The 72,089-nt window shown below is 36.2% G+C and overlaps 1 protein-coding gene across 1 annotated transcript; it reads right to left on the reverse strand.

The window, feature by feature from the left end:
- Positions 1-21,285: 21,285 nt before the first annotated feature.
- On the reverse strand, positions 21,286-23,040 carry LOC131038166 (uncharacterized). Its single transcript, XM_059214209.1, has 4 exons — positions 22,555-23,040; positions 22,182-22,233; positions 21,966-22,084; positions 21,286-21,746 (listed from the first exon to the last, which is right to left on the reverse strand). The coding sequence occupies exons 1-4, from the start codon at positions 22,646-22,648 to the stop codon at positions 21,523-21,525; spliced, it is 489 nt and encodes a 162-aa protein (XP_059070192.1). The 5' UTR covers positions 22,649-23,040; the 3' UTR covers positions 21,286-21,522.
- Between the last annotated feature and the right edge of the window lie 49,049 nt (positions 23,041-72,089).

The following is a 72,089-nucleotide window of genomic DNA, read 5'->3' on the forward strand; positions in this document are numbered from 1 at the left end:
TGTCATAATAGGTCCTATTATGTCATAATAGGTCCTATTATGACATAATACGACCTATTATGTCATAATAGGTCCTATTATGTCATAATAGGTCCTATTATGACATAATACGACCTATTATGTCATAATAGGTCCTATTATGTCATAAGACCCCTTAAGAGGACCTATTAAGACATTGTACCTCTTACTAGGACCTATTATGACATAAGACCCCTTAGTAGGACCTATTATGACATATGTAGACAAAGATAAGTTGGTTGGGAGAGAGAGATGGTACATTAAGAGAGAGGTAGAGATGCATATATAGAGAAATATAGTTAGGTAGGGGGTAAGGGGAGGTGTATAGAGAGAGCGGAGATAAAGAGTAAAGAGTTAAGGATGTGAGAGAGAGGTAGAGACAAGTTTTAGATTTTGGGAGAGAGGGGACAAAGTGAGATAGAAAGGAAAAAAAAGACAGAGAAATGTGATTTATATATAAATTTTATATTTCATGTATATATAGCTTGTATTTTTTATAAATTGAAAAAAAAAAGAAAAAAGGAAACAGGATCTCGTTTTCTCGTTTTAGAATGGGATCCCATTTTGTTTTTGAAACGAGATCTCATTTCTTAGATCTAGGCTCGGGATCCCAAACCTAAATGGGATCCTGTTTCAAATTTTGGCTCGGGATCCCATTTCGTTTCTCATGCGCTCTGTGAGATTTTGCCATTTTTTTCTAAGTGTAAAACTTCCACACTAAGTGTACAAAATTTTGTGCACTTACTCGAGGAAACTTAAAACACTTATGAATGGTAGAGGGGATAGCTTTCATCGAAGAGAGTCAAGGATGTCCCAACTTCACACAAAATTGGTTGGAGGTAGGGATAATAGTGAATGTAACATCTAAGAAATTAGTACTGACCTTAATTGGAAGAGTGATACAGTCTATAGTAGGACAAGTGAAACCATTATGCACCTTAATCATAACATAGAAATTTTTATATGTTTCTTGATGAAATTGTTGTGTAAAGAGATATCATTTAGTAATAACATTCACCATACATACTATATGAATGAGTAGTCCTTGTGAGAGCTTTCCTTTAATTTTCACATTAATGTATAATGGTCCATTGGGTGCATCAGTAATCTCCCTTTAATCAAAGATGATGTGAGGTTTAGGTTTAGGTTTGGATTGTTTAATAAGGATTGTAGCATTGCTTGATTATATGCCTATATCATTAAGAGTAAGTTTAAGTCACTTAGACTCAACAACATTAGTAGAATGATAAGGAGAAGGATTAGTAAAGATTTGCAAATTTTGATAAGGAGTTTCTACTAATTTGTTTCCTTTATCTTTCATACATTTCATAGATATAGTATTGGAATTAATAAGGTCTCAGATCTTATGCCTCAATTTATTAAAATTTTCATTATCATGTCCATCTTGACGATGTTACTGGCAAAAGGCTTTATGTTTGAAAAAGAAGTTAGTAAAGGCTTAGAGGTATCTATAGGTTTGATGGGAGGAATTTGCATAATAATCCCACCTCAAAATATTGATGATGATGAAATTGTACCTTTAAATGAATATCTTAGTGGATCTATTCAAGATAAATATTGTGCTAAAGTTTTGCGTATAAGTGGAAAAATTGGAACATGAACTTATTTTTTATTTGATGTGCTTCCTTTTTTTATTTACATTGATGATGATATTCATGCTAACCATTCCATAAGAAAATATGTATATGAATTTAAGGAATACACACTTCATAATAAAAATAATGTTGAATACATATATGTAGAAGTTTACTTGCACCCTAGTAATTTTCCATCTTTTATGGGCGTGTTGATTTTAATAGTAATGAGTTGGTCCTCTAATAAAAAAATGTCTTATTTAAGTTCTCTTAATATTTAAGATTTATACCCAAATAAATTTATAGAACATAGATTGGAGTAGTTACCTTTTTTTGATAAAGATTGTACTGATGACACATTTCAAATTTTATTAGGATACTAAGTTGCTAAAATTGTGTTCTCTCAATGAGTCAAGAGGGTATATATATATTTCTACATGGAATAGGGGAAGGTTAGATCATAGATAAATTTGTTACTAATAAATTTGATATGGAAGGTTTTCGTAAAGATCTCAAAATAGGGATAATATTTGAAGGGTGATGCCTTTCTTATGAAGCGTCTCAAGTTGATTTATTTGATAATTTTGTTAATTTTAGTTTTGGTAAAGTTTGTAACCCAAACTTAGTGAAATATATTGGCATATTAGATTATGATTGTAATGACATGAACAATATACAAAACCTAAATCAATTTGAAGACTAAACCAACATAATGTATTTTAGAATCTGGAGGCTACAAAGAATGGGTCAGGACTGGAGGAAGGACAAAAAGATTCAAAAGTTGAGGTGAGAAGTAAGTTTGATGGGACAAAGGGGGTTCATGTGGATCCTGATGGAATTTGAAGTTCTGGTGTTTCCCGTCAGGGGGAAGTGAATAATCCAGCTAAGGTTCTAAGGGGCCCATGTGTGTGTGATGAGTTAGGTGGTTTTGAAAATGGTAAGCCTAGTTTCGAGGCTGGACCTGGGTTGAACCATAAACCGTAGGCTTCTCTTTTTGGTGTAAAGCCCACAGGAAAATAGTCTCTTACTCTAGTTCACAATATTTCAGATCCTAAATCTAGTAAGTTTCATAGGGGGTTCACTCACTAGACAATACCATATCATGTGTATTTATATTCGGGGGTTAAATATCTGAAAAAATAAGCTCAATATATAGCCTATTTGGTGAAAATAGGGGGCTTTTTAATTTGGGCTATGAAAAAGTGCAATATATGGTGAAAATAGGGGGGATTTTAATTCGACCTATACATTGGAAGGCGGTAACAAAAAAGGAGTTTAGGGCAATATTTAAAAAAATATGGTGATTCTTTTGTATGCCATGAACACACATGATATAACCCAGGTTTTCTAAGTGAAGACCCCATGGTAAGTTTGCCATCTCAGTTCCAAATTCAGTGATCGATCATAATATTTATTTGATGTGTTCCTCTTTGGTTAACAATTTTATGGGACCTAGACCCAACATTGAGAATGTTAGAGCCTCTGTTAGAAGAAAATGGCTTCTCAAAGGTCAAGTGGAGATGTCTAATTTACCCAAAGGATTTTTTTCCTTTAGGTTCTCCCGTGAGGAGGATTTGCTAGCCATTTTATGTGGGGGATCATGGGTTATTGGCAAAGCCTCCTTGACTTTAAAGAAATGGTCTTCAAAGTTGGATCTCTTAGACTCTGCATTTGAAGTTGTACCAGTGTGGGTATGCCTACCTGGTTTACCAATGAAGTACTGGAATGAGGATGCCTTTAGGGGTATTGCTGGATCCTTTTCAGAGCTCTTGTCCATTGATCCTATGACTTATGTGAGTAAAAGGATAGTTTATGCCAAAATTTGTGTTGGAATCCTTCAATCTAAGGACTTACCTACTTTCATTGATATTGTAGAAAAGCTTGGTACGTGGGAGCAAATAGTTGAGTTTGAGACTTTACCTTTTGCTTGTTTCCATTATAAAAAATATAGCCATTGGAATAAATAATGTCTTTTCAAAATCCAACACAAAGTTGAGAGGAATGGTGAAGGTAATAAGAAAGTATGGAAAGATAAACCTAAGGAGGTGGAGATGATATCCAAGTTGTCTGGCTCAACATCAAGGAGTATATATAATGATATTACTGTTGTGGGAGAAATTCCTCTATCCTCTAATGGGGGAGATAATATTGGGGAGAATATCTCTTATGTTTGTAAAGAGGGGGACTAGGCTCCATGGGGCAGACTACAGATGCTTTTCCTCTCCCTAAGGGGAAATTGAATGGGAACTTTGTACTGGGGGAAAATAGAGGATAAATTCCCATCCTAAGGATGGCAAAAGTGAGGATGCTGAGAATGGTTCATATGTAGGGGAAAAAGAGGGTTTTATGAATTCCACGGATTTAGTAGGTCCAGTTGATTCTGTATCATTCTTCTTAGGTGGTGATGTCTACTTTTGGTGACCAAAGGATGAACATAATGAATGTTGAATCAACAATTTTAGTAGATTGTAATGAGCAATCCCCAATGCAAATAGAGAGAATGAGTTCATCTAAGAAAATGAGAACCGGAAGGTTGAAGGATCTTGACAAAGAGAATAGATGCTAGGAAGAGTCAGAGGCGGAAGATGATTCACCATTTAACTAGGTGGAAAGGAAAAGGGGAAACAAAAAGGCATAGACTGTTGGAGTCTCCACTAGAAATAGATCAAGGGCGGACTGTGGGAATACAAAAATCTCTGGGTGCAAATCTTCAAAATGGTACAAGGAGATAGATAGTCTTTAGAGTATAGATAACGGGATTCAAAGAACTATCCCTAAGATTTTATTAAGTAACACCCCTCTTAAAAAATGAAGATTATTTCTTAGAATATAAGGGGGCTAAATATCTTGCATAAGCAACATATTTTGTCTAGTTTTATAAGGGATCATAGGCATGATATTATGGTTATTTAGGAAACTAAGATGCAGAGGGATCAAGTTTTAAAAATAAAATTCTTTAAGAATTGTGGAATTCATTATAACAATTCAGATGGAGCCTTGGGGGTTTGCACTATTTTTTGGAATGAAAAATTTGTCTTTGGTATTAGCATATGGGAAGATGCCAATCACATTGCCATAATATTTAAACATATTAGCGATGGATTTAATTGGATCCTGTCCAATATCTATGTGCCCAATAATAAAAGTGGGCCAGGAGGAAATTTTGGATGAATCTTGCTAAATTTAGGTTTCAGATTCAGGATGATAATTGGATCATTATAGGGGATTTTAATACTCCTCTTCAAGATATGGAGAAATTTGGCGGTTCTCAGATTCAAGCTGATAGAAAGCAAGATATTTTGGACTTTATAAATAATCAATGTCTCCATGATCTAGATATAAGAGGGGCCTCTTTCACCTAGACTAATAGACATGTGGGTAATAACCTTATTCAGGTGATACTTGATTGAGCCCTTATTTCCAATGGATGGGTTTTTCTCTATCTTTGTTCCTTGAATGCTCTATCAAGAGTTGGATTTGATCATTACCCTCTTTTCTTTCAAGTGGAGCCTATTTTAGATAAGAAAAATCCTCCTTTTTGTTTTAAAACAATGTAGACCCATCATCCACATATTTTTGCCAAAATTTTGGAATGGTGGAGCATTAAAGTTAATGGCACAACCATGTTCTGCCTAGCTAAAAAACTTTGAATGGTAAAAACTAATATCAAAAAATGGAACAAAGAAATTTTTGGTAATATTTTTCTATTCAAGGCGAATATTCAATTAGAATTGAAGGACATCCTTGAGATGAAATCCAAAGGGAAGGATATGTTGGGGATTACTTGGCCAAGGAAAATGAGATTCTTACTCAATACCATGATATTATATCCAAGGAAGAGGATTTATGGAAACAAAGATCTAGATCTATATGGTTGGCCTCTGGGGATAAAAATACTTATTTCTTCCATATGTCAACTCTCAAGCACAGGGTTGCTAACCGCATGTCACATATTCGGTGAAATGGCATAGGTTTTGAAAAGGAAGAGGAAATCTAGGAGGAAGCTATTCCTTTTTTCTCTAATATTTTATCACTAGAAGGTTCCTTCAATGAAGACAAGCAGAAGGAATTTTTTGAGGGTATCCCAATATTGACAGATGAAGAATAAAACATATGTCTTGTAGTTGTCCCATCCCTTTAAGAAATCAAAAAGGTTGAATTCTCACTTGAAGGAAATAAAGCTCCGGGACCTTATGGTTTTCCGATGTTTTTCTTTCAAACATTTTGGGAAATTGTGGCATAGGATGTGGGTAATGTGGTTAAGGAATGTTTTGTCTCTAGAAGGATTCTTAAGGAGATAAATTCAACCTTCATTATGTTGATTTCTAAATTCCTAGGAGCAGATTCTTTTGAGGTTTTCCACCCTATAAGCTCATGCAACTCTATTTACAAAATTTTCTTGAAGGTGTTAACTATTGGATTGCTTAATTTGCTTCCTCATTTAATTGGTCACCAACAAAATGGTTTTGTTCTAGGACGTTAAATTTTGGATTCCATCATAATTGTTCATGAGAATATTCATTCTCTTGAGAGCTCCAACCATCAAGGATTCATGCTTAAACTTGATCTATCCAAAGCCTATGATCAGGTGGATTGGAACTTTTTTTATTAAGGTCCTGGTTGCTTTTGGTTTCAACAAAAAATTCTTGATTTGGTTTGGCAACTCATTTCAACTTCTAGATCGATTGTGATTATTAATGGTTCCCCCTCAAATTTTTTTGAGGTTTTGAGAGGCCTTCGTCAATAAGATATCTCATCTCCTATCCTTTTCACCCTTTTGGCAGAAACCTCTGGGAGATACATGCTTAAAATGATTCATTCTAGAGGGGTGAAAGGTATAATACCTTCTTCTAATGTGCTTATTTGTTCTCATTAGCAATTTGTGGATGCTATTATTGTTATAGGGGATGGTTCATTTGGGGAAGCTCATTCTCTAAAATGAATATTGGTGGACTATGTAAATGCTTCTGGCCAATTTATAAAATATATTTTTTTCTATTAATAATAGTTCACAAATACATCATAACCTTTTCAGATTTCAACCATCAAAATCAATCAAAAATTATGATCTTAACGAACTATATCAATAGTATAAACAAAGTCTAAAGAGCTTAATCACATGTACAAAACATATACTGTCATCAAACTAGTACATATATATAAAATATAACATCGTTTTTCAGTCCAAGGATCCCACAATGTTATTACTTGTTTTTGCCTGATTTGTTTCATAAGTACCCAATGGAGGATCAATTTTGGGTGTAGCAACATGGTTCCATCTTGGTGCATCTGGTTGTTTAGGCTCTTTGTTATTTTCCTCAATCTTTTACTTAGTGATCTGGTTCTGCCCAATGTGTAAAATATTCTAAAAGTTCACTATACTTTATTAATACCCCCGAGTCAAGGAAAAATAAGATTTCTAATATCTTGGGGTGTTCCATTGCTAATTTACCTATTGTTTACTTGGGACTGCCACTTTGCTCCAAAGTGCTTGATTTCTTTTGGATGTCTTTGATTGATAATTTTCATAAAAAATGGCTGGATGGAAGGGGGCTCTTTTGAGCCATGCTGGCAAAATTCATTTTTTAAAGGAAACTCTCCAAAATCTTCCAGTTTATGCTCTAAAGTTGTTCAAAATTTTGGCTAAATTTGCTAATGCTATTAAAAGAATCTAGAAGAATTTTCTCTAGTCTGGAGTGGAAGAAAAAAAGAGACTACCTCTTGTCGCTTTAGAATCTATTTGCAAACCCAAACAATGGGGTGGTCTTGGTTTGAGGAATATTATGGATTTCAATAACACCCTCCTTGCTAAATATATTTGGAGAATCATTAAATCGAAAGGTGAATGCAATTCCATTTGGAAAAGAAAGTATCTCCATCATATTGATTCAATATAAGGATTACTTGAATCTCATGAGATTCCTTCAGGATCCACTCTATGGAATTTTTCTATCTGAGCTAAGAACATTGTTGGCTCTAGAGTTGGCTAGAAATTGAGATTTGGAAGAGGAATAAAATTTTGGGAGGATAGCTAGATTGGCCACGAAGCACTCTACAATCATTCAACATTCAATAGGTACACGGTGGCTTGCGAATCTATATTTGGAATTTGGGTTGCTAACTACTTTGATGAAGATAAATGGGTTAGCCTATTAGAAATTAGCTCTGAGCTGCAGCCTCTTCAAATTTCTTTAAATTTGTATCTACCAAACTTGTACGAGGAGGATCATCTGGAATGGAGATATTCTTCTTCGAGGGAAGTTTTGGTTTCTTCATCTTTGGCTCTCTAGTTTGAGGCTCTTCCCCTCCTCCCCCTTGGGTTGGTGTATGGTATAAGTATCTCATCCCGAAGATCAATATCCTTTTCTAGATCATGCTTCAGATTAAAATTTTGACCATTGACAATCTATACAAGAGGGGTTTCTACTTAGCTAATAGATGTTTACTGTGCATGATGAAGGTTGAGTCTAATTCCCATTTGTTTCTACACCATTCTTATGTTTACGAGGTTTGAGGATCCTTACTTTAGACTTGGAATTTGATGTGGGCCACTACCTCATCTTTAGTGGTTCTTCTTGCTCAATGAAGAGCTCCGACTTCTAATCAAGCTTTGCAGTTTCTATGGTCTCTGACCTTTCCCCATTTGGTATAGGGTTAATGGAAATAACGTAACAACAAAGTCTTTAGGAATACTGCATCTCCTCCAGAATTTGTTTTTAACAAAATCCGTAGGGATACTATAGAAAATTATCATTACGCCAGAACCAATTATAAAGACAAGAATAATTTTGGTGTCTCCTTGTTAGAAATTAGGATCTTAGGATACTAATCATTATAAAAAAGATCATAAAGTAAATGAAATTAGAAACATACATACATCAATATACACATTACACAAGATATACATGGGGAAAACCCTTCTGGGTAAAAAAATCCATAAAGCATTATTTAATTAAAACACTTACAAATATAGTCTATCATAAAATAGGCATGAGCTTGGGGATACTCCTCCAATACTTCCACATGGTCAATAATACTTCTTGTGCATAGTGATGCAACTCACTACAAATATCCAAACTCACACAACTCTGAAATGAGAGAGAACCTCCTTAAATATAGGAGGAAGGGTGACTTCACTAGTCACATCTTTTCGATGACCCCCATTCATAAATAATCAATAATCTAATATTTATTAAATTATAATTATTTCAAATGGGATATGATTATAAATATTATATATAAATGTTATTAGGATGTGACCCCTAATAACATTATGTTCTAACACTCTTATGATTCTTGGGTTGCCTCTATATGGAAAATTAATGTGGATATGTTTGATGATCTCAGACCAACTAAATCTCCTAGGGATAATGTTCATTAGATCCTTCCTTTGGCTGCGTGGGTGAAATTTAATTTTGATGGGGCGGCTAAAAGAATTCTAGGATCGGTTGGGTGTGGGGGAGTGATTAGAGATGAAAATGGAAGGTTTATTTCAACAATGGCACTCCCCTTGGGATGTTAGACAAACTACATTGCTAAAGTTGCTGCGGCCTACCATGGACTGAAGTTGGCTAAGAGCATCAATACCAATTTAGTTTGGCTTGAAGGTGATTCGAGTAATATAATTTAATGCTTAAAAGGCCAACAAAAAGCATCATTGACTATTAAAATTTGGATTGAGAAATCTATGAAAATAATAAGATCATTTCAAAAAGTTAAAATTTCCAATGCTTACCATGAAGCGAATGGACTTGCTGATCATTTTGCCAACATGGGTGTTAGGAACAATGATGAGAAGGTTTGGAGCCTTGGTGATCTCTTTTCGGCTGATGTCAAGGCCTTGTTGTCACACATGACTTGTTCCAAGCTAGACAAGCCAACCCTTTTTAATGATTGATGATGTCATTTTTGATATGATGGTTTAGGCCATTATTAAATAGAGTGTTGATTTATTGCTTTCTTGTAGAGCCTCACATGCTTTCTGGGTGGTTTTTAGTTTCCTCTAGGGTTTTTTTATCTTTGAATATTTCCATGATAGCTACAACCATGGGAGGCGAGAGGGGAAGGGTTGAACCCTTGAACTGTGAAGAGGTCAAAAAGAACAAAACCATATGGTGAATTCTGGAACATAGAGGCCTTACCCCTTTCATTGAGAGGGTACATGATGCTAGTATTACTAAAAAAAATTGCTAAGGGTATGAAGGATGAGAATATTTAAATGGGTGGTAGGAACATAGATATTGATGAAAAATTGATTGTAGAGGTCACCGATTTGTCCATGGATAGAGAAAAGTTTTATAGAGATAGGAAAATGTCGGATGCAACGGTGAATTTTTTTCCCAAAGATGATAAAGAAAGGAAGAGATTGGAAAAAGTGGACAAGAGTAGCTATGATATAGATAAAATTAAAACTATTTGGTGTGTATTTTTTTTGTTCTTATGAAGTATATAACCCTAGATGGAAGATATACTAGGGCTTTTAGGCATCATTTCATATTTTTGAATCACTATAGGCATAAGGTGCAAATATCCTTTCCTTTCTTTTTTTTTGCCTCTAATCAAAGATCATAGGAAGAACAAGAAACACCCTTTCCTTCATGGTAGCCTGTTGTTTTTGATTCATGAGCATATCAAAACTCTCTCCTCTCCATCTACTAGAGTTCCCGACTCTTCATATAAGATTGAGGATGAAGAGTCAATTAGCCTCTCTTCTGATGAGGATGAGTGGAACACTAAGATGGAGGATAGTGACTCTGAGTCAAAAACCATCCTGAAGCAAGGCCAAAGGGCTAAGAGGAGTAGAGCGTCCCCAGTTTCCATATCCAATTCTAAGTCTCTGCATTCCCATAACACTATTATGGATAAGTCGGAGCCTTCCTTAAACATGAATGATATATTCCCCTTGCCTAATGATCTCAATGTTAACTCCCCTTATCTAAGCATGGATAGAGAAAGCCCTGATGATGTCTTGGTCATTTCCTGTGATTATGTTGTGGATAATTTCAAAATGTTTAAGTGGGTCTTCCATGAAGTTAAGCAAATTAATGTAAAACTTCGAGCTATGACTAGTAAATAGGATAACCAAGGTGCATAAAAGTGGGGTGTTGAGAAGAGAAAATCAATTGTTGAATCTATGTAGAAGATGGTGAGCATAGTGAATGACCTTAAGAAAGATTGTGACAACATAATTTCAAATTTGGAAGAGACATTAAAGAAAGAATATGATGGTAGATTGAAACAAGTGGAAAGAATGTTCCAGAATGTTAATGATAACCTCATCTCCTTGGTAAGTTACACTCATAGGGTATAAGAATGGATCTGTGTCACACTTTGGGCCAACTAAGGGTAGTCCAGTCGGACTCAGTCCGATCAAACTACCCCTGGGCCATGTGGCACCGAAATGGCACTTGGAGTTCGGTCAGACTCCCTTAGTTCAAATGATTTCATTCAAAAGAAATTCAAATCTGTTTTTATAGTTTGAAATAAGGGTAGTCCGACCGGATTAGCCTATGTGTCATGTGATGTGGCACAAAAAAGGTGAAAAACTTTGTATTTGTGAAACTTTTCAATTTTTGCTCAATTTTTCTTCAAGCAAAATATTTTTTTACAAAATTAAAAAAATACCCTCTTGTAGTGCTCGAAGTCACAAATCTAGACATATAATGTTTTTAGTATTTTCATTAATTTTAATATTTTTTGTTAATTAAACATTGTGAGTAGTTTTTTAAAGTAAAAAAAGAGGCTGATTAGAAATTAAAAATATTAAATGATATGAAAAAATTAAAAAAAATATTTTTCACTAGATGAGAGAATCTTCTTGAAAATGGATTTTTTATTTTTGGTTAATAATAAATTTAGTAGTCAAAAGGTGGCACCAAATGAAAACTGTCAAATTTAGCTATGTTGGACTTCAAAATATTATAACGAGAAAAATCTACATCAAAATTAATTTTTCTTTTTATATTGCATATATATGTTCTCTATTTTGAAAAAAAAAGAAAAAAAAAAGAGTCCATTTTCATTTTTTTTGGTGATGTCAACTAGAACCCCTAATTTTACAACATTTTTTCAGCAATGCAAAATCTATCTTTGAATTTATAAAAAATATATCAATTTTTTTCCTAAATTATTTAAAAATAACAGACATAAATTTCATTCATATTTCTACATTTGATCAATTTACATCATTTCAAAATTCAATTTAGGAATCTCACTTTTATGCAGTCGAAGTTAAACAATTTTAGTTGTGTTGGTCGGTTCCTTTATAAAAGTGTGACACAACATTGTGCTTTTACCCTACAAAGTTGTGAAGAATTTAGCTAAAAGCATACACATAATGGTTGGTAAACTAGAAAATCTCCATCAGGAAGGGACTATACTTGATGTGGAATCCATAGAGAAGAAATATGATGATACTTCCGGGCCCTCCAAGAGGACTAGAGCCAATCAGAAGATTAAATCTCATAATCAAGAAATAAAGGAATTCAAAAAGATAGCCCTCAACATGACACAACTAGAAGCTAAGGCCGTAGAGGACTTTAAAAACTTTAACTAGGTTTTCCTTTTTGCTATCGTCTTTGAGGTTTTTGGTTTCTTGCTAGTCTTTTGCTATTTTTTGGCTACTTTTTAAAATAGTTATATCTTTAAGTAGCGTATTGTAATAGATCTTTGTTAAAGGGTTTCAGGTCCCTTAAAAAACTATTTGTTCCTTAATTAAAAACATGGATCATGTTTCTATTTATTATATGGTTTGATTATGCTGATGATTACAATGGTAGGTTTAATTTAATCCAGGCTCCTCAAGTAATATTAGTTGTACTATCATTCATGCACATGAGAGATGAACTATGTTGTAACTCACTAATAAGTACAACATTAGTTTTAGGGTGCTCATCCGCTTCATTAAACTAATCTTTGATAGAGTAAATTTGATTGTAGTAGTTTATCAATTCTTTTGTATCATGGATATTGTTTATAGGATCTAACCTAAAGAGTTTTTCATAATTTTACTTGTATCTTTACAATGTCAAACATATTTTTCCCCCATGCCTATTGGATATTAATTTTTATTATCTTGTACATATTCCCTCTTGTGTTATCCTTGTACTTTAATCTTTTGTACACATGTTTTAACTTTTCCTTTTGGTTCACCTCCATTCTCTTCCCCTTTTTGTATTATGATATGCATAATAGAGTTCTAAATTCTTCCAGTACCTACTAGGAAAATTCATCGCTAGTTGAAACCTATATTATCAATCATTACTATTTACCTTGAAGTTTCACATCTTCTTTTTTATAGTTGATGTTTTATTAGTACCCTCTTTTTATTTTCACATCTTCAACCTTTAGTAACATCCTTTGTAGCATGTAATTCATCTACCAATAGAATGTTTCTATAATTTTTTATAATTTTGAAGTTTGAAGATGGCTAATTTTTCTTTTTGGGCCTCTTGTTTTTTATTAAGAATAAAACAGGCTTTGAGGGGACCCAAAACTGCATACAATAGGTTTTGTAGGGACTCAAAACCCTCATATTTTACCTGGATCTAGAACCCACAACACTATGCTGCCAAAGGATATAAATAAGGAAAATCAACAGCCCAAACAGAGCTAACCAGACTAACGCCAGCCAAACAACAACACAGCCATAAACAGACAGTGCCAGTCGAACAATCAAAAGATAGTCATTACAAATCAGGTTGGTAGCACCATAAAAATACGGTTTTAAACTATAGCACATAAAAGCAAGGGACAAGGGTTTAACATGCACCCTCAGCCAGTCAACATGGAAGATTCCAGCTCCCTTAAACTATGAAAAAATCACCAAGCAACTAAATGCTGGCCCAAACCTTAACCAAAAACAACCACAGTCTATACTAGACACTTGAAAACTGTCAGCATCTAGCTAGACAAGATTATAGAAGATAAACATTAAGAAATGAATAGAAACATGGGGGTTTTGAAATACTCCCCTAACCTTTGATTTGGGTTTTGAAGTGGCTCCCAAGACCACCAGGATGAAGCCAACAACCTCAAAGCATCTGATAATCGAACCTCTAACAACAAAGCACCTTTCCACTTCAATAGGATAGGGACCCACCTCAAGAGGGGTTGAAGAGATGGAAACCATTAGCCGAGAGGCCAAAGCTTCATACCACGAACCAAAGTCCACCAACCAAGATATGGGACACTAGCGCTTTGCTAGACAACTAGGTTTTAAGAAGGCTCCTAGAACCATATGTGAAGGAAGAGGCCTGAACTAATCCAACTCCAAGAAGATAAGCTTGACCAAAATCTCCACCTCTATAGGAGAATAGGGACAAGCCCAACAGCAAGAAGAAAGAAACAATCAACCATCTGGCCTAAAAAAATAGGGCATCCACAGCCCCCAACAGGACAACCAAGGCCCCTAGAAGGTTCCATCCTTTAGCAGTCAGCCCACCACTCTTCCCCTTAGTAGAAGAATGAACCACCTCTATAGGATAGGCTGAATAGAATAGAAAGATGAAAACCCCCCAAAAAGGGCACCCCTGCAACAACAACACCCCCACCAAGAGTTGATGATAACCATACAAAACCCAAGAACCCAGGGAGAAGACAATAGACAACTGCTCCACCCAGATCCCAAACTCCCCCCTACACCCACACGAGAGGACCACAACAAATAAGGCTTGGAAGAAACCAAATCATCTCACAACCCCCACATCACCACCATGGTGCTCACTTGAGGTACCAAAGAAAGGCAGGCCCCAAAATAGGAGTGTAAACCCCCAAAGAGCCAAATCCTAGGAGCAACAGTAGACATCGAAGCCCATACACCCACCTCAACTCCTCCCACACTAGAAAAGACACCAACTCCAACCAAGAAGAAGTGACAACACACCGATGAGTAGGATGAAGTAAGGCACCAAAAACAAAGAGAATCAAAGGTCTGCAAACAAAGGACCCCTCTGCAGAGGATCCTCTTGCCAAAGACTAGTGACAGATAGCAACCAGGATGAAGCAAAGCCCAACTCTCACACCTATTGCTCAAAGGAAGAAACCCAAATCTTGTGATACCCATAAAAATGACCTCCAAAGAACTTGCAACTTCTCCAATGGACCAGTCTCCACCTTTGCAACCACTCCCACATCCTCTTTTACAACCACCCAACAAATGGCAAGAAGCGTAGGAGGGGCCCAAACAAAAATGAGGCCCGATCATACCATCATCATCACCATTTTCCGTGTTTTCAGTAGCTTCATTAGAAACCCTAGTTCCACCCCTACATCCACTCTCACTCCCACTCACCATCTTGAGGATTCCCTTGATATAATGTTTCAACTTGATGGTTGTAATAATTCACATGATGCCTCTTGTTTCTTTTGTTGTGAGTGTTTTAATATATTTTGGGAGGTTAATTTTCTTAAGGGAATGCTGATTGAAAACCATTAAATTTTATTCTAAATCAGTTATTGGCACATTTCTGAATCATTGTCATACCAAAACAATTTTCATGACATGTCTAATATGACAATAACATTATTCCATCACATGTAGTGAACCCATTCATTCTCTAGGACTCACATACAACAAGTATTAAAATTTAATGATATAAGCATTGGCATATTGCATCCTTGCATATCACAAAGATAGTGTCAAAGGTTTTATGATATATGATGAACCATTTGCGTGAGTAGAAATAAATATGGAAATTATAATTGTGTCATGATGGAGCACCATCAAAGTCATCTAATATCATGCCAATCCCACAAATAAAACATTAGAAATGATTTATAGTATACATTAGAGGAAATTATTGCACCAAAACCAAAATATCAAGGTGAACCTTATACTTTCAAAATAGTTTTCTTCTTGCATGTAATCACAAGCTTGTATTTGATGAAGGATATTTTCTCATGCAATCATAATTGTAGAATATTGTACTTCAAATGACAATAAATCCTCATCCTTAAGGATGTATTCAAAACAAAATCAAATTTTTATGTCTTATATTTTTGTAAAGTTTCAAACTCTACATGCATGATTTACATGTAGTGTAAAGTTCTTACATGCACTTATTCTTACTAATGTGTCTCTTATTAACATTTCCACCTCTAGTGTAGATGCACAAGCTTGACCTACAATTCTACCACAAGATTCTACCATTTAATAAATAGACTTCAACTACTCCTCTATATAGCTTGAAACTCCATTAATGACCTAAATTCAATGCGATGAAGTTGTATGAAAACCTAAATTCTACCATAATTTTATTAAAAATTTGGGAAGAATGGATCCAAATACATAGCCATGTGAAGATGATGAAAAAAAATTGACAATTTGATTCCCTATATAAGACTACAAATAAGTACATGGCTACTTCTTGGAGTGTAAGAAGAGTATTTTGGCTACACTATATTGTCCATCTACAATTGAAGGAAGTTATTCATGCAGATTATTATGCTAGTACATCAAATGGTTTGACTTAAAAACCACAGTGACCTCATCTAACAAATAAAATGCTATGTAATGAAATGCTATAAATAAAATCAATACTTTTAGGATTGGCTTGTGAGACAATTTTATTTCCATGTTGCACGAGCATACTCTACGAGACCAAACAATGTATACATAGAATTATAAAAGATTGATATTGCTCATATCCAAGTTGTAAAAGGGTGTATTTGGACAAGGAAGGATGTATAATCATGTCATTATGGTAAGTTGTTGTATTTTAGGTTCAAACCTAATAGCCAATTTTGTTTTGCCACATTTTATAGCATGATATAATGACAAGTCAATTAATGTGATAGTGTTAAAACACATTACAAACAATTTTATAATGGTTTGTAGGATATTGTTGATTTCAAATAGATTATTAAGTATGTATGGTATATAGTATTCCCTATTTTTATAACTTATTGTAGTTCTATACAACTACCTTTTTTTATTGCATATTTTAACTTTGCTTTTTATTACAGTAAAAGCAGGTTTTGAAGGGGCCCCAAAGCCCTTTACATAAGATCCTTAAGAAAAAAGAGCATTAAGAAACAAGAAGGGATAAACAGCTAAAAAACCAGCATAGATACTAGCAAAAAACAACAAAAAAGCCCCACAGAACCAACAATGACTAGCCAAAACAGATAAAACATAGAAAAGGAACTACTTAATGTTTTTCAGGGCATTAGCCAAATTTCCGCTAATCCCATTCAATTCTTTAATATTATCCCTAAGTTTAGGGATTTCCTTAAAAGAGGCCACAACAACTTTCTTCATGCTCACCCTTGTTCTCTTTGCCACTCCACCAGGAGCACTTTCCGCAGTCCCAGTCTCGATGGCATCTTCATCAATATCAAGGTCCACGATGGGTTTGGGAGTGCTAGAGCTTTCAAGGACCTTAGAGATTTCCTCTAGGTTCTTAGTAACAGCTGTTAAGATATCCAAAATCATAACCAACAGGTTTTTCATAACAATTTTTCCTTCCTCCAGATTTTCAATCCAAGCTTCCATCTTCTTAGCTTTTTCCTCCATGCCTTGCTTCCATTGCTTCTGGTCCCTTTCATCTTTCTTCCTTTTCTCTTCCAGTTGCTTCCCATTTTTTTCTATATTCTTAATAACTTCATAAGTCCACCTGTCAAAACCCAATCTAGCCTCAGATAGGTTTTTGAGATTATCCAGAAATAACCCTTCTCCAACATACTCCTTATCCTTGCTCGGATTCTTCTTGTCCATTTCTTGCTCAAATTTCTTATTCTTCTCCTTCTCAATATCCATATCTTTTTCCTCATTAATCTTATCATCCTTCTCCTCTATTGGCTGGCTATTGCCATTGCCTAAACTAACATTGTGGGTAGGACTATCTTAGTCATACACATCCTTAGCTTCTCCTTCCTCTTCCCTCACATCCTCTTCTTTCCAAAATTCCTCCCCTCTAGACTCATCCGTTTCCATTTCACTACCATCTTTTTTGGTATCCTCTGAATCATTCTTGTCCTCTTGAATTTTCATCCTAGTAGCACTTTTGCTCTTTTTGCTCTGAGTCGACTCTTCCTTGCTGGGCCCGCCTTCCTCCACCTTTCTCTTACCTTTCCCTGGAGACGCAGACAATCTCTTATTTTCTTGGATAGCGAGGATTTTATAGTGCTCATAGATGAGAAAAATGAGGCCACAATGAAGCACCAGAGTCGAAGGATTCTTGTTGTGCTTGTTAAGAGACCTTGACAGAGACCTGAAGAGGTAGGAGGGCAGTGAAATCCTTTTCTCATGCCTAAAATGATTTAACAACACAAAATGGTATGTGTGGGCCCTAGTGAAATGACCCTCCACTGTAATGTATTCCATGATAGCATTCAACACATAGCTCCAAATTTTCTTAATGTTGGAAGCATCATAATATCCCCCCATAGCTTTACCAATTTTTGCCCTCTCCTTCTCTTTGCGTGGAAAAAGCTTAACCGCATTCTTATAAAATTTCAAATTTCTAAAAAAATTAAGACCTGAGTGGGCATACCTGTTACTGTCGCTATGAGGTCTGCATCCAACTTAAACCTCACACCATGAATTTTGAATGACCCGTTAATCCAGTTTTCAGTGATTTTGGTGACTGCAAGATTAACCCTACCTTTATCATAATCGACCATCTTCTCCATAAAATTCATCATGAACCCTTTTTCAAGCTTAGTCCATACCTTTGGCATTTCCTTCCATCTAGAGATGTTATCTGGTTCCTCTCTCCTTAGATCCCCTCCCATTTTCAAGTTCAAAAAACCAACTCTGTTCTTTTGCAATTTCGGAGCTTCCTTCCAGTTGCCTCTCGAAAATTTGAAAATGTTAACCCACAAAATGTGCGGAGGATTAATATCTTTGATTAGGATTCTGCCACTTTGCCAAGTAATCATAACCTTTCTATAAATGTGTAGATTACTCATTACAACTTTCATAATTGATTGTGCGATCCATCTTTCCCCATGAATCTGTCCTTTCTTAGTAAGTTTGGCATCAATTAATTTGATTTAGGTTTCATGTATCAACCGAGACAGTACTTAAGTCATACTTATAGAGAGTTAAGCATAGAGGAGTCATACTCATCTTTGTGCCATTTACTATTTTAATAAACATCATAGCAAGCTCGCGTCATATGAATCTCTAGAAGGTTATATTGATGAAATGAAAGATGAATATCTATAAGAAAAAATAAAGGGATTCATCTTATGAAATATAATTAGTTTATACCATTGGGTGCATATGTACTCATGTTTGTAAATGTTAAATTAATGAGGTCTAGTAGGCTTATCCCAATTTGCCATTAGAACATGATAGTCATAACATAACTATTATCCTAGGTTACATTTTTATTTTTTATGTTCATAAGTTCAAATGGATGATACTCCTAGTTTTTACAAAATCCAAAGAAGAAAATGATTTGCCTCAATACCTATCTATTGACCAAAGACTATCCTCTTTCTTATTGATTTGTCCTTCATGCTTGAGATATCCCCTTATCTCAATTCAAATAAAGAAGCTAAAGGATAGGACATATATAGTTTTGAGAGTCAACACATGACATAATACTCCTTTTGCCACTCTAAAATTTCTCCATTGACATAATTAAATAAAATGCCATATTTTGAATAAAATCTTAATTAATTAATATTTTTGGTTTCTCGCATGATTAGTAAACATTAATTTAAGCAAACATTACGGTTATAACTGTCTATTGTATAAAATCTATACAGTTATATCTAAGGCCCAAACGCTCAAACACAGGCCCACAATTAGTCAATTTGAGGACCCTATACTGACATTTTCTTAGACAAAAGAACGCACACTAGCCGAGCAGTATAAAAACATTTAAGTAAATGGAGGTTGAATCCAAAAATTACAAATATAACAAGTGCTTTTGCAGGAATGGGAGATTTGTTCTATGTTTAAAGCATAGTGAATGAAATTGATTTGTCAGAGTCAGATTTGTTCTATGTTTAAAGCATAGTGAATGAAATTGATTTGTCAGAGTCAGATTTGTTCTATGTTTAAAGCATAGTGAATGAAATTGATTTGTCAGAGTCAGAATCTGAAAAAGAAATTTTGAAAAATTAACAAATCAAATTATATGCAAACAGGAAATGCAAGATAGAGGCTAAGAAGCAGGCCTGTACCTCTTAGCAGTACTCAAAATCTAACAAATATCTTAGCAGCCCTCAAAATCTAACAAATATCAATGATAGTTATAGAGTATGCATCCTACCCTGAATTGAGACAAGAAAATTTGTATTAGGAAAAGATTAAAGCATATTCCTTTCTCCACATCATTAAATAATCAAAAGTTGAGCAGTTCTGAATTAATAGTAGTGTCACTGCTCTTACCTCTGATCACATCGCATTCCCCAGGTGTTTTTATCAAAATCACCTGCCAAAAAGTAGAGAAAATACATGATTTAGCAAAAACCCAAAACTGAGAGTTCTACAGCATTGCAGGAAAGAGAAACAGATGACCTTTAGGTGAGCTGGTAAAACCAAATCATCTAATTACAAATAATGAGGAAAGGAAAGGTCTAGCTAGTTTTTCAGGAAAAGCTATCAAACATCCAAAACAATCAATGCAATTACCAAGACAATTAAATAGTGTATACCTTGCCTCTATACCAGTAAACACAAAATTAAATAGTGTATACCTTGCCTCTATACCAGTAAACACAAAATTAAATAGTGCATACCTTGCCTCTTTATCAATAAACACAAAGTTTCTTGTCATAACCATAGTCATGCAGATATTTCCACAGATCCAAGGAAGCATCTTCCTTGAGAATCAAATTACAGACTGATTTGTCAAGTACTTGTGCATTGTTTGTGTAAGTACCAGTGAGAGCTAAATTAAAATTTTAAAATTAAGGAAGAGAATATATTTCCTGTCAAAAACCAAAATAACCGCTTTGAATCTGCGGTTTCTTGATAGTAACAATAAATAAATTGTCTTAAGTGATAGCCTCACTCAAACTGTTTTCTCACAGAATAATATTACATTGAATATCTGTGACTACATGGCGAAGGGCATATATGTGTCTGTGTTGCTGTTATTGGTCATGACATCTTCTGCTTTTGCTTCTGGTAATATCCGTTATTCTTCTCTTTAATCAAATTTCCAAGATTTATTTGGTCATACGAGTAAAATTAAATTCTGAAATACTTGCGAGTTTGGAATTTGTTCGGTATTAGAAGTACACTTTGTTTGAAGACTAGTTATGTGGCTTGTTCAAATTCTTGATGTTAAGCTTCTGAAGAAGGGCCTAAAGCCATGTGTCTGTAATGGGGAACATCTTGCGGAAGACACTTGTACCTGCATCCTGGTACTGAGGATGCAAAATGTGAAAGCAAAGCCAAGTCACGTGGACTGTAGAATAAATGCTGTCTTTGTTTATTTTTCCAGAATATTTTTTCCCCCAACTGTTGAATGAAAAACAATAAAACCACCAGGGCCAATCAAAAAAGGTGGAAATGCGGATATAAACCAATTTAATGAAAACATCAACCCAGACCATGGGTTCAAAACATTGGCGCAGTTTCCCAAACACCAATTAATTGGAAAATAGCTACGTGAAAACATTAGTCTCCGCCAAAGGCACGGACTAATAAAGAAATAAACACGGTACTAAATGCATGTTCAAAGTCCAATCGATCAGAATTGTGAAACAGTTAAAGCAAAGATTTTTTACAGTATAAATTCGGTACGATGTGAAATAGTAAATCTAAACAACTGTAAATTGGCCTGATGCAATATTTGATTGCAGCCAAACTAAGTACAGAAATAAAATATAAAAAAAATGTTGATTCTTCAGCTTGTTTAGAGTACAGAATTGAAACACAATTTCAGAAAAAGAAATGTTTCATGGAATGATATCAACGGAACGAAGCTGAAATGCCTGGTCATCTTTAAAACCTCTGGCTTTCGAATCTCATGTATTTATTTGACAGCTGAATCACATCATCTCGCCAGTCATCGGTATCAGGTAAATTGAGGTCGGGTATTTGCTGTGCATGATCTATAACAGGCAAATTGAGATCTGGTACTTGCTGACGGCCTTTTGGACGAAGATCTTTATCAGGAATGAGTAGTTGTTCTCGACGCTGAGGGTGAGATTGAGGCCTATACTCCCCTTTAAATATAGAAATCTTGATTAATTGAATTAAATATTCCAAAAAAAAAATTTCTGGAAAAATGAACTTTTATTTTTCAAAGATTCCTCAAATCCAAGTAACTGTTTGTACTCTATATTATAGAAGAGGGAGTTTTTTAAGAGAAACAGATGAAAGCGTATGTGTTTCAGAAATAATATTCGGAGAAAAATAAGAAAAGTGGCTAAATTTAAGCGTACCTGTGAAATGATGCGAACGTTCTTTTGTAGTTGAGGGGATTTGAATATTTTGGCCTAGCTGAGATCGCAGGTTCGAAATCGAGGAAGGTACATGGCCTACCTTGTTGCGCTCTATGATTCTTTTGAATTTCAAAACAAAATAAGAAGAAAAAGAAAATAAGGTTTCATTTGTGAAGTAAATTAGATTATTAATCACGCAGCTCATGTATTACTCACTGGTTTCTTGAATTCTCGGTCTGTGCCTTCTGGTTCCTCTCCGCAGCTCTTTCTGTTTAAGCCACATGCAGATTCATAATTATTTACTGTGAACCTTACAAACAGGTCTAATTCTCAAATTTTATCTTAAATAATTGAACATGAATCCGAATCCATCAAATCTTCGACCAAATACAAAAGCATCTTACTTTATTGAAAAACTTCTTACGCCAAAAAAATGAGTTTTTCAATCAATCAGACTGGCTTGAGTCTTCCAAATATAAAATCAGTCCTCCTCAAATTAAAATTTCGTCATTTATTTTCACGGCTACAAAAAATCACTGAACTCAAATTTTATTTCAGAAAACAGAAGAATAATTTGGCATGTACTTGCCTGACTGGTGACCTTTCATATGACCTCCAAGAGCTTGAAGCTTTGTGAAACTTCCGCCACAAAATCTGCAAACATAATCACTTCCTCCTTCCATTCTCTGCAAAGTTTAGTCCGATGGAATCAAGAAAAACTTTCAACAGTATTATAAGCGCGCGTGACATGAGCTAGGGTTTGAACACCTGTCAGGTTTGAATATGAGGAAATTAAATTAAAGTTATGTTATTTGACGTGAAAATAGTGTTCTGTGACTGTCGCCTCTGACAGGTACCGCAAGCTCTGAGAATGTTTTGAGGCAGGTGAACAACAGATTTTTTTTGTTCGTATTCAATAATTTGGGTGGGTAATAGTCGGTCTGCGAATTCCAAGTGTCTCACAAAGTAGACATTAAAATCTGTTAAGTGTGACGTGGTTCATTGCTAAGTAGCTGAACTGAAACCCTTTTTTCTCTTTGGACTTCTCGCTTTGCAAGTAAAAAGGAATTTTTTATAAGAGAGGTGTAAGAAGACAAGTAAGGTGGGACAAGTGGACTATTTATGAAATGCACATACACAAATGTTTTAGCTGATAAGTAGGAGATTGTTTTAGCTGTCAAAATTGTTTTAAAATATATAATTCTTTTAATTGTATTTTATTTGAAAGGAATGGTATCTTTTAAGGTTTATAGAAAAATATTGTTTTTAATTTGTTGATCATAAAAATATTTATTTGTCTAGCAACCTCATGTTTTTAGATAGTAATTAAATCAAGCAAAAGTAAAAGTATGTAGAAGGTCTATAATAAAAAAATGGTTGGTTATAATTTACAAAGTAATTTTTTGAGAGCATATTGAAGGTTTACAATAAAAAATTATTTGGTTCCAACTTTCAAGATATATTGATTTCGAAATATAAACAAAATCAATCATAGGCTAAAGTACAAGTAGGTGGCAAAGGAGGACCATTACATGGAGATACTACACATTGAGAGTTTTCCTTAGGCATATCTAAAGCCTCCAACCTGATATTATAACTAGAGGATCTGGTATAGCCAAAGGAAACATAATCATATCACTTGACAAAAAATACTTTAATAGTCCATAATTAAACATATTATCCCTTAAATTATATTAAATAGAGTTCTCAAATACTTTAAAATAGTTTAACAACCCCTATGAAGATCAACTAATCAAATACAATGATAGCCTAGCAAATGTTACCTTAAAGACACATAGATATCCCTTGATTTGCATAAAAAAACTAAGGAAACACCTAGGTTAAGGAGAGGTATTTACGTGAAAGTAGTTTCTTTAAATTTATAATACATGAGAAACAAAAGGAAAAAATGAATGACACCTAGAGTAAACTATACCAAACGACATTAAATTAATGTAGTATATACAAATCCAACAAGACCTAACTTAATTAAAGGAACACACGCACATGCACACGCGCGCACGCATGCACACACGCACACACACACACACATTATACCTTAAGATCTTACGGTTTGATGAAAGCTATAGAAATATTCTATGCCTATAGCCATATTTCAAATGCTCTTCATATCCAACAAGTTCACTACAACAACCATACTCTTCAATTGTTGAATTTGTGGAAAGAAAAAAGAACCACAATCAAATATTATAGAAGAATTATTATTCTTATAGAGGATGATTTTCATGAAACCCATGAATACCATAAATACATGACACATTCCAACACCAATTCATCTCCCTGATTTCTATAGAGTTCACCTTCAAAAATTGTAGGTTGTAATACCTATACCAAATTAGATCCCCATTGGCTTATGCAAATACTTGAAGATTTAAGAAGCTTATACCCTAGTGATTTGGATCATTTTTATAGCTTTATATTCTAAAATGAGCTTTGATTTATCGAGTTCAACATTTTAGCTCCCTTTTCTAATTAGGAACACAATGTTGAAGATTATATTTTCCCTATTTGAATTAAAACATGTCATCCTCATAATGCTAGGATAACTTTGCCACCACTCCAATGAATTCTACCACCCACCCAAATTCATCCTTAAATATAAAATCCTCTTCGAAAACCCATTTATTACTACTTTTCTTATTAAAAACCCAATGGGTAACCCTACCTTGTTAAATGAATTATAAATTTGTTGAAGGTCATGATCTCTCAATGAATTTGTATAATTTTGTTAGCACATATTTAATGCAACTTATGTTTTTTATGTTGCATATTAGGTCATTCCATAATTTTTAATAGGGAAAAATAACATATCTATTAACTTATCTAGCTTAAGAAAATATTAATATCCAACAAGTAGTAAATAATAGAACCACTAGATATTTTGGCTAGAACTACATTACACATCCATATTTTAAACTACATATCTAGAGACCCATGGAAATTATGAAATTAATCATCTATTCCATGGATGATTACTAGCCCCATAATCATCTAAATGTATTTTATAACATTAAATTGACAACATGTAAACTAGAGAAAGAAAAAATAATTTTTTTTCGTTTAATCTATTTTAGTTATAAATAATAATAATAAAATGTAGTCCTTCATAACATTTTGTGAAGAAAAGAAAAATCATGGTCCTAAACTAAGTGGATTAAACAAGATTACCACTAGTGATATGTTGTCATGTAGCATTTAGTTTTTACTAGTCACCTAAAACCATCTTTTTCATATAGATTAAATATAGTTGTTTTCCTTTCAACACATTAAAAAGTACATATTAGAAGGCCTCAAATGGTGTAATGTTCCCTTTTAAATAAGTTCATGTTGTGTACTAGCAATTATTTCTCTTTTCTTCTTGTTAAGCCAAGCTTGATCATTGGTCTCAATTTCTCTAAGTGTAGATGGTTTTTCATCCAAAAACCTATCTATGAGCATTTTGTCAAGTGTAGAATTTTAAATTGTAACCTTGTAGAATTCAAACCTCATATTTGTGCTCCTATTTTAGTGATTCCTAACTTATCCCCCCTAGGTCTGTTTTGGCTCCTTTTTACTCCAAATCTTATGTCACCTAATTACACAATTGAGTGGACCCCATCCTAGGGCTATGCCTCTTTATTCGTTTCTCTATTTATCCTATTTTGGAGGACAAGGGCATTGTGGTGCCCTTGTTTGGACCAGGGCACCCCCACCACCCTAGTTGTTCTTAAACAAGACCCATTCCAAATATGGGCAGGCATTTCCTCTCCTTGATGGGTCCCTGTGGTTCCATTTGACCATTGGAGGTCAACCTAAATAGTAATTTACCTAGGGAACCCTATACACTATCAATTAATTTTTGGATCCACACTCTATTCACAATATACCATAGCATTCATGCATTCGACATCAAGCATTCTCAAGACAACATTTCATCCCACCATATCCTTCAAGCATCATGACATAAAGTCAAATATATATTCATGTGTTCATGTGTGTTTGATTAGGTCATTCATGTTCATGTGTTTGTTATGTTATAATATTTGTGATCACATCTAAAGAGCATTGCATCATCAATCTTCTATCACTCATTGCAGATCCGAGGTATATCTTCCAACATCTATTTTAGTATTTACTTTTCCTAGTTCAATTCAACTTAATGTTAATTCCTAAACCAGGGTTTGAAACAACGACCCTTTTCTCTTTTTCTGTGTCCAGTAAATTGATTCAGGTGTTGTGATTGAAGATTTCGATAGAATAGACGATGACAAAAAGGTTTATCTTTTACAAGAGTGTAAATTGAAGGACCAGGTATCTCCCACTACCCTGGTCCCAAGATTTCAACCCGATCTTTTGATAGTGAGTCCTGTGTGTCTTCCTGATCAAGAAAACATTTCACTTTTCTTCTCAGAAGTTGTAGGACCAGGTTGCCCTACCCTCTTGGTCTTGACAACTCGGCCCAAATTTTTAGCTAAAGGTTCTATCCACTTTCTCCTCTCAGATCCTTGTTCATGGTTCTGTGTGAAGTCTAGAACATTCTACTATCATTTTTTTTTGCTTCAATTCTTTATTATTTCTCCTAGATCCAATTTTACAATTGAAATCCAATTTCAACTTTCTAAAAGGGGGAAACAACAAATAAGAAAGTACAATTAGCATTTAAGCCCTCTTCTCTAATTTAATTATGGATAGATCTATTGAGTTTACCCCCTTTTAAATGGAAGGTTGATCTTGTGAAATTCTAATATGCAAAACCATAATTTCACAACCTCTACATTTTGGCGAACTCAACACTTCTTACATCGCATTAATTTTGATTTTCCTTTTCAGATCTGATTTAGATGTCTTGTATTGTTCATAATATAATTCACTAAATTTAATTGGTTTTCTATTTCCCATGTGATTAAATTTCTTCATAATTACATTCATCAAAATCATGTGCTACATAATGGTTTCTTTCACTTCACATTACTTCTTTTCATTCATAGTACTCTTTCATATGACATGATTAGAATTTCAAAAATATTTCCTTCTCACAAATAATTTCTCAAAGCTTTTATCCATGTGGCATGTTGTTTTATGATGATATTTTTAAGAAAATGCATGGTATATGTAGATCACATAAAATATTTCTTAGACAATGATAATCCTAGAGATAACATTGAAAAGGCTAACACTTGTACTTCTCCTAGGGTATCCTATGAGAATGAAGAAAGAATCAATACTCCTATCAATGATCTCTCCTATGGAGAGAAAGCATTGAATAGACACATGACACTATCTTATTCTCATATACATACTCTACTGCAAGGGGAGAAGATTAAAATATTGGTATATCAATCCCTCTAGATCCTCCTTATTCTTGAAGAGCTTGTCTTGTTCATCAATATATTTGTAGGTAAGATGATGTAATGAATTTTATTCATGATTTATCTCCTCACATAAAATTAATCAAATATGAAGCCTTAGATAATAAGGATCCTTCTTCCCAACCAACCAAAGAGGACATGAATAATGAGGATAGAAAGGAGAGTATCCTTACAAAGGACTTTCCTTATTCATCTAATTATCCCTTTGACCCTTCTATGTGTCCTTACAATATAAATTTTTAATAAATTCATAATTAAATTCCTGTTCCTTCACAACCGAGAAAATCCCATAAAGTTAGGTATGATATGATTTCAAAACAAGGCTATAGAGTACAAGGACTTAGAGAATATGATTATCAGTATTGGAAGCCGACATCTCTTGGATCTGACATCGGCAATTTTTTTTTTAATATTTATGCATTCATGTTATCTACCCGAAATGTACTTTGATATTGTAATTATCTTTGTAAGCCAACATAAGGCATGATAAGTTGTATAGGGTATATAGGTCACTTAGATTAAATCATTTTTGCAAGATAATAGACATGGTAATAGATATGATGATGGATATGTGAATTTGATTTAATGTGAAATATATCAGAGAGATTATGTATGTGAGAATATTTATGTAAGGGTTATTCTGGCAAAGGGTTTAGGGTTTCAGACTGGAATAGACAGAGCTTAAACCAAAATTGTATTCTGGCATAGAAGATGCTATCTTAGCAGTTCAACACTTCTCTGGATTGTAGTATGGATTTATATGTAGTCAGTGAGACTCCATTTGTGTTTGAGTAGTGTGCTCTAGGCTGTAAGCCTTCCTACAAGTGCAGGCCCCTTATATTTTGTAATATCTCTTCATATGGCTAGTGGATTGATATTGTGGGTCACAAATCCAACCGTGGTCTTTCTTCTTTGAGGTTTTCCACATATAATTCTATGTGTTATGATTCTCATTTATGTGATTAGCTTGTTGGTTTCTTTACTTCTTTCAATTTTGTATGTACCGGTATACTGGTTGGTGTATGCATGTTTTAATAAGGATAAAATTAATCATTCTGGTATAACATTGATTCACGCCCCCTCTCAGTGTTATTGGATTCCAACATTGACAATGAAGAAAAATTAGCTATAAGAATATTTTGGAGATTAAAGTATGATAAGGATGTTATGTTTCCTTCATAAAATATAATAATAAGAACAAAGAAAGTGACAAGTATTGTCTTTTTCATAGTTTTTATTCTCATTCTCTTGGAAATCATATAGATTCTAGAGAATTTATTCAAGACCAATATGATCAAGATCCCATAGCTCTTAGAACTAATCTTGCAATTTTTATTTGTTGAAGAGGTAGTGCCTTAGCACTCCATTCACCTTATTATGTTTCTCCTTATCAAATGACATACATAGTTTAAGTTTATTTTGGACTCTTTGTCTTGTGTGGTGATGCATCTTCAATTCCAATCATACATTGACAACAACATGATTCTTCCTTGTCTACTTGCTTGGGGAGAAAGGATAATATATTAAATTCTCTTTCTCTTTTTTGAATATTTCTTCTTCTTTTGAGTTGTATCTTTATAGGGTATGTGCAGGATCATGGTGTGCCAAAACAGGCCCTTAAGTGGCAATGAAATTTCAGAAAATTAGAGTTATGCGACTTGACATGAAAATTTAAATAAGTTATAATCATTATTTTTAAAATATGTAAGAAGAGAATCTATAGAAAATTGAATGTAGTTTCTAAGATACTAGTTGTTTTTTGGAAAAAAAAATCCTATTTGATGAGAATTTCAAATTTCAATGCAGTGGTACTAAAATTTCAGGAAAAAGAGAAGAAGTAGGCATATGTCTGACCACCCTAATCACAATCAAATCATATTATTTTTTTAGAAGATTTATAATTGTAGACACCTAAAATTGTTATGTCTAATTAAATAAATATTTTATTTATTCAATTATTTGAGCCTAGTTCTTCTATTAATTAAATGAATATTTATTTATTTAATTAATTCATTTATCCTCTTCTAGCCTTATTTCTCATTTAAATAAATACATTTATTTATTTAAATTACCTTCTCTTACATTAAATAAATACTTTTATTTATTTAATTGTTCCCACTTCTTCTATTAATTAAATAAATCTTTATTTATTTAATTAATTAATTAACCTTTTCTACCCATGACACATATAATTCATCTCTTAATTCCTACACTACCTACCATCTCATTATTTTCTTATTTCCTCTACCTACCCTTTAATCATAGCTGACCATTTATCTTTTACACCTCTCAATCTTATCCCTCGATTTCTTATAGTGTCTTCTATATAAGGAGATGCTTCCTTCATTATCAACACTGATCAGTTGACTACTCGACTACATTACACTTTCGAACTTGCATATGTGATCAAACCTACTTGAAACCGCATTTTTGTTCTTTGTTGAGCTCTTGTGCACACACAAAATCTGAGAGCAAATATATCAAGAAAGATCAATGGAGATAGGAAGAATGGAGATCCAAACCCTATTGGACATGTTGATGGTATAATCTTTGTGATTTCATTTGATTTGCATTGTCTTAGGTAATCTTCATATGTTATGGTGGATCTTTCTTGTTGTTAGGCTAGGGTTTTGTGGTTGAATTCATTTGGCCTTTCAATATTGTTTTATCCATTTTCACCATAAACATTTTGGCACACCCGGTGGGACTCTTGTCCCTTTTGCATTTAACATCTTTTGTTGTAGATTTTTTGTTTTTTTTAATTTGCAGATCTGACTTTTGTTTTTTTGAATTTGCAGATCTGACATTTCCGACAACAATTCGACAATTTCCGCATTTGCGCATTTTGAGATCGCATTTTTTATTTTCTACCGCATCTGTGAACCTCTGAATCACGTCTGTGTTTCTGATAGTATTTTCATTTTCCAGATTATAGCTTTTCATTATAGGCGCGTTTGTGGGTGATTTAATCGTATTTGCGAGATTTAGCCTTGTTTGTGATCATTTTAATCATGTTTGTGTTTCGCAGATTTTACTATTTTGCATTTTTGCAAAAACGCATCTATGAGGTATTGAAACGTGTCCGTGTAGGGTAAAATCGCGTCTGTGTTTCAGCTTTTGCATTTCGGTCTTTTATCTAGTTTTAGGGTTTTATTTTGTTATTCAGACTTCGGATCTAGTTTATTTTGAGCTAACATCTTCTGATCTAGCTAACGAAATTGGTGCAGCTTGTCTTGAAAGAAAAATCATTTTGTTGAAGGCCCCTATTTCACAAAGTCTTTTGGATCTAAAATTTACCTAACTTGTGTGCTTGCGGGAAGGGGTGATCATTTGAAACAATCCAAACTACTAACAAATCTTTGTTGCAGGACCTTGGCAAGGGTTTTTGATCTTCATTGTATGCCTTGTTTTCATAGACTAGCAAACACTTCAATTGGTACACTAAAATTGAACTAGTGTCTTTTGTGTCTGGAGCAATAGGCTCTTTTTGTTTGATCTTTAGAGGGCCTGTCTCCCCGTGTGGTCATTAGGACTACTAGTCAGGAGAGAACGACCCAAGTGGTAGCGAGGAAAACCCACCTCTTCCAAACCACTATAAACAATTGTATTCATGGTGAAAACTATGGATAATGTGTGCTGATTAGTTCATACCGACACTATGTCTCTCCATAAACCCATTTGATCAAATTTATTTGATTAGTTGTAGGGCGTAACCCCTACCGGCTGGGAGCCTTCTATATTTACAGAGCTGAAAGTGCCGCATGTATGTCCACATGAGCAGATGCCCTTACTAGCACCTTTTTGTTTTAGAAGCCAAAATCATTCTAGTTGTTGGGGCAGGAGATCTGACCTCTGGAGCAGCCCATACACATACGGTTCTTAGTAGAGATACAAAGTTCGCCATGGGGAGTTTTTGTGGGGACTGATGCTTGGCTTCCCCGAGAAGTGAGTGCTGAGGGTGGAGCCAGTGGGGTCAAGCATCTAAGTATCCACTTTGAATAGCGTAGCCTCATGTGGGATCAACAACTATTGTCCTGGCCAGCCATAAGAATTGTGCTTGTCTTCTTTTGAACAATCAAACATTCAAGATCAAACATCAAAGCATTGTGTCTTTTGTGTCTTCAAGTGTATGCAAAACATTTTTTACATCAAACAACACACTTTTCTTTGAGTCATTTTGAGTCTAAACACTTACAAACATTGAGTCCTCTTGTCACGAAAAATAGTAAAAATTCAAATTGGGTCACAACAAAACAACTTCAAAAATTGGAAAAATTGCACTCAGTTTTTAGAAACGCATCTGTGTCTAACAGAACCGTGTTTGTGTCATCTAACCGCATCTATGAAGGGCAGAAATGCGTCTATGTTCTCTTGAGCAACATTGCATTTATAAAATCTTAGAAACGCGTCTATGTCTGACAAAACCACGTTTGTGTCATTAAATTGTGTCTGTGAAGTATACAGGCATGTTTGTGTTCAGAATTGAAAAACTTTTACAGTCCAACAAACAAGAGCTATCAGTTTTAGAAATCTTGAGCTTTCTAAGCTATCTCTTTAGGTTTTCATCTAGAATTCAACCTGTCTTTGGGTCTCACAAAGTCCATCATTGCTTTACACCTTACATTACAATCACATTTGTCTAAAATTGAGTCAAAAGGTCACTTGCTTGTCCTCATCATACTTTGTCAACACACTACATACAACAACATTTTGCTAAGTGGTCCCTCATCAAGGTCTATCACCTTTGGGTCTCATTTGGTCTTACTTAGAGTCAAGGTCAACTTACCTCATCAAGAGAAACTATCATCTCTTTGGAAGTCACACCTACTCTACTACATACATACTTGGTCTTACACTTTGGACATTACAAGTACACCTCAGATTCATTTACATTCCATCCAACTCTTGGTCTTCCATACTCTTTCCATTTTCATCTAGTCTCTCACATCTTGGTCAATACCTAGTTCATGGTTGAAACCCATTCCCAAAAATCTAGGAGAGAAACTAAAGAGGCCCAAGAGACCGCAAACATGAGTGCCTATGAGTATGACAATGATATCTTTTTCAATTCTGATCATACCACATTACCTGACATGGATGCCTATAGAAACATTCCAAATGTTGAGCACATGGACACCACAAACAATAATGATACACACAATGACAATATGGACAACATTTCAGTACATTCAGCAAAAGTGGAAGACTCCATTATGGATCCTCGTTTCAATCGATTGGTTGAGGAAATAATGAGGAGAGATAGACAATACTTCTTACAAGTGATGGCACAAAGTGGAGCCAAGATACCTCATGATTTTGACATGTCTCAAATAATGGAAAATCGACCTTTGCAACAACCTCACCTCAACATGGATCAAAGGAGGCCTAATAGTGGAGGCAATAGAGGACCACATTTTGCACCTGAATCACCATCATCTTTGTTTCAAAAACTTGAGGTCCCATACACACATGGTCAAGCATATGATACTCACCTTCGTAGACCATTGTGGAAGTCTTATGCAGAAAAATATACTCAATCACATTCTACTGCTAAGGACAGACCACCAAAGCAATTGGATATCCAAAGGCATGTTCAAAATTTGGGGGCAACACAATAGAACAAACTCATGACATTCCAGTAGAGTATGGTATACATGGATAGAATAGATATTATATTCCTTACCATGACTCTATACCAAGTGGTCCATATACGCAACATCACTATAGACCTCCTCCATATGAACATGTGTATGATCAATATCATCCATATATGCAACATGCTCCTCCTCCACCTTGTGGTTCAGGCATGGGGTATGGTCCAAGAGGTCAATCTCCACCTAAGAATAACTTGGAATAGCAAATCAAGGACTTACCAGAGAAAATGGAGGACATAAATACATCGAAGCCAACTTACACAATGAGAGACATATGTCCCTATCCATTTGACAAAAGCATTCCAATGCCTCTTTTTCGTACATTTCGTGACACCTAAGTTTGATAGGTACAGAGGCAAGGAGATCCTAAGGCACATATAAGATAGTTTTTACAACTTGCATTGAGGTAGCAGCAAAAGAGACATATTTGATGAGATTATTCCCACAAAGCTTAAGTGATCAAGCTATGGAATGGTTCTCCCAACTTCCACCTGAAATTAAGTCATGGGGTGACTTAGTAGAGGCATTTATCAAAAATTTCTCATACAACATAGAGACAGACATATCAGTCACTACCTTGTGCAATACCAAGCAAAAGGATGGAGAATCTTTTTCATCATTTTTACAAAGATGGAGAAATCTAGCCAGCAGATGCTCTTGTGAAATTCCACAGAAACAAATGGTAGAGATGTTCACCCAGAATGTCAACAAAGACATTGGTTATGATCTAAGAAAAGCTTGTTTGTCCACCTTCAAGGATGTCATTGAAAAAGGCTTAGCAACAGAGAAGGTCCTAATTGAACAAGGAGTCATTAAGATATTCAAAGAAAACAAAGAGGACTTTAAAGGAAAAGACAAGCCAAGATTTTGGGATAAAAACAAGAACACAGTCAATGATGGTGTTGTGGATGCCAATACAGTATGACCTAAAATCATTTTTTCGGGATCAAGCTCTACAAACAATCAAGTGAATACTCAAACAACTTCCAAGTCATGAAGGAAGTACACCCCATTGGAAGAACCACTAGAATCAGTTTTTAAAAAGCTAGTGGCAAACAAAATAAAAACAATTCCAGATTTGCCTCCATATGAGCCAAAGGTCAAACCAAATTGGTGGAATGATGATGAGTATTGTGAATTTCATAAGAGCAAGGGCCATAAAATAGGAAATTGCCATCAGCTGAAGAACATCATACAAGATCTCATTGATAGAGGTGACATTGAGATTGAAGGACACTCATCCAATCAAGAACATGAAATGTTTAAAGAACCATTCCCAAAACATGACAAGGGAAAAGCTAAAGCCACATATGACCAAACCAACTATACCAGAGCATCTTATAACTATGATTCAACTATCAATCACATTTCGATGGACAATTATGTCTCTACCATTATCATCAAGGATAAATTGCCTGAGAATTCTACCCAAAGACCCAAGATTGTCCTAAAAGGCATCAGATCTTCTTCTGAACATACCTCTGAATGTAATGTTACAACTCGTTGAGGTAAATTCACTTTCCAAGGTTCTCCAGCTAAAAACACTTCTTCCTCATCAACCAAACCTGAGTATGACCTTGTAGAACAGTTAGGGAAGACACCTGTGCTCATCTCCATCCTTGAGATCTTACGCATATCCCTCGCACATAAAGCTATTCTTGACAAAATCTTGAGTGACACTTCTATTCCTACTAATCTGAACGTGGACCAGTTTCAAGCCATGGTGGGATACCTTTCTGTTCCACACTCCCTGAAATTCACAGAAGTTGACAATGCCTTCGTGACCCAACCACATAGTGCACATTTACACATTAAATCCTTCCTACACAAACATCGAATAAAATGAGTCCTGATAGATGGAGGAGCAGGTCTAAACATTTGTACATTGAGCACTATTAAACAATTAGGATATTTAGATAAAGCTATGAATTCTACAAATAAAATTACCATCAAGAAATATGATGATGAAGAGCATTCATCTAAAGGCACAGTCACCTTGCCCCTTAGAGTTGGACCAATTACAAAGGATGTGGTTTGTCAAGTCCTAGACCTGGATCTCACATACAATATATTACTAGGACGTCCTTGGATTCATGAGATGAGGGAAGTCCCATCTACATACCACCAATGCATTAAGTTTCCTCACAATGGAGTTGAAATAATAGTTAATGGTGATCCTAATCTATTCATATACTGCAATAACTTGAGACCAAAAACTAAGATGATCATTCCAAGTAATAGGGACGCTGTCCCTTCTTCTGCATACATTGATCCTGAATCATTAAAACTTTTGACATCAAAACAAGGTGAGCTTATAGGGAAATATCAGGACAAGGGCATGGGTGAATACACTTTGAATCAAACCATGTTCTTACAAAAAGTTATGAGTTCACCAAAAGAATATGGATGACCACATCCTACTAAGTGGGTATCTATCATTACACTCAAATGGGATCCTACAATCTTCCAAAAGTGGGGCGAATTGGAAGAAGAAGACTTATACAAAATGCTTTACAAAGACCCTAAAAATGGTACACAAGATCACATCAACATACCATGTGAAAAATATGGCAAAGGATTCAAGATCCTACAAAAATTTGGGTATGATGGCAAAAGTCCTCTTGGCTTAAGAAAGGAAGGCATCATTGAACCTTTGCAACCAGAATTGACATTTAAAAGGGAATGCTCAAAAGGACTTGGTTTCATGTCTTCCCAGGTAAACACTCAAAAGACAGGAGAAGCATTACAAATCAAAGCTTCTAAAATTCAATAAGAGAATCGATATTCCACAGACTCCAATGAATGGGAATGGGATTCAAACAAATCCTCCAGTGACTATAAACTCACCGAGACATTCAGAGAACCAGGTGAACCCACAAAAGAAGAGGAATTTTATAGAAAATTCAAAGTTGGTCAAGAGGTAACCCCTGAGGATCCCACACAGTCCTTGCCTCTAGGTTCTAGGTCGAAATCACAAAGAATGAGGGCACCCATCCCAGAATGCACTACTAGTGATGACAATTTGGATTCATTCACGATCGAGATAGATGAGGAGAGTGCCAATGATGACCTCAACAACTACCTCGACATACTTGAATATAACTGCATCTTTACCCTTAGTCCTGTTGACTTTGAAGACATCAAAGGCCTTCCCCTTGTTCACCACCAAATTATTGATTGGGTCCATGAAGGACCTGTATAGTTAGACACATTCCAAAATGATGAAGCTTTTATTGACTATCTAGGCATACAAGATGATTTTCCCCCTGGGGACCATAAGGTGGGATACACTATAGAACTCAACAACGTGGCATATTTTGGTGAGGGTGTTGGGCCTTCCAGTCGCAAAAACATAAAAATAAAAACAAATCAAGGGTCTTATGGTGAAAACCATGTTGTGGCACTGTCTAACCCCAAAAAAGTAAAAAGAAAGGATGTATCTGAGGGCGAAAACCTCTCCGAGGCACCTGAGGATGGAAGGATCGACATTCTCCCGGCATCATATGAAGAAAAATCATCTATGTTGGTAGAGAAGACCATCAAGACAAACATTGGTATAGAAGAAACTCCACGTAACATATTCCTGGCTCAATCTCTAATAGAGACAGAAAGATCAAAGTTCATAAGTTTCTTCATAGAGCGACAAGTCAATTTTGCATGGTCATATGTTGATATGCCTAGATTAGATCCAGATTTTGTAATGCATCATTTGACAGTCAAACTGGGGGCAAAACCAGTGAAACACAAATTAAGAAAGATGCATCCACAAGTGGCATTATTAGTCAAATCAAAGCTTGAAAAATTATTGGATGTCGGATTCATATGCCCAATTGACTATCCTGAGTGGATTTCCAACTTAGTACCTGTCAGCAAACCAAATCATAGCATCAGAATATGTACAGATTTCAGAGACATTAACAAAGCTTGTCCTAAGGATGATTTTCCATTACCAAATATTGACCTGATCGTAGATCTCACAACAGGGCAAGTGATGTTATCTTTCATGGATGGGTTCTCTGGCTATAATCAAATAAAAATCGCATCTGAGGATCAGCACAAAACAACATTTACTTGTCCTTGGGGAACTTTCTGCTGGAATGTCATGCCCTTTGGGCTCAAGAACACAGGCGCTACATATCAAAGAGCCATGACTGCTATCTTTCATGATCTCATCCACGTTAAAATGGAAGATTATGTTGATGACCTTTTGGGCAAATCAATAGACAGAGATTCACATTTGGACATACTTTCAGTCTTTTTTGATTGGTTGGAAAAATACAAAGTAAGATTAAACCCCAAGAAATGTCTTTGGAGTAACCTCCGGGAAGCTCCTGGGATTTATTGTCTCGAAAAGGGGAATTGAAGCCAATCCAACAAAAGTCAAAGCCATCCTAGAGATGCAACCACTAAGAAATATTAGTCAACTTTGATCTTTGTAGGGAGACTCCAGTCCATACGAAGGTTCATAGCACAACTTGTAGATAAATGTCATCCTTTTCAGCATTTGCTACACAAAAACATCAAATTCAAATGGGATGATAATTGTCAACAGGATTTCCAGATACTCAAAGATTATCTTATGAATTTGCGAGTCTTGATGTCACCAGTTCTAGATCAACCTCTATTACTATACATATCTACTACTTCAACAGCACTGGAGGCACTCTTAGCTCAACAAAATGCTAAGGGCAAAGAAAAGGTAGTCTACTACATCAGTCGCACTTTGGTGGGATATGAGCTAAACTACACACCCATTGAGCATGCATGTCTTGTTGTGGTCTTCGCTTCGATGAAATTATGACATTACATGCTAACTCATAAAACTAAGTTGGTCGCAAGGATCAATCCATTGAAATACCTTCTCAATAAAGCAATGCTTACTAGTTGACTAGCCAAATGGGTGATGCTCCTGAGTGAATTCGACATTGAATATGTGGACAAGAAAGAAATAAAAGGACAAGCTATCGCAAATAAATTAGCATATTCTCCCATGATAGATTATGCTCCTCTAACTTCAGAATTTCCAGATGAATTCATCTTGACAATATCACACACAAAGCCTTGGCAACTATACTTTGACGACTCATACACATAGCATGGTGCAGGAGTTGGAATCCTCTTCATCACACCTCAAGGGGATTCCATACCAAAATCATATTGGTTATCATTTCCTTGCACTAATAACATAGTAGAATATGAGGCATTAACAACTAGATTACGGATTGCAGTTCAGTGGAAGATACAGGAACTTCATGTTTTTGGAGACTCTCAACTTGTAATTCATCAAGCAACTGATGACTACCAAACTAAAGATGAAAAATTAATGCCTTACAAAAGAATGGTGGATGACCTGAAACAACATTTCACGAAGTTAGATTTTGAGCAGATACTAAGAGAGGAGAATCGAGCCACAGATGCCATGGCTACAATTGCTTCAGTGATTGATCTACCACATAATGAAACCCACTCTGAGTTCTTAGTGGATAACCTTTTGGTTCCCTCGTATGAGATCACTCCTATTAAGATGATATGTTTCGTTGGTCCTAATTCCTAGCTATATGGTTCCATTTTCACATACCTATGCAATAATACCCTTCCTCCTGACTTATCTAACAACCAACGTCGCACTTTCATTCGCCAATCTTCTCGATACGTCATTTTAGCCGATATCCTATACCATCGAGGTCTAGATGACACTCTTCTTAGATGTTTAGAAAGGGACAAAGCTCATATTGCATTACGCAAAGTTCATGAAGGGATATGTGGTCCACATTCTAGTGGTCCTACCTTAGCCAAGAAACTCATCAGGACTCGGTATTACTGGCCCAATATGGAAAAAGACTCATATCAGTTTGTCAAAAAATGTAAGCAATGTTAACTTCATGGAGACCTCATTCATGCACCAGCACAAGAACATCAACTGATTGCGACTCCTTGACCCTTTTGCCAATGGGGACTTGATCTCATAGGCAAGATTCACCCTCCTTCCAATGGCCACAAATTCATCATCACTACCATAGAGTATTTCACAAAATGGATCGAAGTTGTGCCTCTTACACAAGTCACTAGAAAATAGATTGCTACATTCATTCTCAACTACATCATTTGTTGTTACGGTATTCCTATTTCCATCATCACTGATAATGGGTGTCCCTTAAAAAATTAGGATCTTCTTGAAATTTGTGATCGCTTCCATATTACACATCATTTCTCCACACCTTATTACCCCCAAGGAAATGATCAAGCTAAGGTGTCAAATAAAACCATTCTTAAAATCCTAAAAAAGAGAGTTGATGACGCTGGCCGCAATTGGCATATCCAACTTAATCCTACACTTTTGGCTTACCGCACAAATGTTCACACACCTACAGGAGCCACACGTTATTCACTTGTATATAGCGTTGAAGCTATCTTGCCTAAAGAGGTTGAGTTACCCTCTTTATGAGTCTCTATGCAAAACATTATTAGTGATGAAGACTACAGGGTCTCTCGCTTACAGGAACTTGAACTATTGGATGAACGAAGACAAACTGCTTTTAATCATCTCAAGGCTTATCAACAGCGAATGAGTCGCAGCTACAATCATAAAGTCAAGCCTTGCACATTTGATGTAGGTGACTTATTTCTCAAAGAAAATCCTAAAAATCAGCAAGATGGAGAGAAGAAGGGCAAGTTCGAACCAAATTGGCTTGGTGCTTACATTATCACAACAGCATATGGATCTGGTGCATATCAGCTCTCAACTACATAGGGTGAACGTTTGGAGGATCCTATCAACAACATGCACCTTTGTAGGTTTTACACATAGCTCTTCAGAGTATCCTAATTCAAAAATATAAAAAAAAATTTTAAAAATAAAAAAAAATAAAAAAATCATAAAACATAAAAAATCGTTACTTGGTGAAAACCTGGCAAACATGTGCCTTGTGACACAAAAAAAAAATTGAAAAAAGAAAAAAATTTCATCCAACGGTAAAAACCACTTCGGTGGCACCCTGGGCAAGTACCATGGTGAAAAATGGGTCACCAGCGCCATGCGTAGAGACATTGCTCCTCCCTCCTTCAGGATCCACTTTCATCCTTTCACTTTGCACACACTCACAACCTATCCAACCATAATAAACTTACCCATTCCTATCATGGCTTGTCATTGATCTACCTAAGATTGGTTAGCCATTCATAATAACATTTCTTTTCACCCTTTCCATCCATAATAAATCAGCTCATATCTGTGGCTAAGACAAATCCTGCATCTAGTAATGGGTGTGGAACTAAGAGCATCACACGTTCTAAGGAGTACAATTTCTTCCAGCTTCCTTCAGTCTAATCATGCACAATCCAAATAAAGCAGTATTTGCATCACCAGTCCGCAACAAAGTTTCATCTTCTCTGCAATAAATTATCAGTTTCATGGATTCAGTCAGTTTCAAATGAGACACAACAACAACAATGGTCTTCAACAAATCAAATCTTTCAATAGACTCAAACAACATTATGGTTCAGTGCTATCTATCCTTTTGTGAAAGTAAACATTGTGACCACAATCAACTAGACTTATACAAGTGACAAGAGACACTAAACCTGAGGACTACAGTGGATGTTGGTGTCGAGTCTTGGTTTTTATTTTATTTTATCTTTCTGGTGACATTTCTTTTAGCTTTTCTAGGATGTCTCTGACTAGAGATTTAATCTCCAAGATGTCTTTGACTAGAAAGGCAAGGATGGGGTATCATCACCTATTTTTCTTTTGCTCTCTGTGGATTGTCTCTTAGTAATGCTATGACTTGTCCAAGGATATGAAGACACTGTGAGTCTAGTATGAACTGGGGCATTCCTTGTTTGCGACTGTCTGATCTCCATGCAAACAGGTACATTGAATTTATGGGTCGAACATATATCTGGATTGTCATAACCTATTTTGCAATAATAAACCTCAATGATGATAATGCACAAGAATCTCTTTCACTTTCATATCTTCTATCTTCCATCCCCCTTTCTTGATTGACTTCCATTGTCCTTCTTGAGTCCGTGTAGCCTGCTATCACATGACTAATAATAATGACACACCAAAAATATTTGTGTAGACATATAAAAATGACCATCTTCCTAAATGAATATTTTATATTCATTTCCCTATTTAATTAAATCCAATTTAATTAAACTATCCACATTCCTCTATTTAATTAAATAAATTATTCAATTTATTTAAATTAAATTCACTATACCCATTTAATGAATAAATCATTTTATTCAATTAAATCCCCCTAGCCACTTTTAATTAAATTCAAATTTAATTAAATAGTTATCCTAAATTGAATAAATCAAATTTATTTCATTACAACCAAATTGAATGAAAATCAAAATAATTCAATTAAATCCTATTATCCCCTCATCCACTTGCAAAATCCCAAACCCCTTCCTAACCCCTTCTAGAATCTTCTAATCGATTCTAATTAACCTAACCCTCATCTAAACTTTGTCACATCCCTAAGCAAAGGGAGGTCACTTCTCAAATGGCCCAAAGTCTTGGATAACCATTGAAGGTTTTCAACCTTCAACCACCAAAAACCCTAAAGTCTTTGAAAACCATTGAAGGCTTCCAACCTTCAACCACTTAATCCACAAAGTCTCCAATAACCATTAATGGTTATTTCAAACCCTCCCACATGGTTAAAACATTTGTTTTGACTCAACCTCTATCCAACCCAAGGGTCTCATCAGGTTATTAATGCTTTGACCATGATTATCTCTTAATCATTTGCACAAAGGTTTATCCTTGGATTAGATCCTAATTCAGTGGGTAAACCTAACTTAGACTTGACCCTTAGCCTTTAGATAACCATGAGGTCTTCTCAGGCCTTTAATGCCTCCAACCTCTTCTCTCAACCCAATCCTATGTTGACACTTGTCACCATTTCATTGATGCCAATTATGCACATGGATCCCCAACTTTCAAACTTGGCCCTTGATTAAACCTTTCAATCCTGACCATCCATTGCCCTGTTGGTGCTATAAATAGAGCCCTCATTCCTCCATTCTTAACAATCATCTTTCAAATTTGAAGCATCACACTTATGCTCAAATTGTTTCAAGCTTTCATTTTATATATGCTCCTCATTTAGCTTCTTTTAGATCATAAATTAATCATGAACATGCATGTTAAAGTAGTTTATTTATCATTTTAGCTCAATCATAGATTAAATATAGTATGCTAGGATAGTATTCATACTAACCCTGTCATCTTATCATTTAGTTTGTTGCATTTCAAGCATCTCATCTAGCTTATAACACATCTCATACTAAGATCAGTTAAAAATCTCTCTCGTTCTCATATTTGCCATCCCTAAACCATTTTGCTCAGTAATCTGAGAGCAAAAACGTTGGTTTGAGGGACATTGTCAGATAGAGAACCATGGGACCCTCCTTGGGAAGCTGAGTAACATTGCATTACTCCATAGCTTGCATCAAGAAGTCCTGTGTGTGTGTGTGGATTGGTATTTTACATATTTTTCACATTTTTAATTCTAACAACCCACTTTTCCCACATACAATTTGCATTTCATGTAGTTGCACCTGCATTACCACATATAAGCATTTCATACATACGTATAGATATCACAATTGCATCACATCCTACACACAACACATATTAGCACATTTTACATTTGCATTATCATATTCATCTGCATTTTATACATTCACATTTGCATTGGCATAACATATAAAACATAAAAGAACAAAAATATTGCATTTCATTATGTACATATTTGCATCCACATCATAAGAATCACATAGAAACATACATCATGAAACATCTCATCACATAGGGACACATGCATATAGCTGCCGCAAGGATGAATCTCATATATATATAATCATATGGCTACAATCACCCAAAGGTGTCTACATCATCATACAAAATGGTACAAAACTGATACATAGGGAGCCCTGTAGGCTATGATGAACTCCCTCCCTCGAAGCCACTTGGCCTCAATAGAGTCTAAGCCCTAGAAGGACCCACCCCAGGATCATCTCTCTTGTCCCCTTTGTTTGGTGCTAGTGGAGGACCCATGACCCCACCGCTCGATGCCTGTCTCCTGTCCCTCCCTCTAGTGGTCGTCACTATCCATGATGGTCTACGAAAGCTCCTAGCCCACTGCTCTGGTGGCACGACCCCATAGTATAGGTCTCTCCAGTAACCTATCTCCTCCCTGACCTGCAGAAAATAGGCATATCCAGCTCCCATATCCTCTACCGCATGTCTCCCTACCCTTAGTGCTGTCTTAGCCTCTGTATAACGCTGGATGGCCTAATCCCTCTCCCGCTTTGTATCCCTCAGATGTCTCCTGAGCCTATTCCTCTCCCGCTTGAGATCCTAGATCTCATTTGCCTGTCCCTGGCAGATCTCCCTCAACTCCAATAGCTCATCCTCCTCCTCTCCCCCCTCACCCTGTGGCTGCCCTTGTCCATGTACCTGTGGCTCTTCTTGTGGCTGCCCCTATCCCTATACCTGTCTGGGACCCTGTACTGTTGGCACTTGTAAAGTCAATCTGCCTTTTCCTCTCACCATGTGAGCCTCCCGAGCCTTCCTCTCCTCTCCACCCTCCCTCTACGGAGTGACTCTCCTCTGTCCTACCATACCCCGCCTCCTCCATCGGCCTCTACCTCCACCATCTCCATCATCATCCACATCACCTCCACCATCTCCATCTATCAACTCCCCAAGATCCGTCAACTGTGGAAACTGATGCTCAGCCCAATATGCAATATACTTTGCATCCATCCTTGCATCCTCTATCTCTGGCCACATATCCCAAGGCAAGGGAATCATCTCTACCAGCTGCATCACTGCTTGATCGTATGACAATAATGGCCCGAAGTGCACCTGATCCCTCACTGTCCAAGCATACATCCCAGAACCCCATGGCATCCACTGTATCCTACCTAACTGCCTACCCACCCTATCCACCAACTGCCTCTGCAACACATATGGCATCTGTCCAATCAAATACTTTCTCTAAAATGTATATGGTAGCTCCACTACATCATCCTCCCATGCCTCACACTCTCGGTACGACCTCCATACTATAGTGTCAATCTCATCAATGACCCTGTGCCAGTACTCTAATCTCCCGATCCATGGCTGAGATGTAATCATATCATATAAATGCACAAAACTGCACCCATGGCCCCTGTCTCTAAAATGAATCAGTTGGGTAACCGACAGATGCTCATAAGCCCACACCTACAACAATGTCACTCCACAACCCAATCCTACTGATTCATGGTATACAAACTGATGGAGCTCATAATATAAATGTGCCAGCAAACATAGCCCCCATGCAAATCTGGTATGTTGTGTCACCAGTGTCTCCAGGGTGCTACCCCATCTCATAGCCAATCCTCGTGTCGCCCTATCCAAACATAGGAACCCACTAATCACTCCTGCTAGTACTACTCGTAATGCTAATCTAGTCCGTTTCATTGTGTCCCATGCCATGTGTCCAGCCCTCATCTCCAATCCCCGATCCTGGATCACTCATCTCAGTGCATACTTGTCTCTGTCTTGATTGTAGGGTACTAACTCCCCATCGATCGGTATGCTCAGAATCCTATAAACATCCTCTAAGGTGACTGCCATCTCACCCATCGGCAAATGAAAACTACAAGTCTCTGAGTGCCACCTCTCAGCTAAAGCGGTCAGCAACCCCATGTTCACCCGAAACTCAGGTACATACAGAATATGGTGCAAGCCCATAACCTCTGTCACTGCCCTATCCTCAAATGTTAGCTCTAGTCATAAACTCTGAGTCGATGGGAATCTCTCCCGTGACTCCAGCATAGGTAGGTACTCCTGTAGTTAAGCAAATCAACTGTGTCAGTCAAAGTGGCATTCCCTGTTCATCACAAAATGCTGCTTTTTTATCCTAGTGCTTATGGTATTCTATCCTAGTGGCACTCCATGTTCATCACAAAGTGTTGCTATCTATCCTAGTGGTACTCCCTATTTATCACAAAGTACTACGTGTTTTGCACTCTTATTCATTGATAACTTAATGATGAACAAATAGTACCAAACCGGTACTAAGAGGGGGGGGGTGAATCTATATAGGCAAAAACTCAACCTTAAACCAGTTTGGCAACTAGCACTTATGCAGTGATAGACAAACAGTAGCACCGGTCCTTCAACAGAGTTCAACCGACAAAACCTAGTGTAACTGAGACAAGCAAAGACCGGTTGACACTTATCTTCTCATATAATCTAACTCTTCATTCCCATTTCGCTCTAATGCATGAGCAGGCAATCTACCATCAAAGATGTACATATTACAGCAAGATCAACATGCATCACCACTTAATCAGAAAACAATCATAACATCACACATGACACACATATTTTTCATGTGGAAACCCAACTGGGAAAAACCACGGTGGGGATGAATACCCACAAGCTTGTTTTTGAACTCTTTGGAAGTCTGCTCTATTAGGAACCTTATCCGGTTAAAGACAGATACAATAGGTTTTGTTAGGAACCGATCCTATTAGAGATCACTTGGTTAAGGGTTAAACCCTATTAAGGGTACCTTGTTGGAGGATTTCAAGAACTCAATAGCTAAATGATATCAATGACTCAGTAGCTTCGAGTTACCCTGTTAGAGGATTTTCAACAAGCCTGTTAAGGCTACCCTGTTAGGGGATTTCACAACTGTTGAAGTAGTTAAAGATCAATAGGTATATCAATGACTTGATAATAGCACTCAGTGCCAATGCAGATCCGCTTAAGATCCTCTTCACCTTCTGTACTTACACTCTACAGATATTACTTCTCTCCTCTAGTCTAGCAAGAATCACATATATCTTCTCTTAGATACACACACACAACTTTTGCCAACAAACTCTGAAAGAATCACAACATCGACCTTATAGGACAACAGATAGGTTGGTAGCATAAAACCTAAACCCTAGACCTGTTATGTTAAGGAATTCAAATGGTTCAATCCTGACTGTTGTTCATACTATATTGAATGCAACAGTCTTGATCCAATCTCAAGACATTATCCATCATTCATTTTCCACCGATTTCATGGCGGCTGATAACCCATCACACGTTATCACCGTTTACAGACTTCGCACATTCTTGAGGTAGATAGGAACACTCTTCTTTATGCAAGATCCTTCACGCACACAAGGCTTACGTGGCAACACTATCTGTTCTTCGTTATCATGCTAACTTCATCACATAAAGATCACTGATTGAGTCACACAAGTTTGAGATACTCCAACTAGAAATCCTGAAGTGGAAACTACCTACCAACCAGTAGTCATACAATGCTTCCATGTGTCGGTTCCCATGACTACATGTCGGTTCACCTTGAACAAATATACCACTTTACTTTGGCATATATACCAGTTCTCACATATGCTAGTTCTCTCTTTATATCACATATTGACATCAATGACAACATACAATATCATTATGTCCTCATACCAGTTCACATAATGCCAACAATCTCCCCCTTTGGCATTGATGGCAATATACAAAGATATCTCTCTACAAACTCATCTTCTCCCCAATTTCTGCAGATATCTTCTCCACTACACTTCTTCTCCCCCTTTGAAAACAATGCCAAAGTGGAGGCACAAACATCCCTATTCCATTATGCTGCTCCCCCTGAGGAGTAGCATCCTTCAACACATCAATCAAAAAAAAATTGACTATGCAATACCTGACTGATGTGGAACAAATACTTTTAATTTACCTCCTTAAGGGGTAGTACTCCCAACTCACTCTTAAATACACAAATGTAGTCTTTGGGAGAGACTTGGTGAATATGTCTGCTAACCGCTACAGGTTCAGATACAGGGATTTTCAAGCCATCTAATACATGCTTCATCCAGATTGTCTGAGTGCAGTTCATGAAAGCTCCAACATACTCTGCTTCTGCTGTAGACTGAGAGATACAACTCTGCTTCTTACTCATCCATGAGACCAGTCTACCACTGAGAAAGAATGCACCACCAGTTGTACTTTTCTGATCATCCACATTACTTGCCCAATCAGCATCTGTGAATACTTTCAGGTTGAAATCATTGTTGTATGGGTACCACAATCCATAGTCAACTGTTCCCTTCAGATACCTAAGAATCCGCTTGATTGCAACCAAGTGGGATTCTCTTGGACTTTTCTGGAACCTTGCAGTAATGCTAACTACATGTGCAATATTTGGTCTACTATGCACTACATAATGCAACTTACTAATCATTGATCGGTATTCCTTCTCATCAACCAATGCAGAATCATCCTCTTTTGATAATTTGCAACCGGTCACCATCTATGTACCAACCGATTTGCTATCTTCCATGCCAAAGGTCTTCAACACCTCTTTGACATATTTGGACTGAGTGATAAAGATTCCATCTTTCATCTGCTGGATCTGCAGTCCAATGAAGAACTTAATTTCCCCTATGAGTGACATCTCAAACTCTTCCTTCATCTCATCAGCAAACTCATGACTCATCTTTTCATCTCCACCAAAGATAATGTCATCAACAAAAACTTCACAGATCAGGATTTGATCTCCTTCAGATTTCAAGTAGATATTGCTATCTTCACTTGTTCTCTCAAATCCAATCTTCACAAGATGGGAATGTAGATGTTCATACCATGCTCTAGGTGCCTGCTTTAGACCATATAAGGCTTTATGTAGCCTGCACACCATATCATTGTCTTCAGATAGGGAAAACCCATCTGGTTGCTCTGTATACACCTCCTCTTCAAGTACACCATTTAAGAATTTAGATTTTACATCCATTTGATATACCTTGAATCCTTTAAAAGCTGCATATGCAAGAAGCATACAAACTCCTTCCAATCTGGCTAGAGGAGCAAAGGTTTCTCCATAGTCTTCTCCTTCTTCTTGAGCATATCCTTTGCACACCAATCTGGCTTTGTTTCTGATCACTGTACCATCCTCATTCAGCTTGTTTCTGAACACCCATTTGGTGCCAATGACATTTTTATGTTCTAGTCTGGGTACCAAGGACCATGTACCATTTTTCTCTATCTAGTCAAGTTCCTCTTCCATTGCCTTGATCCAGTCTTCATCTTTATGAGCCTCTTTGAATGACTTAGGCTTAAATTCAGAGATCAAACATGATTTTTCTCTGATCTTTCTTCTTGTAAGGATTCCTGCATCCTTATCTCCTATGATCTGCTTAGGATCATGATTCAGCTTGACATACCGAGGAATAGTCTTGACTAGTTCTTCTTGCTTTTCCTCTTCATCCTCATCTTCATCAGTATCAACATTCATCGGTTCAGGAACACTGTTACTGGTACTTGGCTGACTGACAATCGGTTCCTAGAAGGTTGCAACCAGTTCATTTACAACTTGCTCACTACCTATTTCCTCCAGTTTCTCAGAGGTTTCATCAACTCTCACATTGATACTTTCCATAATTCTCTAAGCCTTATTGTTGAAACACTTGAGAGCTTTAGTCTTGGTGGAATATCCTAGGAATATTCCCTCATCACATTTAGCTTCAAACTTGCCCTGATGTTCACTCCTCTTGATGTAACATTTGCTACCAAATACCCTAAAGTAGATAACCATAGGTGTCTTAGCGGTCCAATACTCATAAGGAGTTTTATCCTTACCTTTCTTGATGAGTACCTGGTTCATTGTGTAGACTGCAGTGCTTACCGCTTCTCTCCAAAAGGTGTGAGCTACTTTTCCTTGAATCAACATGGTTCTAGATGCTTCAACCACAGTCCGATTATTCCTCTTTGCTAGGCCATTCTATTGTGGAGTCCGTGGGGCAGACAATTGCCTCTTGATGCCAAATTCTTCACAATACTTGTTGAATTCACCGGAAGTGAATTCCCCTCCTTGATCAATTCATGGGTACTTGATCCTTTTACCGCTTTCCTTCTCCACTAATGCTCTGAAAGCTTTGAACTTCACAAAGGCTTTAGACTTGTCTTTCAAGAATGTGACCCACATCATTCTTGAGGAGTCATCAGTGAGAATCATGAAGTACCTATCACCCTGCACACTTCTAGTTTTCACATGACCACACAAATCAGTATGCACAAGATCAAGCAAGTTGTCAACAATGAAAGATTTACCTTTAAAGGTTGAGGAAGACATTTTCCCCAATTGACACTCTCTGCACAAGGCATTATCCGGTTTTCTTAGCACCGACAACCCTCTAACTGCCTTGATATTACTAGCCTTCACAATGTTATCAAAGTTTACATGGCAGAGTCTCCTATGCCATATCCAGCTATGATCAAACTTAGCCATTAGACATGTACTTATATTTGCATTCAGATGAAATATGTTACCTTTGGTCTGCATGCCCGTGGCCACCAATTCACCATCTTTTCCTTTGATTATGCAGATTCCATTCTTGAATTCCAGAGTGAGGCCACTGTCATTCAGCTGGGCAACACTCAGAAGGTTGTGTCTGAGACCATCAACCCAATACACATTATTAGCACTACTCTTTCCATTCAGAGAGATGGACCCTTTTCCTTTAGCCATACATGGTGTATCATTGCCAAAATGAACCACACCACCATCATACTCTTCCAAGGATAGAAACTTGCTCCGATCACCAGTCATATGGTGTGAGCAACCACTGCCAACAATCCACTCATTGGAATTATCAAAGTGGGAGATAAGAGCCTTCTTGTTTGACACATCTTCCTTTAAAAGAACAAACACAATATCTTCATTCTCTTCATCTTTTGATTCCTCATCTATGACACCTTCATCAACTGCAACAAAATAGTTTCTCTGGTTTCTCCTTTGAATTTCCTGAATCTTTCCGATTTATCCTTGTTGTCACTATTAGGACAGTTCATAGCAATATGTCCTATCCAGTTACATGAAAAAAATTTCAAAGGGATCTTACCTCTGTATTTACCGGTTCCTTTTGGAAATTTCCTGGCAAGAAGAGCTTCAAATTCCATCAGAAACTCCTCATCATCCATTACTTTGCTCTGTCTTGGTTCACCACTAGTGCTTGCTTCTTTTCCTTTCCTGGATGGTACAGCAGAAACTCTAAAAGCTAATTCAGTCTTTTGAACACTGCCATCAAAACTATTTAACTCATAGGATGTCAACTTTGCTATGATGGAGTCCAAGGATACCTTAGTCTTGTCTATTGATCTCAGCTCCTGAATAGTAGCAACCCTTATTGCATAGACCGACAATAGGGATCTCAAGACTTTGCTTACCACAGTGGAATCTTCCATTTTACCACCTGCACTCTTGATATCTCCGACAACAATTTTGATTCTAATACCATACTATTGAATGGTTTCACCTTCAACCATTCGCATATCTTCAAACTTTCCTCTAAAGCTTTCTTCCATAGCTTGTTTTACATGCTCATCACCTCCATAGATATTTTCAAGAGCATCCCATACCTCTTTGGGGTTTACCTTATCTTGGACATCAATGAACTCAATATCAGATAAACTACTGATTAGGGCTTCCATGACTAGCCCATTCTCCTGTATCTCTCTCTTTTGATCATCGGTGAGAGTATCGGTAGGGGCAACATAGGGATTCTCAACATAGCTCCAGTGTTGAGCACCCATGCTTCTGTTGTATATCTTCATTCTATCTTTCCATATACTAAAATTTTCTTTGTTAAACTTTGGACCTTCCCTCTTCATCATTACAATAGGATCTTTCCCTCGAGCGGTTAAGATTACAACACAGAGGACCTGGAGGAGGCTCTGATACCAATTGATAACTTAATGATGAACGAATAGTACCAAACCGGTACTAAGAGGGGGGTGAATCAGTACAGGAAAAAACTCAACCTTAAACCGGTTTGTCAACTAACACTTATGTACTGATAGACAAACAGTAGTACTGGTCCTTCAACAGAGTTCAGCCGGCAAAACCCAATGTAACTGAGACAAGCAAAGACTAGTTGACACTTATCTTCTCATATAATCTAACTCTTTATTCCCATTTCACTCTAATGCATGAACAGGCAATCTACCATCAAAGATGTACATATTACATTAAGATCAACATGCATCACCACTTAATCAGAAAACAATCATAACATCACATGAAGAAAACATCACACATGACACACATATTTTTCATGTGGAAACCTAACTAGGAAAAACCACAGTGGGGATGAATACCCACAAGCTTGTTTTTGAACTCTTTGGAAGTCCGCTCTGTTAGGAGCCTTGTCTGGTTAAAGAGAGATACAATAGGTTCTGTTAGGAACCGATCCTGTTAGAGATCACCCGGTTAAGGGTTAAACCCTGTTAAGGGTTAAACCCTATTAAGGGTACCTTGTTAGAGGATTTCAAGAACTTAATAGCTAAAGGATATCAATGACTCAGTAGCTTCAAGTTACCTTGTTAGAGGATTTTCAACAAGCCGGTTAAGGCTACCCTGTTAGGGGATTTCATAACTGTTGAAATAGTTAAAGATCAACAGGTATATCAATGACCTGATAATATATCTCAATGCCAATGCAGATCCGCTTAAGCTCCTCTTCACCTTCAGCACTTACACTCTATAGATATGACTTCTCTCCTCTGGTCTAGCAAGAATCATGTATCTCTTCTCTTAGATACACACACACAACTTTTGCCAACAACCTCTGAAAGAATCACAACATCGACCTTATAGGACAACAGACAGGTCGGTAGCATAAACCCTAAACCATAGACCTGTTAGATTAAGGAATTCAAATGGTTCAATCCTGACCATTAATCATACTATATTGAATGCAACAGTCTTGATCCAATCTCAAGACATTACCCATCATTCGTTTTCCACCGATTTCATGGTGGCTAATAACCCATCACACGTTATCACTGTTTACAAACTTCGCACATTCCCGAGGTAGATAGGAACACTCTTATTTATGCAAGATCCTTCACACGCACAAGGCTTAGGTGGCAACACTATCTGTTCTTCTCTATCATGCTAACTTCATCACATAAAGATCACCGATTGAGTCACATATGCTTGAGTAGTTTCCTAATTGGCAACATATGTTCTATCACAGAATTGTCAATCCTATCCCTATCTGATATCCTAGTCTTCCCAAGAGGACCTACTTGAGTGAATCCTCTCAACAGCTTATCCAATCGACAGCGTATGTTCATCACAAAACTGCTGATTTGACCTAGAAGACATAAATGCACATTTATGACATAAACGTGCTTGCATACTACACAGATGCACCTGACATACATAGACGTGCCTCTGCTCTACACAAACATGCCCATAGAGCACAAACATGCCTACACAACATAGTTGCACTCGCATTTGGCACAAACACCTTTTCATTCGTAGATGCACCTAGCACAAACACATACGCGCCTAGCTTACCCAAATGCACCTGGCACCAGCATAGACGTGCCTTAGTATTTTTTGACCTTGTTTGACATTCCTAAACATGCATTTATTTCCCTACCTAGCATGCATTAATGACAACATTTATTGCAACAAAGTATAAGGAGGTTTTGTGGTACTCACCGGCTCTCCTGCATCTGTTGGCCTCTGAAATCGACGAACGCAATCGAATCTATGAACCAATGCCATCACTGCTGACTACTGCTGCTCTATTCTCTCTTTGCACTCTGATCTCTTGGATGTGTGGATGACAATGAGGATGTTTTCCCTTTGTGGTCTATCTTATAGACTACCCTAGCCCTAGTGTCCCATGTCAGTCTTCGTTATCTTGTGACTCTATCACTCTATCCTATCTGGTTAGTCCATTCTAGCCTTTCTTTCTTATCGAGAGATTGTTTGCAATCTTTCCAGACATTTTCATCCAATCTCTTGAGGGGGCATATCATTCCCATCTTGGGGCAACTTTGTATTAGTTCATATTATCTTCTTTGAAACAACACGACAAGTTGCATTGTCTCAAAGAGGGGAAAAATGTAGACACCTAAAATTGTCATGTCTAATTAAATAAATATTTTATTTATTTAATTATTTGAGCCTGATTCTTCTATTAAGTAAATGAATATTTATTTATTTATCCTCTTCTAGTCTTATTTCTCATTTAAATAAATACATTTATTTATTTAAATTATCCGTCTCTTAAATTAAATAAATACTTTTATTTATTTAATTGATCCCACTTCTTCTATTAATTAAATAAATCTTTATTTATTTAATTAATTCATTAACCTTTTCTACGCATGACACATGTCATTCATCTCTTAATTCCTACACTACCTATCCTCTCATTATTTTCTTATTTCCTCTACCTACCCTCTAATCATAGCCGACCATTTATCTTTTACACCTCTCAATCTTATCCCTCCATTCTTATAGTGTCTTCTATATAAGGAGATGCTTCCTTCATTATCAATGCTGATCAGTTGACTACTCGACTACATTACACTTTTGAACTTGCATATGTGATCAAACCTACTTGCAACCACATTTTCGTTCTTTGTTGAGCTCTTGTGCACACATAAAATCTAAGAGCAAATATATCAAGCAAGATAAATGGAGATAGGAAGAATGGAGATCTAAACTCTATTGAACATGTTGATGGTATAATCTTTGTGATTTCATTTGATTTGCATTGTCTTAGGTAATCTTCATATGTTATGGTGGATCTTTCTTGTTGTTAGGCTAGGGTTTTGTTGTTGAATTCATTTAGCCTTTCAATATTGTTTTATCCATTTTCACCATAAACAATAATATAATTATTATACTCATGTTTGGATGTGACACATATTTTTTTTATTATTTACGAATGTTTTACTACAACTTTTCAGAAATTCAGAAACTCCTACGTCTGACCACCTTAACTTGGTCAAAACCTTATGAAATTCAATTATTTTTTAATTTTTCCTTATAGTAGAAAAATCATAGGATGTGATGCATGTTTCGGATTCAAAAATTGTTATACCATTTGAAAGTTATGAGTGTTTTTCAATCAGACTATCAATTAGGACTTTTGTTAGAATTCAATTAAAAAATAAATAATTATTATTTATTAAAGTAGAAATAAGACAAGCCTTATATTGTTGGAAAGCTGAGAACGCCCTTAAAAAACCCTTTTCATTTTATCAGTTTTGGCTATAAAAAAAGTCGTTAGCCACCAGTGTAAAGTTTGGAAAATCAAGGAATACTAAAATACACATTTTTTCAATTGACTTTCTAGGCTTGACACTTCCAAGCCAAATCCCAAAGCAAACCTGAGATAAAATTTCAAATTTGTACAACAGAAATCAGATATCCGATTTTAATAAGTAAATTCAATAACTAAATTTGCACATAATTAATCTATTATTTATTAATCTATTAATATACAATATATTAAACTATAAATATATTAGTATCTAATATTAGGGAGAGAGAGAGAGAGAGAGAGAGAGAGAGAGAGAGAGAGAGAGAGAGTTTAGGGGAGAGGGAGGGAGAGGGGGGAGAAGAGGGGAGAGGGAGAGATAGAGAGAGAGGGGGGGGTGGGAGGGGGAGAAATATTAGGGAGAGAGAGAGAGGGGGGAAGGGGTCATATTGTGTCCTTTGACCCCTTAGGACACCATATGATCCCTTAGGTGTCAAATGTTTGTTAGCAGTATTGACACTACTTTTTATATTATAATAATGGTTTATCTTTCCATCTTATGACACACTATGATCCATTAGGACACAATATGGTGTCGTTAGGGGTCATATGGTGTTCTAAGGGGTCATGGGATACCATATGACCCTTAAGGACAACATATGACCCCTTATGATACCATATTGGGTCGTTATGGGTCCTATGATGTCCTAAGGGATCATATTGTGTCCTATGACTATTTAGGACATAATATGATCCCTTACAACACCAAATTGTGTCGTTATGGGTCATATTGTGTCCTAAGGGGTCATATTATGTTATATGACCCCTTAAGACACCATATGACCCCTTAGGACACAATATGACTCTTTATGACATTATACAGTGTTGTTATGGGTCATATGACCCCTGATGACATCATATGGTGTCGTTAGGGGTCATATGGTGTCCTAAGGGGTCATGAGATACCATATTACCCCTAAGGACAACATATGAGCCCTTATGACACCATATTGGGTTATTATGGGTCCTATAGTGTCCTAAGCATAATATGACCCCTTAGGACACTATATAAGCCCTTACAACACCAAATTGTGTCGTTATGGGTCATATTGTCTCCTAAGGGGTCATATTATGTCATATGACCCCTTAAGACACCATATGACCCTTTAGGACACAATAGGACCCTTTATGACACTATACATTATCGTTATTGGTCATATTGTGTTCTACAAAGTCATATTGGGTCCTATATTCCTTACAATAATATATGACCCCTTACGACACCAAATTGTATCATTATGTGTCATATTGTGTCATATTACCCCTTAAGACATCATATGACCCCTTAGGACATAATATGACCCCTTATGACAACATATTGGGTCATTATGGGTCCTAAGGGGTCATACAACCCCTCTCCCCTAATCTCTCTCTCTCCCTCTCCCGTACTCTCTCTCCCTCTCCCCTACTCTCTCTCTCTCTCTCCACCTTATTTCCCCTAATCTCTCTCTCTCCCCCTCTCCCCTAACCTCTTTCTCCCTCTCTCCTAGTCTCTCTCTCTTCCTCTCCCCTAGTCTCTCTCCCTCTCCCTCTCCCCTGATAATTATCTCTCTCTCCCCCTCTCCCCTAATCTCTCTCCCCCTCCCCCCTCCCTCTCTCTCCCCTAATCTCTCTCTATCTTCCCCTCTCCCCTAATCTCTCTCTCTCTCTCTCTCTCTCTCTCTCTCTCTCTCTCTCTCTCTCTCCTCTCCCTCTCCCTCTCCCCTAATTTGTCTCTCGCTGTCCCCTAATCTCTCTCTCCTCCTACCCCCTACCCCCTACCCCCTACCTCCTCTATCCCCTAATCTCTCTCTCTCCCCATCCCCTAATCTCTCTCTCTCTAAAATATGAGTACTCAAATCGAATATTTAATGTTCTCCACTACCATTAATGGGGAATTATTTTTGGGACCCCAAATTTATGCATTAAAATCATATCGGATATCCAATTTCTGTAAATAAAAAAGAGCCTTGTGGGACATTTTGTGGATTCCAACAACCCACATTATTTACATTCTGGTTTATATCGACAATCACAGGTTTTTCAAATAGGTTGAGACAAATTTGTGCTTTTGAGAGATTATTAAAGTCAAATCTTACATTGTCAATTATTTAGGAGCATCTTTGTGTAGGTAAATGGGGAGTACTAGTCGCTGGGAGTCTAAATGCAAAATAAAGCTTTCAAATGATCAAATTGAAGTGTATAGAGCGAGAGATAGAGAAGGCCATATGAGGAGAAGATAAGGTTTGTTAAATATTGCTAGTGTTACTTCAAGTGAAGAGGAAATTGAATTTGAAAATGTTGAACAAGTTATTGAAAATGAAAATGTAGATTTCGAAAGTGAAAATGTTGAACATGCCAAAAATGTTGAAAGTAATAATGAAAATGCTCAACATGATGTGAGAATGGAAAGTGAAAATTTGGGAGTTGACAATGAAGGTGTCCATAATTTTGGTGTAAATATGATTTTTTTTGACATTGGAGGTGAAAATGTAAAAAATTTTGACATAGGATGAGAACATGTGGAAAATTTTGACATTTGAGGTGAAAATGTGGAAAACTTTGACATTGAAGGTGGAATTACTGAACCAAGTGAACAATATGTAACACCTAATTACTTAATAAATGATGACCCTCTCATGGATGAAAGACAAATTCCAAATCCAAGACCTTCAAGAACCCCAAAATGGTTACTTGAAATTGATGAAAACATTATTGCGAATCTTGAAGGCAAGAGGTCAACAAGAACCATTTGATTGTGGGCTACACAACTTTTCGATCAAAATTTTAGCAATAAGACATTGACCGAGCAATGCCAACTTTTTGTTCAATTGCTAAAGATGATAAAGATGAGACCATTGCTAAACAAATTGAAGATTCGTATGAACAAGAAGATGGAGAGAAATTCTATTATTGTCAAAAATCTATTTAATGCTCTCAATTATATTGGAAAGAATACCAAGTAAAGAGATAAGAGAGTTGCTCGAAGAGTGATTACAACCTTCTTAGTAAGCCATCAATTTATGAAGGCTCATCAAACAAGATAAACTTGTGTTGATTTGAATATAAACCGTAAAACTTTGGATAGAGCACTTGCACGAAGACAAAGACTTGACGATCCACTTCAACATGATACATGGGCTTTTGGTGGGAGGCTTCCACATGTTGATAGAAAGTTGACTAAAAATGTGAAGGAGGATATTCAACAATTTTGGCAATCTAATTCTAGAGTATCACCCAATGTACATGATTTTTTGAAATAAAGAATCGGCAACCGAGACTGCACACCACATCCCAAACATTTCTTGGAATCAAGGAAAATAATGTTGTACAATTTTTTTTGTGAAGTACATCCAACTTTGCAAATATCATAAAGGGCCTTTGAATCTTTGAAGCCATTTTATTGTGTACCTCTTAAGATTCATAATACTTGTTGTTGTAAGTACCATTTGGAGTTTTCAATGTACCATGAATTTTTATGCCATATTCGTTCTATGATGCATACTAATGAGATGTTGCAGGAGTGTGGTGCAATGTTATTTTTGAGATCATCAAGAGACTTGCAAGATCTATTTTTATGCCTTGGAGATGATCGCTGCTATATTTATAAATATAATTGTTTGAATGAGAAGTGCTCACAATGTGGTGGGTTGTCAAAGTTTGCTTCATATTTTCATGAGGGCAATGAAAATGAGTTTGGAAAGAATTATGTTGAAAAAAAAGATATGAGATAGTGAAATAGACTTTGAAGAGTGGAGGTGAAGGTTATAGATGTGAATTAGTCTCAAGAGAAGTTAATGTTGTTGATTTTATTTTGTATTTTAAGGAAAATCTTTTCTACAAGTATGTAAGGAACACCCATATGTCTCAGTGGTTCGATCAATGGTTCAGGATATGTAAGAACTCTCTCCTAATTGGCACTATTGTATCAGTGGTTGATTTTGCAAATAACTATACATTGCAACCACAAAATGAGGTATAGTCTCTGTACTACAATTCAATACATATTGCTATTTTTGTTCACATTACATATAGACATGATCCTGATAGTACATAAGAGGATAGTAAGATAATTAGGGAGTATCATTTTTAAATGAGTGATGATAGATCATACTCCTCTAGGTATGTGCAACATTCTTTCGAGAATTTTTTGAGTTCTTGCATGAGAAAGATATTGAAATTGATCGACATCTCATATGGTCAGACAACTATACGGGTCAATTCAAGAATGCCTGTATATTTTATTGGTTGATTAGAATGCATGTAGAGAGGCGTATACCTCATATTTGGTGTTTTCTTGAGGTAGGGCATGGGGCATGGGAAGGGGGAGCATGATGGAGCAAGTGCAAATTTCTTTGATGCATATTCTATTGTTGATTGGTGTAGTTCAACATTGTCACATGGAGGTACTATTGATTTAGTAGTGACTAGATTATTTTGGTTGGTTGAGGAGGGCACATTGGGAGACAGATTGGATTGTCAAACAATTAAAGATTCTTCAAAGATGCATTCATTTGTCAGCTCAGATGCAAGTATATGGATCATTTGGACATGAGTGTTGGCTTGTTTTTGTCAGATTTGTGTTTGGTGTGATTGGAATCAGTGCAATTCAAGTGAGTGGGTTGATACGTGGCTTCCACAATATCTAACTCCTTTACCTCAAACAATATCCTTGTCAAATGATGACATGAAATGTTCACTTGAGTATGACCGTCTATCAGATCTTGTACAACCAGGACATATTTTTGCAGTTGTTGCAGTGCAAGGGAATGAAGAGAGATCAGAATATCGGTTGGAATGATGTGTACAAGAAAAATAGAAGCTAACACAACCAGTGACAGATGATTATGGGTTCACATATCCTATAGGTTAATTTGTTGTTGTGGGAACTTGACTGTGAACATACATGATTAGAAAGAATGGCATACCTGTATTTGAAGACTATGAGAGACATAAAACCATTCTCATGTATTCACACATTATTATAGCTACAAAATTTGTTGAAGCATCAAGCAAAACCAAAGACCAAAGAGCTATGGATAGTGACTACTACTTATCATGAAGCAATATTGGATACTCTTAAGCAAAGAGATGACCCTTGAGGAACACTTTAGTAGTAGGTCCTTAATGGTGTCTTATTTTTTTTATCATGCATTTCATTTCAAACAATGATTATAAAACCTTAATGTTCAAGTTTGTTACATGTATATTAAGGATGTGTTCAAAATGTAGGTCTATTGATGAATTTTTTTTTGCGACATGGTTTTTGCATGCACATAGCGGGTACACTTGATATAATTCGAAGGGATGTATTTTGGAACATGGCTTATTATCATGCATTTGATGAAAATTACAATTTTTTATAATAGACAACACTATTTGACAATTTTTGATGATTTAATTATCACAAAACCTTAATGCTCATGTAGGTCTTTTTGATGATATACAACACTATCGCATTATGATTTTTGCATCAACATAGTGGGTTCACTCAATATAATTCGAAGGAACGTATTTTTAGGGTATATAATCCCACCTTTTCATTTATTATCATGCATTTTAGTTGAAGTGATTATCTTAAAGCCTTTATGTTCATGCATAGATTTTATGTGTAGACTAACAATTCTTAAAAAATATAGGTTCATGATAGATCATTCACCATTGACTAGTTTACTCTTGGTGATGGTACATATTCCTTGGGGTTTTCAATATTTAGCTACTTTTTAAGTTTTCTTTTCAAGAACTGCAAAAATTTACAGCCAAACACAACACCGTATGCTCTGTGTGCATTCACAAGATTAAATTTTGTGTGTAAACACTAAGTTCCTCACTTTGTCAATGTGGTTAAATTTTGTAAACTTTCACACACTATGTCAAGTGAATGTATCGCCATTTAGAAATGACAATATCTACCATCATCTTCAACCATGCAGAGAATGCAGTGAGAAATGTAGTGAGAAGGGCTTTAATCAACATGCGCCTTTCTTCAAAGTTATGCTTGTAGACTTTGCGAAGAAACTGGTAAGTTTCGTAATTATACAATCTTGTACATCTTAAAAATGTTTCAAATGATCTATTTATAATTTGACAAAATAATTTATATTAAGTGTTATAATTTGTTTCTTGTAGCACATTCATTCTGCATAAAAAGGTTGCTTATTTTGGTCTTCATTTATATGCATGCATTACTCTACATAAGCTTTTGTCTTAGGACATGAGGATTTCTGATGTAGATGAAGTGGGATGTTGTATTTTTATATGGATGTGAATTTATGTAACTTTGTTATGATGATATACGATGTCCATGAGCAAACTGGTTTAGTTATATTAATGATATACAATGTATTTGAACATGAGTACATTGGTGTAGTTGTATTGATAATGATGAAAAATCATGTTTGCATATTCATTCATGGATGTCACATGCAAGTGTAATGGTAATTATGTGTATACAATACATGGAAATATTGATAATCATTATGTGTCTACAATGTAATGCTTGTTTATCTATATTTTTCATTGAATGAGTCTGACAATTTTTTCATCTACTGAAAAAATGTTGCCCTAATAAAACCATAGGGAATCTTGAAAAAATGAGATAGGATTTTGTAGGGACCCCTCTTGTGGCTCCATAGGTTTGAATGGATCATTTGCAGGTACCACAAATTTTGAGTTAGGGCCCTCCAAAGTTTAACAATTTTTAGCACTTAGGACGTTCAAGGGACGACACCGATAGGGTATGACCTCGAGCATTCAACTGAGTTAGGAGGGGGGAAATAGGAGCATGCATAGGGTAATAATTCCTAACTAGAAATTTTAGAATTGACGGTAGATGATCACAACGAGAAAAATGATAAATTGGCCATGCGACAACATTGATTGAATGAGACTGATGATTTTTTCATCAATGGAAAAAATGTTGCCCTAATAAAACCGTAGGGAATCTTAAAAAAATGAGATAGTCTTTTGTAGGGACCCCTCTCTTGGTCATATAGGTTCAAATGGATCATTCGCAGGTGCCATAGATTCTAAGTTAGGGCCCATCAAAGTTTTACAAATTTTTAGCACTTAGGGCACTCAAGGGATGACGTCAGTAGGGTATGACCCTGAGCATTCAACCGAGTAGGGGGGGGGGGGGGAATAAGATCATGCATAGGGTGTTAGTATTAAGTTTTCATTGATGTCAAGTGGTATTGGAGGCTACCGGTAGGGTATGTTAACCTGGTATGCAGAAGATTGAACCAACATAAGGAAGATTAACATGAAGGCATGTCAACCGGTATGGTGGAAGACAAGCATGTATTGATATGTTTAGTGACATCATCAGTAAGAGGTGATATGAAGTTGTGTGCAGGCATAACAAGTTGTAATCGGTTTGAAGATTGTAACTGGCATGTAAGTTGGCTATTTGTTTATAATAATGTTTTTGCTAAAGAGGCAGAGTGTCAAAGTGATCACAAACCATTGGAGATGAAGTTGAGCTACTAGTGTAGTATATGTTGCCGAATAGTAGCAAGAGAAGGTTTTACCAGTAAGGGTTTGTGCTGATATGAGAATTTTTTGAATGAATGAGCATTAACCGACTCAATGTTGGTAGGTCGATTGTCAGCGTGTCAGATAGGTAGATGCTAGTTGGCAAAAAGGCAGAGGTCAGTGTGTGCATCGATAAGGTGTGGTAGGTGTGATATGTTGACATTTAATATGATTTGAAAAAATCATAGATTTATTGCAGGTGTTCACGGCTCGAAGTAGATTGAAGGAGCAATTGGGTGAGTTGATCAAGGAAGAACGATATGATATTTGTGCTCACTTGTCAAAGGAAACAACTACAACATTTATGGCATTTGACAAATGTAGGTTGATAGACAGGGTCGTTTTTGCTAAATTTAGAAAATGTATATTGGAAGTTGCGGGCTTGGTGTACCTTGATTGATTTGTTGTAGGTGATCAATCTCTAGAAGGAGATTTGATTCGATTTGTTGTGCATCATGATCAGTGAAAGAAACCCTAGTCGCCCTCTATTTGAATTGATTCTTGGCAGGTTCAAGCTTCAGTTTAAATATGATGACCTAAGATAGATAGAGCTTGCTGCTGAAGGGTGAAATATAGAGTGAAGTTGTTTTCTAAAAGTTGAAGAGATAAAAAAACCTAAAGTGTTTGTGATTGAAGATAGTACCGGTAAGGAGAAGCAAAAAAAACTAGTGTAAGGAACAAACTGGCAGAGTGAGCATAGAACAAGGTGATAAATTGGAAGAAGCAGCCACTAATAGAGAGTGACCAAGTGTGAGTCTAATTTAGTAGAACAGAGGGAGAGAAGATTTAGTAGAGTTAGAAACAAGAGAAAGGCGAAGCTGCAGTGTGTGTGTTGAGTTCACACAAACTGGTAAAATAGAAACCAGTAGTAGAAAGTATTGAAGGGTTGCAAAACTTGATTTTCAGCAAGGACTTCATTTGTGTATCTGAGTTTTGATATTGTTTTTCCTAAGTAGGTGCTTAGTGCATGGGTTGTAGCTCCTTTAGGTTGTAGTTTATAAATTGTATAGGGGTTGGTGCACCTTGGGTTGGTGCCCTAAATATTATAATCAAATTTTTTCATTGTGAGGCTAGATTGGAGCAGAAGATCTCTAGCAATTATTCTCACTGAGGTTTCTCCCACATTGGATTTTCCTCATACATCTGGTGTTATGTGTTGCATCTTATTGTGTATGTTGTACTAATATTTTATATATTTCTCCTATAGACCTTGTTTGAATTACTTTGGTAACTAGTTTGCATTTTGTTTATTTCATTTTGAATCGACATAGCTTTGATTAAGTGAAAAATTATTTAAATCATTGATTCACCCCCCTCAGTGATCCATTGTGTCCAACAATTGGTATTAGAGCCTAGGTTCCCTTTTTCTATCAAAGTTTTCTCTAGCTTGGGTAGATCCTATCAAGTGTTTACAATGGCAAGAAATGAATCGGCCTCCTCAAAAGCCCCTATGTTTGATGGTGTCAACTATGTCTTTTGGAGTAGAAGAATGGAAATGTATTTGTCCTCTCTAGGTTGTGATGTATGGATGTTGATTGTGAATGGATATATAGTCCCTAATAATCCTCCTACTAATCTAGATGCTAAGAAGGAATATGAGAACAATTCTTAGGCAAAAAATGTTATTCTTAGTGGGCTATCTAATAATGAGTTTGTTAAGGTCATGCACTGCTCATCTTCCAAAGAAACTTGGGATAAGTTGCAGAAAATATTTGAGAGTGATGCTAAAGTCAAGGAAACCAAGTTACAGACATTAAGAGCACAACTTGAGGGTTTGAAGATGAGAGATGAAGAGAAGATTGATGACTATTTCCAAAGGATTGATGAAACAAAAAACACCATTAGAGGGCTTGGATAAGAAATTACAGATGAGGTAGTAGTGAAGAAAGTACTTAGATCCCTCACACCTAAGTATGATACAAAGGTTTCTGCAATAGAAGAAGCAAAAGATCTGAAAGTCTTTACAATGCATGAGTTGTATGGTTCCCTAACTACTTATGAAATAAGGATTGTCAATACTGAGGTTGTGAAGAAAGAATCTCCATTCAAAACATCAAGAAAAGGAAAAGAAGAGTCTGCTCATGATGGGACCAGTGAAGACTCTGATGATATCATGTCAAACTTTGTTAGAAGACTCAACACAGGTTCAAGCAAATACAAAGGCAAGATGCCCTTGAAATGTTTCAACTATGGAAAGATTGGACATTTTTCTTCCAAATGTCCCTATGGTGATAAAAATGAAGATGATCAATCAAGTGGTAGTAGATCATATGGTAAGGACATGAAGAAGAATGTCTATCAGAATGGTAGAAGAGGCAACCGGAAGTAGAACAGTCTTTACACACATGAAAATGATACCACTGATGAAGAGAGTGTCTTAGATGACTATTGTAGTGAAGAGGAAGTTAGTGCAACCCTTTTCATGGCCCAAGAGGTTCCAGTACTTGAAGAAGGAGAAGTAGATCTTGAAGTAGAGCTCATTAGTGCCTTAGAAGAGCTAAAGAAAATAAGAAGAGACCCGAATAAGGTGAAAAAGGTTGCAGTTGAAGAACAAGAGATGTTGGAAGAATCTCTTGAAGAATCCAAGAAAACAATTGTAGATCTAAAACTTCAATTGGAAGAGGCTAAGAGGATCTGTGAAGCTATTAGTACTGGTTTGAGTAATAAGGAGAAGGAGCATCAAAACCTAGAAGAAGAAATTATCAAGCTCCGAAAGGAATTAGAGAGAAGTAAGGAGGAGATGAAAGTAAGAAGAAAATATGAAGGCAACATCGAAGCTTTAGACAAGATGTTGAGAAAATAGAACCAGTCTAAAGATATAGGTGGTTTGGGATTGGAAGAGGGACAAAGTTCAAATAGAAAAGATACATCCGGAAAGGAGTTACAATTTACTTCTTTAAATTAAGGTAAAGAGAAGAAGACATTCAGGGTAAGCAAAGATACCGGTAAGAAGAAATATGCAGATATTGTTAAGAACCGTCACACAAACCGGTATACACAATCAATGAACCAGAGACCATACTCAATGCACCGACATGCAGATCCAAGGAGAAATGCAAGAGCTGATCAAGAAGGATTCAACAAAGCTAGCAACATGAAAGGAAAACCCCCGGTGAGGCAATCATTACAGGACCAAGACAATTTAACCAGTATGTTCCAAACTTTCATGGTTATTGTCATGAGTGTAATAAGTTTGGTCATAGAATGGAAGACTGTAGGAAAATGAATGTAAACCCCATTTTTGAGAGTAGAAACTCATTTGCTGCATTACAAGGTACAAATGTCACTTGTTATAATTACAATGAGTTTGGTCATAAGATTTATGAGTGTAGGAGAAATGTGTAGATGTCCTATAAGAATGCTTTGGATACATCCTTCAACGCCAATGTAATATGTTATAAGTGTCAAAATTTTGGTCACATAGCAAGGCATTGCAAGCTAAGAACTTGCAAGCAAAAGGAAACAGGACCAGATCACAAGATGACAAAAGAGGAGAAGAAAGAAGAGAAACAGGTTTGGATAAAGAAGGAGAGGAACAAGACATAGTCAAGCTTGATTGTGTAGACTGCTCTACATGCTAAAAGGAAGAATTTATGGGTAGTTGATAGTGGCTACTCAAATCACATGTCCAAAGATAAGACAAAGTTTATCAAGCTTGATGATTGGAATGGTGGTTCTATTCAGTTTGGTGACAACTCCTCGATCAAGATTAAAGGTCGTGGTACATTGAATATTGATGGAAAGCTTAAGGCTCATGATGTGTATTACGTGGAAGTACTAAAGCATAATTTTCTGAGTGTTAGTCAAATGTGTGACAAATGGTACAAGTTAACATTTGACTCTACCAGTTGTTAGATAAGAAAGTAGAATACTGGTCAGGCTGTGGCAGAAGGGAAGAGAATAGATTGTAATTTCTACAATATGAAGGAATGCTATGAGTCCCAATGAATGATGGGATAGGTTGATTAAATTTGGTTATGGCATCAGAGGTCAGGTCATGTGAATTTTGATAATCTAGTAAAAGTAAGTAAAAACTGATATGTGAGAAATGTTCCACAAATAACTAAACCAATAATTACCTTTTGTGGTGAATGCATCAGAGGCAAGCAAATCAAAGTGAGTTGTAAAACAAAAGATTATAATACCTCAAGACCTCTGGAGTTAGTACATACAGATTTGTGTGGGCCAACAAGGACAAGGGCTCTGACTGGTGAGAGATACTTCATGCTATTTATTAATGACTACACAAGGATGACTTGGGTGACATTTTTGCATGAAAAATCATAGGAATTTGAAAGATTCAATATTTTTAGAAGAATGGTTGAAAATGACAGTGGACACTGGTTAAAGTGTTTAAGATCAGACTGGGGTGGAGAATATTCTTCAAATGAGTTTATTGACTACTACGAGAAACATGGAAACCAAAGACAATATTCAGCAACAAGAACATCACATCAGAATGGTGTGGAAGAAAGGAAGATTAAGATAGTAAAGGAAATGGCTAGAACAATGTTGAATGAGGGTAACATACCAGATATATACTGGAAGGAAGCAATTCATATTGTTGTCTATACAGTAAACCAATTACAACTAAGAGTGAACAATAGGATGACTCCTTATGAGTTATGGTACAACCGGAAACCATCACTCAAGCATTTTAGATTGTTTGGAAGTAAGTGCTTCATCAAGAGAGATGTTGATGGATTAGGAAGTTTTGATTCCAAGAGTGATGAAGGAATCTTCTTGGGTTACTCAACCAAGAGAAAAGCCTACAAATGCTACAACAAGAAATTGAGAAAAATGGTTGATAGTATAAATGTTAGAATAGATGAAGACCTACATAAGAAAGAATTTGTACCGACACCCTATATTGATGTTTCAAATAATGAGCATGAAATTCAATCTAACAGTAGATCAGTAGAAGAAGAACCAAGCAAGAACTCCAACCGATATGTGCAAAAGAACCATCCGAAAGAACAAATTATAGGAGATAAAAATGAAGGTGTGCAGACCAGAAGGAGACTAGATCTGAATGATGAGCAGGTAAATTTTTGCCTCGTGACAAAATTAGAACCCAAAACTTTTGATGAAGCTAGCAAAAGTGAGAAATGGGTCGATTCCATGGATGAAGAGTTGAAACAAATTGAGAAGAATCAAACATGGGAACTTGTCCCTAGACCGACAGACAAGAATGTAATAGGTACCAAGTAGGTCTACCAAAACAAGATGAATGAGGAATGAAAAATAATCCAGCATAAAGCAAGGTTAGTCTGCAAAGCATATGCTCAAATGGAAGGTATTGACTTCGAAGAAACCTTTGCACGGGCTTCTAGGTTAGAGGAAATAAGAATGTTTTTATCTTTATCTGCTTATAAATTGTACAAGGTTTACCAAATGGATGTTAAATCTACATTTTTGAATGGTAACCTTGAAGAAGAAGTGTATATGAAACAACCAGAAGAATATATAGTACATGATGACGATAATTTTGTATGTAAGTTGAAGAAAGCCCCATTTGGTTTGAAGCAAGCTCCCAGAGCATGGTATTCTCAGTTAGACAAGTACTTGAAGGAACAAGGATTTCAGAAAGGGAATGTAGACATCAACCTATACATCAAGGTAAATGGAGACCATATGATCATAGTTGTTGTGCAAAGAATTTGCAGATCAAATGAAGACATAATTTGAGATGTCCATGCTAGGTGAGTTTTCCTATTTTCTTGGTTCGTAGATCTCATAGAAGGAGAAAGGAATTTTCATCTCTCAAACTAAGTATGTTAAAGATATGTTTAAGAAGTTTCAAATGGAGGACATCAAATCGGTAAGTACTCCTATGGTTACCGGTTGTAAGTTGAGCAAACTAGACGAGTCATCGGAAGTTGAACAAACACTATATAGGTCTATGATTGGTAGTTTGTTATATATAACAACATTTAGACTAGATATTGTACAAGCCATTTGCATGGTTGCAAGATTCCAAGCTTCTCCTAAATAGTCTCACTTAAATACAATGAGGAAAATTTTCAGGTATCTGCAAGGAACTATCAGTTATGGCCTGTGATATCCAAAGAAAGGAGACTTTTCTTTGCAGGCTTATATTGATGTAGATTGGGTAGGATGTGTTGATGACCACAAGAGCAGAAGTGGTGGTGCTTTCGACTTAGGAGACTAGTTAGTATCATGGCACATAAAGAAGAAAGACTCAATGTCATTATCCACTGTTGATGTCAAATATATAACTTTTGCTACATGTTGTTCACAAGTGCTATGGATGAAGCAGACATTGAAGGACATACAGGTGAAGATATCAGATCCTATTCTAATCTAGTGTGATAACTTAAGTGCAATCAACATCTCCAAGAATCTAGTAATGAACTCAATAACAAAACACATTGCAATCAAGTATCACTTCTTGAGGGAGAAGGTAGCAAATGAGGAGGTCATAGTAGAATATGTTCCAACTGATGAGCTGATTGCTGATATATTTACTAAGCCAGTTCCTTTGGGTCCATTTGAGTACTTGAGAAAAAAGATGGGAGTTGTTCCACCATCCGATAATACTTAAATGTGTAGGAAGGTGTATGGTTTAGGGTAAGTCAACAATTGTTACTATCTTTTGACTCTTGAATCATAAAGCATGGACACAGGGGGAGAATGTGTCCTAGCCCGATTTAGACAAGGGATAGATTATAAGTAGACTCTAACAGTATGACTAGTGTAAGACTAAGGTTCACTTTGCCATTTCTATTAAAGGGGGAGAGATACCAGAACAAAACATGTTGACATCAATGCCAAAGGGGGAGATTGCTGGCATTGAGTTGTCATTGATGTCAACCGGTATTATAGGCTACTAGTAGGGTATGTCAACCCGGTATGAAGAAGATTAAACTGACATAAGGAAGATTAACATGAAGGAATGTCAACCAGTATGGTGGAAGACAAGCTGGTATTCAGATTATCAGTGACATCATTGGTAAGAGGTGATATGAAGTTGTGTGCAGGAATAACAAGTTGTAATTGGTATGAAGGTTGTAACCGGTATGTAGAGTGGTTGTTTGTTTGTGATAATGTTTGTACTAAAGAGGAAGAGTGCCAAAGAGATCACAAACCATTAGAGGTAAAGTTGAGCTACTGGTGTAGTATATTTTGTCAAATAGCAGTAGGAGAACATTTTACCCATAAGGGTTTTTGCCGGTATGAGAATTTGTTGAATGAATGAGCATGAACCGACTCAATTTTGATAGGTCAATTTTTGACGTCTCTAATAGGTAGATACCAGTTGGCAAAAAGGAAAAGGTCAGTGTGTGCATTGATAAGGCATGGTAGGTGTGACAGGTCGATATTTAATATGATTTGAAAAATCATGAGTTGATTGCAGGTGTTCATGGCTCGAAGCAAATTTAAGGAGCAGTTGGGTGAGTTGATCAAGGAAGGACGATCCGATCTTTGTGCTCAGTTGTCAAAGGAAACAACTGCAATATTTATGGCATTTGATAGATGTTGGTCAATAGACAGGGTCATGTTTGCTTAATTTAGCAAACATATATTGGAAGCCGCGAGATTGGCAGAGCTTGATTGATTTGTTGTGGGTGATCAATGTCTGGAAGGATATCTAATTTGATTTGTTGTGTCTCATGATCAGTGGAAGAAACCCTATTTGCCCTCTGTTTGAATTGATTCTTGGCAGGAAAGCTTTAGTTTAAATATGATGACCTAAGGCAGATAGAGGTTGTTGCTGAAGGGTGAAGTAAAGAGTGAAATTTCTATCAGAAAGCCAAAGAGATAAAAACACCTAAAGTGTTTGTGAGTGAAGATAGTACTGGTAAGGAGAAGCAAGAAAAAACTAGTGTAAGGAATAAACTAGCAGAGTGAGCATAAAACAAGGTGACAAACTAGAAGAAGCAACATCTGATAGCGAGTGACCAAGTGTGAGTCGAATTCAACAAAATAGAGGGAGAGAAGATTTAGCAGAGTTTGAACCAATAAAAAGGCGAAGCTGCAGTGTGTGTGTTGAATTAACACAAACCGGTAGTGCAAAGTATTAAAGGGTTGCAAAACTTTATTTGCACCAGGGACTTCATTTTTGTATCAGAGTTTTCATATTGTTTTCATTGAGTAGGTCCTTAGTGTAGGGGTTGTAGCTCCTTTAGGTTGTAGCCTATAAATTGTATAGGGGTTGGTGCTCCTTGGGTTGGTGCCCTAAAATTTGTAATCAGATCTTTTCATTGTGAGGCTGGATTGGAGCAAAAGATCTCCAACAGCTATTCTCATCGAGGTTTTTCCCACATTACGGTTTCCTCGTACATCTGTTGTTATGTGTTGCATCTTCTTGTGTGTGTTGTACTAATCTTTTATATATTTCTCCTACACACCTTGTTTGCATTGCTTTGGTAATCGATCTGCATTTTGTTTATATCATTTTGAACCAGTATAGCTCTGATTAAGTGAAAATTATTTAAATCACTGATTCACCCCCCTCTTAGTGATCCATTGTGTCCAACATAGGGTGAGAATTCCTAACTGGACATGTCAGAACCAACGGTACGTGATCATGATGAAAAAAATGAGAAATTTGCCATGCGACAACATTTGATTGAATGCGACTGACAATTTTTCACCAACTAAAAAAATGTTGCCCTAATAAAATGGTAGAGAATCTTGAAAAAATGAGATAGGATTTTGTAGGGACCCCTCTCTTGGCCTCATAGCTTCAAAAATATCATTTGCATGTTCCACAGATTCCGAGTTAGGTCTTGTCAAATTTTGATAATTTTTAGCACTTAGGGTGCTCAAAGGACAACATCGGTTAGGTATGACCCCGAGTGCTTGGCCGAGTGGGGGGGGGAATAGGAGCATGCATAGGGTAAGAATGCCTAACTGGACATGTTGGTGTTAGTTAAGATGAGAGGAGGGGCGAATCATAAAATCTCACAATGCAATATATTCACTAGATTCAACCTTGGTAGCCTTTACTGATATGCAACTATGACTGTAAATCATTCAATACTCATAAACAGATACACTTAAAACATCATAACACATTTGACACTAGATTTAATGTGGAAACCCAAAAAGGCAAAAACCACTATGGGATTTCGGACCCACTAAGAAATATACCCTTCTAGAGTATGCTCGGTTAAAAGCCAATCCAATTATAGATTACAAAAACACATTGCTAGATGTGACTCGGTTAAAGGATTTCCCTCAGACATGTTAGAGTCTTGCACTTTTTTAGAAGTGACCTTGTAAAAGGATTTCAAACACTCATTTAGAATGTTACCTTGCTAGAGGGTTTACAAATAAGACTATTAAGTCCACTCGGTTAAGAGATTTCCTGTCACATACAACATAAATAATAGTAATAAAATATATGTGCAACTTCACATCTAAAATGCTAAAGTAGATTCTATGTGCTCAAAACAATCTTGTCATAATACTTATCTTGCTTCTTGCTGGGCTTCTCAATCTGTTTTTCAATCAGATCTTCAATCTTCAGTGCTTGGTGATCACTACTATAGTGTCACTGTTCTTCTATTTTGCCCACATACATTGTTCATCAATAGTTTCTTATTTATGAACAATACCTAATCACTTAATCTCCTTGATCACATTTCCCATGATCAATCTTAGCCATTAGATTTTCAAACGTGACTAGGTTCATTGTATCCTTTGATCTGAAAATGTTTTACCTTGCCTTGGAACTTGTGCTAGGTTATGACCATTCAATCTATGCTGTAGATCTATCTCTTGTATTTTCGATGTCGTAGATCCTCAACAAACTTCTTGCATGACATACCAATCATCTGATCAACTCCAGCTCATTGGCATTCTACATTTAATAATGTATTTATCCATCCAATGCATTCTGTTATTACTCGTTTGTTACTTGGTAAATATTAAACTTCACTCGATAGATATTTTGCCTTCTTTAACCAATAGTGATAACCTTAGGGTTTACCGACTAGCATCTTGCTTGGTAACATAGAATAGTATCATGCCCTAACTAATTCTATAGCTTGAAATCTTTTCTCCTTTTTGTTCAGTCTTTGAATACTCATTTATAGGATATCAAAACAATCAAAACAACATAATCTCATCACTATCTAACTCGATAATAGTTGCCCATTGAATAACTTATTATTCCCCTTTTATTTTCACATTCATTCTGTGTCTCTTACCGACATCTTTATACTTATCAAAACGTACTCATTAAGATATGGCAACATCATACTGAATTAGAAAATCAATTGCTTGACATCAATGACAAAATAATATTATTAAGATAGTAATCATCCTTTCTCAATTATATCAACAATCTCCAACAACCTTCTCAATATCCTCATACCAACAAACTTACTGAGATGCTAACAATCTCCTTTTGTGAAAATGCTAACAATCTCCCCCTTTGGCATTGATGGCAAAACCAACTTTAATGGCAATACCAA

The sequence above is a fragment of the Cryptomeria japonica genome, chromosome 11 (assembly GCF_030272615.1).
Source record: "Cryptomeria japonica chromosome 11, Sugi_1.0, whole genome shotgun sequence".
NCBI classification, from domain to species: domain Eukaryota; kingdom Viridiplantae; phylum Streptophyta; class Pinopsida; order Cupressales; family Cupressaceae; genus Cryptomeria; species Cryptomeria japonica.

Excerpts from the sequence above, each read along its gene's own strand:
- LOC131038166 (XM_059214209.1), bottom strand. The coding sequence starts at position 22,648 with ATGGAAGGAGGAAGTGATTATGTTTGCAGATTTTGTGGCGGAAGTTTC. Across the intron at positions 22,234-22,554 it reads TATGAAAGGTCACCAGTCAG|AAAGAGCTGCGGAGAGGAAC; the intron begins GCAAGTACATGC and ends TGGCTTAAACAG. Across the intron at positions 22,085-22,181 it reads ACCGAGAATTCAAGAAACCA|AATCATAGAGCGCAACAAGG; the intron begins GTGAGTAATACA and ends GAAATTCAAAAG.